The following is a 72,089-nucleotide window of genomic DNA, read 5'->3' on the forward strand; positions in this document are numbered from 1 at the left end:
TTAAAATGATTCATTTATGCTAAGGTGTGAAGTTGTATGAGATGTAAATGCAGGTGGAAAGGTGGGAGTAGATGCTGAGTAGCAGGAGGATCCCTGGCTGGCTAGTGCTGATCCTAGGCCTCTTCCCAGTAAGATTCAGGTCTCACTCTCCCCTCATCAGGAAAGCTGACATCCATGGGTTTCATTTCTCAAGATCCTATGTTAGCTGGCTTCTCCAATGGGCATCCTTGGCAAAATATTGGCTGGTGAAAGGAAAAGAATAGCCAGGGTATTTCTCCTCCCTGTCTGCCTGAAGTATTGTCTCTATCAACACTATCCCTTCTCAGCAGCTTCTGCTCCTACCAAGCAGTCCCACTGATGAGGTATTTAAAGGTGAAACTAGCGCTTGGGCTCCCTTTGACCTTGTAGTAGTGGCTTCCTTCTATTTCTGATCTGTGGATTGTCTTACCATGTCACATTTGGCGTCTCAGCTCAGTCCTCACCTGTGTAATCACTTCACTCCATTACATTTTTTGTGATGTTATAATTGAAGTGGTTTCTGCTTTCCTGGAGAGACTTGTCATGGATAAATAGCCATTGATAAAATAGTTTGATACCTAGCAAGGACGTCACAATGTAATAAGGAAGAATTCTTGAACTGAGGGTAAATGGAAGAAAAACTGATAAAACATTACATCTTACAATTTCATTTTCTTGAAATAAAATTATTCCTAACGTATTAGGTATGGCACAAGATTTAGGAAGGTATCATTAAATAGTTATAGCTACAATGATTAAAGCAGAAATGTAAGATGAACCTTACAAGGAGATGACACAAAGTAGCTTCCACCCAAGGCCATCATAATCCTGGTTATGGTTATAGATGATAGAATGGTGTTGAATTATTTTTGGCCAATCAAAACCATTACTAACACTTCATGTTATACCTGAATTAACATGACAAGTGGAATAAAACAATCTACATCTAAGTTAATAAAAAAGGCAGCTTAGGGAACATTGGGACTTGTTTTCTTGGTCACGCCTGAAAAGTCTCAGGTTATGGTAGCAAAGTATATTCTAGTCCCTTCTTACAGTATTTCTAATTATTCTTGCTTGTCTCACAGTCATTTAATGTTTATTGTCCAGTGTCTCAAATTCTTCAGCACAACCATTGTCCTGGCAGATGTTTCGATAAGTGATTCAATGAAAAAAAAAGGAAAAAAAGAAATTTTGTCAGTTGACACAAACTGAAAATCAGGTCTTCACAAATGAAATCCCATCTTCAAGAACAATCAACAACAGAGGTGAAAGTCTGGACAATTCTTAATGATATCTTGCTGCTTTGACTGAGTGAAGAAAAAAATAACGATTAAGAGTTTTAAAAGTTTCCACACTCCTAGAAAAAGACTAATATTCTTTAGCCATGGTAATAAGAAGCTATCAGAACTATGTTTAATTTCATTCAATCAATAAATAACTTACTTTATTAAACACACTTTAAAAGCAAGCCTACCAACAGTGTCCTTATTTTTGAAGTAGCCAATTAGGAATAAATTTTCCCCAATTAATACACCTCTGAGGACCAACCAAACAACAGTAGTCACACCCAAGTAACCATACATTTACAGATGACAACCCATTCATGCTTTCGAACATCTGCCAATCCCTGAACTCCCTAAAACCCTATATAAAATTAGTAGTTTGCTGAACTAGAAAGATTTTGCATAATTCCAGCATAATATTCCCTTATAATAATGAGGAAAAAATTCAACTTTGCCTTTTTATATTGGATACTGTATGATGGTCTCATCATCCTTTGACATCCTTTAAATGTCCCTTTAATAAATGCAAGAATCTTTGGAGACTTTTTTCTTTAATGCATTTCCCTAGATGACACAAAAAAATAACAATTTAAATTAGCTTTGCTATGTAGAACTAACACAGACATTTAGCTTTCAAATAAAGTAGTATGGTGCTAAATATTTTTTAAAGTTCACTAAAATTTTTAAATTATAAATCATTCATGTCAGTGTTTTGGGGGTAAGTATTCTGGAGTCACAATTAAGCAAGATTTTATTCTGGCAAATTTTTTAAGTAATAGTTTTTATGTTTTCAGATGAGTGTTTTCACATAGCTATAAGATTTTAAAATTCAGCGTATTTAAGTAAAACAAAACTAAACTAAAACAGTTCACCCATTTCTTCCATCCCTCCCTCTTGTAAACATCAATATGTTCTCTGTATTATGACTTTATTTTTTTTGTTTTGTTTATTGTTTTTAATTTTTGTTTTTATTTAGATTTTACATCTATGTGAAATTATGCAGTATTTGTCTTTCTCTAAGTAATTTCACTTAGCATGATACCCTCAAGTTCCATCCATGTTGTCACAAATAGCAAGATTTCATTCTTTTTTAGCCAAGTAATATTCCATTATGCATAAATGCCACAATTTCTTTATCCATACATTTATGAATGAAAAAAGATTTTATATGAATCTTAGCTGTTGCAAATAATGCTGCAATGAACATGGGGATACATGTAGCTTTTTGAGTTAGTATTTTTTTTTTTAAGATTTTATTTGTTTATTTGAGAGAGAGAGCACAAGCAGAGGGGAGGGAGAAACACACTCCCTTCTGAGCAGAGAGCCTAACATGGGGCTCATTCCAGGACCCTGGGATCAGGACCTGAGCTGAAGGTAGAAGCTTAACCAACAAGCCACCCAGGCACCGCAGTATTTTTATTTTCTTCAAACACATACTCAGAAGTGGAATTCCTGGATCATAAGGTAGTTCTACTTTTAATTTTTTGAGAAGCCTCTGTGATAATTTCTATTGTGGTTGTACCAATATACTTTCCCACCAATAGGACACTAGTGTTTCCTTTTTTCTACATTTTTGGCAACATGTGTTATTTCTAGTCTTTTTGGCAAGAGCCATTCTCATACATGTAAGATGATATCTTATTGTGGTTTTGATTGCATTTTCCCAATGATTAAACATGTAGAGCATTCTGGGGTACCTGGGTGGCACAGTCTGTTGGACAACTGACTCTGGGTTCCTGCTCTGGTCATGATCTTATGCTTGTGGAATCAAGCCCTGTGTCTGAGTTCTGCTGAGCACAGAACCTGCTTAAGACTTTCCCTTCCTCTGCCCCTCTCCCCAATAAAATAAATAAATAAATCTTTAAAAAATTATATAGAGAATGTATCTGTTGGTCATCTGTATGTCTTCTTTGAAAAAAATGTCAATTCAGATTCTCTGCCCATTTTTTTAGTTTTTTTTTGTTTTGCTTTTGCTTTTGAGTTGTCGGTTTCCTTTTATAATTGTAGTCAACTTGATGAAAGCATTACATTCTTCATTTTTTTTCCCATGATCCTTTGATCCTTTATTTTTTTTAATTAATTTTGTTTTTTATAAACATATAATATATTTTTATCCCCAGGGGTACAGGTCTGTGAATCACCAGGTTTACACACTTCACAGCACTCACCATAGCACATACCCTCCCCAGTGTCCATAATCCCACCCCCCTCCCAAACCCCCTCCCCCCATCAACCCTCAGTTTGTTTTGTGAGATTAAGAGTCACTTATGGTTTGTCTCCCTCCCAATTCCATCTTGTTTCATTTACTCTTCTCCTACCCCATAACCCCCCATGTTGCATCTCCTCTCCCTCATATCAGGAAGATCATATGATAGTTGTCTTTCTCCAACTGACTTATTTCGCTAAGCATGATACCCTCTAGTTCCATCCACGTCGTCGCAAATGGCAAGATTTCATTTCTTTTGATGGCTGCATAGTATTCCATTGTGTATATATACCACATCTTCTTTATCCATTCGTCTCTTGATGGACATCTAGGTTCTTTCCATAGTTTGGCTATTGTAGACATTGCTGCTATAAACATTCGGGTGCACGTGCCCCTTCGGATCACTACGTTTGTATCTTTAGGGTAAATACCCAGCAGTGCAATTGCTGGGTCATAGGGTAGTTCTATTTTCAACATTTTGAGGAACCTCCATGCTGTTTTCCAGAGTGGTTGCACCAGCTTGCATTCCCACCAACAGTGTAGGAGGGTTCCCCTTTCTCCGCGTCCTCGCCAGCATCTGTCATTTCCTGACTTGTTAATTTTAGCCATTCTGACTGGTGTGAGGTGATATCTCATGGTTTTGATTTGTATTTCCCTGATGCCGAGTGATGTGGAGCACTTTTCAATGTGTCTGTTGGCCATCTGGATGTCTTCTTTGCAGAAATGTCTGTTCATGTCTTCTGCCCAATTCTTGATTGGATTCTTTGTTCTTTGGGTGTGAGTTTGCTAAGTTCTTTATAGATTTTGGACACTAGCCCTTTATCTGATATGTCATTTGCAAATATCTTCTCCCATTCTGTCAGTTGTCTTTTGGTTTTGTTCACTGTTTCCTTTGCTGTGCAAAAGCTTTTTGATCTTGATAAAATCCCAAAAGTTCATTTTTGCCCTTGCTTCCCTTGCCTTTGGCGATGATCCTAGGAAGATGTTGCTGCGGCTGAGGTCGAAGAGGTTGCTGCCTGTGTTCTCCTCGAGGATTTTGATGGATTCCTTTCTCACATTGAGATCCTTCATCCATTTTGAGTCTATTTTCGTGTGTGGTGTAAGGAAATGATCCAATTTCATTTTTCTGCATGTGGCTGTCCAATTTTCCCAACACCATTTATTGAAGAGGCTGTCTTTGTTCCATTGGACATTCTTTCCTGCTTTGTCGAAGATGAGTTGACCATAGAGTTGAGGGTCCATTTCTGGGCTCTCTATTCTGTTCCATTGATCTATGTGTCTGTTTTTGTGCCAGTACCATGCTGTCTTGATGATGACAGCTTTGTAATAGAGCTTGAAGTCCGGAATTGTGATGCCACCAACTTTGGCTTTCTTTTTCAATATTCCTTTGGCTATTCGAGGTCTTTTCTGGTTCCATATAAATTTTAGGATTATTTGTTCCATTTCTTTGAAAAAAATGGATGGTACTTTGATAGGAATTGCATTAAATGTGTAGATTGCTTTAGGTAGCATAGACATTTTCACAATATTTATTCTTCCACAACAGGAGCATGGAACATTTTTCCATTTCTTTGTGTCTTCCTCAATTTCTTTCATGAGTACTTTATAGTTTTCTGTGTATAGATTCTTAGTCTCTTTGGTTAGGTTTATTCCTAGGTATCTTATAGTTTTGGGTGCAATTGTAAATGGGATGGACTCCTTAATTTCTCTTTCTTCTGTCTTGTTGTTGGTGTAGAGAAATGCAACTGATTTCTCTACATTGATTTTATATCCTGACACTTGACTGAATTCCTGTACAAGTTCTAGCAGTTTTGGAGTGGAGTCTTTTGGATTTTCCACATATAGTATCATATCATCTGCAAAGAGTGATAGTTTGACTTCTTCTTTGCCGATTTGGATGCCTTTAATTTCCTTTTGTTGTCTGATTGCTGAGGCTAGGACTTCTAGTACTATGTTGAATAGCAGTGGTGATAACGGACATCCCTGCCATGTTCCTGACCTTAGCGGAAAAGCTTTCAGTTTTTCTCCATTGAGAATGATATTTGCAGTGGGTTTTTCATAGATGGCTTTGATAATATTGAGGTATGTGCCCTCTATCCCTACACTTTGAAGAGTTTTGATCAGGAAGGGATGCTGTACTTTGTCAAATGATTTCTCAGCATCTATGGAGAGTTTCATATGGTTCTTGTTCTTTCTTTTATTAATGTGTTGTATCACATTGATTGATTTGCGGATGTTGAACCAACCTTGCAGCCCTGGAATAAATCCCACTTGGTCGTGGTGAATAATCCTTTTAATGTACTGTTGAATCCTATTGGCTAGTATTTTGGCGAGAATTTTTGCATCTGTGTTCATCAAGGATATTGGTCTGTAGTTCTCTTTTTTGATGGGATCCTTGTCTGGTTTTGGGATCAAGGTGATGCTGGCCTCATAAAATGAGTTTGGAAGTTTTCCTTCCATTTCTATTTTTTGGAACAGTTTCAGGAGAATAGGAATTAGTTCTTCTTTAAATGTTTGGTAGAATTCCCCCGGGAAGCCATCTGGCCCTGGGCTTTTGTTTGTTTGGAGATTTTTGATGACTGTTTCAATCTCCTTACTGGTTATGGGCCTGTTGAGGCTTTCTATTTCTTCCTGGTTCAGTTGTGGTAGTTTATATGTCTCTAGGAATGCATCTATTTCTTCCAGATTGTCAAATTTGTTGGCGTAGAGTTGCTCATAGTATTTTCTTATAATTGTCTGTATTTCTTTGGTGTTCATTGTGATCTCTCCTCTTTCATTCATGATTTTATTTATTTGGGTCCTCTCTCTTTTCTTTTTGATAAGTCTGGCCAGGGGTTTATCAGTATTATTAATTCTTTCAAAGAACCAGCTCCTAGTTTTGTTGATTTGTTCTTTTTTTTTTTTTTTGGTTTCTATTTCATTGATTTCTGCTCTGATCTTTATGATTTCTCTTCTCCTGCTGGGTTTAGAGTTTCTTTCTTGTTCTTTCTCCAGCTCCTTTAGGTGTAGGGTTAGGTTGTGTACCCAAGACCTTTCTTGTTTCTTGAGAAAGGCTTGTACTGCTATATATTTTCCTCTCAGGACTGCCTTTGTTGTGTCCCACAGATTTTGAACCGTTGTGTTTTCATTATCATTTGTTTCCATGAATTTTTTCAATTCTTCTTTAATTTCCTGGTTGACCCATTCATTCTTTAGAAGGATGCTGTTTAGTCTCCATGTATTTGGGTTCTTTCCAAATTTCCTCTTGTGATTGTGTTCTAGCTTCAGAGCATTGTGGTCTGAAAATATGCAGGGAATGATTCCAATCTTTTGATAACGGTTGAGACCTGATTTAGGACCAAGAATGTGATCTATTCTGGAGAATGTTCCATGTGCACTAGAGAAGAATGTGTATTCTGTTGCTTTGGGATGAAATGTTCTGAATATATCTGTGATGTCCATCTGGTCCAGTGTGTCATTTAAGGCCTTTATTTCCTTGTTGATCTTTTGCTTGGATGATCTGTCCATTTCAGTGAGGGGAGTGTTAAAATCCCCTACTATTAGTGTATTATTGTTGATATGTTTCTTTGATTTTGTTATTAATTGTTTTATATAGTTGGATGCTCCCACGTTAGGGGCATAGATATTTAAAATTGTTAGATCTTCTTGTTGGATAGTTCCTTTGAGTATGATATAGTGTCCTTCCTCATCTCTTATTGTAGTCTTTGGCTTAAAATCTAATTGATCTGACATAAGGATTGCCACTCCTGCTTTCTTCTGATGTCCATTAGCATGGTAAATTCTTTTCCACCCCCTCACTTTAAATCTGGAGGTGTCTTCGGGTTTAAGATGAGTTTCATGTAGGCAACATATAGATGGGTTTTGTTCTTTTATCCATTCTGGTACCCTGTGTCTTTTGATTGGGGCATTTAGCCCATTAACATTCAGGGTAAGTATTGAGAGATATGAATTTAGTGCCATTGTATTGCCTGTAAGGTGACTGTTATTGTATATTGTCTCTGTTTCTTTCTGATCTACTACTTTGAGGGTCTCTCTTTGCTTAGAGGACCCCTTTCAATATTTCCTGTATAGCTGGTTTGGTATTTGAAAATTCTTTCAGTTTTTGTTTGTCCTGGAAGCTTTTAATCTCTCCTTCTATTTTCAATGATAGCCTAGCTGGATATAGTATTCTTGGCTGCATGTTTTTCTCGTTTAGTACTCTGAATATATCATGCCAGCTCTTTCTGGCCTGCCAGGTCTCTGTGGATAAGTCTGCTGTCAATCTAATATTTTTACCATTGTACGTTACAGACTTCTTTTCCCGGGCTGCTTTCAGGATCTTCTCTTTGTCACTAAGACTTGTAAATTTTACTATTAGGTGACGGGGTGTGGACCTATTCTTATTGATCTTGAGGGGGGTTCTCTGAACCTCCTGAATTTTGATGCTTGTTCCCTTTGCCATATTGGGGAAATTCTCTCCAATAATTCTCTCCAATATACCTTCTGCTCCCCTCTCTGTTTCCTCTTCTTCTGGAATCCCAATTATTCTAATGTTGTTTCATCTTATGGTGTCACTTATCTCTCGAATTCTCCCCTCGTGATCCAGTAGCTGTTTGTCCCTCTTTTGCTCAGCTTCTTTATTCTCTGTCATTTGGTCCTCTATATCGCTAATTCTTTCTTCTGCCTCATTTATCCTAGCCGTCAGAGCCTCCATTTTTGTTTGCTCCTCATTAATAGCTTTTTTTATTTCAACTTGGTTAGATTTTAGTTCTTTTATTTCTCCAGAAAGGGCTTTTATGTCTCCCGAGAGGGTTTCTCTAATATCTTCCATGCCTTTTTCGAGCCCGGCTAGAACCTTGAGAATCGTCATTCTGAACTCTGGATCTGACATATTACCAATGTCTGTATTGATTAGGTCCCTAGCCTTTGGTACTGCCTCTTTTTCTTTTTTTTTTTTTTTTTGTGGTGAATTTTTCCACCTTGTCATTTTGTCCAGATAAGAGTATAGGAAGGAGCAAGTAAAATACTAAAGGGTGGCAACAACCCCAGGAAAATATGCTTTAGCCAAATCAGAAGAGATCCCAAATCATGGGAGGGAGAAAGGGGATAAAAAGAGGTTCAGAAAGAAAGAAAAAAAAATTAAAAAAAAGAAAACCAATAAAGAAAAAGTATAAAAAGGAAAAAAAAAAATATATATATATATTAGATAAACTAGTTAAAAAATGTTAAAAAAGAAAAGGGTAAAAGTTTAAAAAAATTTAGCAGAAGAAGAAAAAAAAATTTTGAAAAAGAAAAGAAAAAAAAATTAATTTAACTGCAAGGCTAAAGAATCATGGGGAGAAAGCCATGCATTCCGTGCTTTGCTTTCTCCTCCTCTGGAATTCCGCTGCTCTCCTTGGTATTGAAACTACACTCCTTGGTAGGTGAACTTGGTCCTGGCTGGGTTTCTTGCTGATCTTCTGGGCAAGGGGCCTGTTGTAGTGATTCTCAAGCGTCTTTGCCCCAGGCGGAGTTGCACCACCCTTACCCGGGGCCGGGCTGAGTAATCCGCTCAGGTTTGCTTTCGGGAGCTTTTGTTCCCTGAGCACTTTCCGTAGAGTCCTGGAGGGAGGGAATGAAGATGGCAGCCTCCCGGTCTCCGGCCCGGAGGAGCAGAGAGCCCGGGGCCCCACTCCTCTTTGCGCCCCAGAGAACAGCGCCCAATGACTCCCGCCACCCTGGCCTCCAGCCGCGCTCTGAGCTGACCAAGCCTGTGACCAGTTCAAGGTAACCCCGAGCTTAGAGTCACTCCTCGGCTCTGTCTCTGTAGCCGGCTTCCCCGTTCTAATACCTGTGAGCTCTGCGACACTCAGACACCCCCGATCCTTCTGTGACCCTGCGGGACCTGAGGCTACGCTGACCCCGCGTGGGCTTCACCCCGGTTAAGCCTCTGGAACGATGTCCCTCAGCGGAACAGACTTTTAAAGGTCCCGATTTTGTGCTCCGTTGCTCCGCCGCTCGCCGGGAGCCGGCCCCTCCCCCCACGGTCTATCTTCCCGTCGCTTTGGATTCACTTCTCCGCCAGTCCTACCTTGCAGAAAGTGGTTGATTTTCTGTTTCTAGAGTTGCTGTTCTTCTTTTCTTCGATCTCCCGTTGGATTTGTAGGTGTTTGCAATCTTTAGATAAGCTATTTAGCTGATCTCCTGCTACCTGAAGTAGTCTCAGCCTGCTACTTCTCTGCCATCTTGACTCCTCCCCCACATTCTTCATTTTTTGACATAACATAGGCCAAATAACTTGTTGACTAATATTTAGAATGTTATTCTAACCTCTATTGTATCATGTAAATAAAAAATAATAAAGTCCTATGAAACAGCAAGGTATATCATTACTATAATGAAGTACACCATAAAGGTAGCACATTTTCTTGATTTTAGATAAAGATATATGTATGTAATATGTATATAATTTCATATTTTGTTTCTTTCTAGATCAGATACAAAGGAATTAAAGAGATAATAACTTTTTTGGCCAAAGCTCTTCCATTAACTGGAAGAACATTTGTACTATCCCAAACTTCTACTGGTTTCAAGATCAGCAAAGCCTTTATGCCTCTCTGTTATTTTCTTCTTAAATTTGACTGGATTTTTTTTTCCATTTTTTTCAGTGTATGTGTAAAAAATGCCTAATTCTTTTATTTTTCATGAGAGTCATATGATAAAGTATACTTACCTCCCCACTGATTTCACAAATTGTCCAGATGGCTGAAATAGGGAGCAATAGCCAGAGACAGAGAGAACAAAGGCTGGGCCTGAGGAAGTGGAGGAAGCTGCTGAGGTCACAACTTACTACAGCTACTTCATTCCTAATGTAAGCAGAGAGATTTAGAGAAGTGAAAGGAGATAATAGAAGATGAGACCCTTAACAAATAGCAATTAGCAATAGCAATATTCCTAAGTATCAGTAGAATTAATTATATCCCATTTGTGTGCAATTATATCATAATAATATAAATAAAATAATTTTATTTTTGCTTTATTTTTAATTTTTTAATTTTTAAATTTTGTTTTATGTTTACGCTAAATTCATCTTATATACTTGTCTCTTAACATTGCACACAATTTCAGAATTTTACTTATTTATTATTTTTATTGATTTGTTTGAATTACCTCCTACTTCTGAAGATGGAATACCTTTAATTTACCAAATGTATGGAAAAAGATAAAAGACAGTTCATAAAACATAAAGGGTAAAGGTCAGAGAAATACCCCACCCATTTCAAAATATCCTGATTAAAGTGAAATATAGAAACTAAGTTCTATAATATTTAAATGTTCTTTCTCCAGAACAAAAAAAAAAAAACAAAAACAAGGGAAATTTTAGTACCAGTACAAAGTTTTTTTGGTCCCTGAGTGGAAATAAATAAATAAAAATCTAAAAATGAGGAGACAACATTCAATGTAATAAATTAGTGCCATGATAACACTTTTTATGACAATGCAGAGGCATTCCACAGAGGGCTGTTGTCTTTTATCAGCCGTGTGTGAAAACTTAAATAGTAATGTTAAGGCATAGTTCTGTTAGAAAGGCAATTCTAATAGAACAGAGATTGTGATGATGTGGTCCAGACATACAGATTTGTGATGTTAAAATTGAGAGAATGCAAGTAATAGTTTAGAAATCTCTTAGGCTTTCCTTTTCATAAATCCTTTGTGTTGGTCATGCCTTAAACAATATTGATTTTTCTAATTACAAAATTAAAATAGGGACTTCCAATTCAATATTGTTGAGTAAATGCTATTTCTTAAACTTTATTATTTTCCAAAAGTGAAAGGCAATAAAAATCTTTACAGCTTCAAGGAGGAGACCCAGGGAAAAGGCAACAGCAGATAAGAGAGGTCAACAAATTTTTAAAAATGAAAATAAATGGAGGACAGCTAACTGGCCAAAAAGACCAGAGGAAGCTAAGACTATTATGCCTATTGAAAGGAGAGTGAGGAGTTCTTTATAGATCTTGGATATCAGCCCTTTGTCTGTAGTGTCATTTGCGAATGTCTTCTCCCATTCTGTGAGTTGCCTCTTTGTTTTGGGTCAACACGGACAGGACTGGAGGAGATTATGCTGCAGAGAGAGCCAATTATCATATGGTTTCACTTACTTGTGGAGCATAAGGAATGACTGGGAGGACATTGGGAGAAGGAGAGGAGAAGTGAGTTGGGGGAAATTGGAGGGGGAGACAAACCATGAGAGACTGTGGACTCTGAGAAGCAAACTGAGGGTTTGGGGAGGGGTGGGGGTGGGAGGTTGGGTGAGCCTGGTGGTGGGTATTATGGAAGGCACGTATTGCATGGAGCACTGGGTGTGGTGCATAAACAATGACTCTTGGAACACTGAGAAAAATAAAATTACAATATTAAAAAGAAGAAGAAGAAGAAGAAAGGTGAGTGAGGAGAAAGAAGCCCGTTTTCCCTGGAGGACACTGCAAAGCACCTATTGTAACAAAAGGCAGGAGCCACTGGGCATGTAACCAGAGATGGCTAAGAGTTTCTGTAATAAGCCCTTGGGCATTTAGGTAAATCCTGACCACTCTCAGCAATCCAACCTTCTCAAACTTTAGCCTTCAACCCAGCCAGCCAGCCCACTCTCACGGAAGACTCCGAGCCAGAGAATTTTAGGGCCACACAAAGAAGTCTCAGAGGGTGAAGGTCTGATTTATAAACAAAGTGAGCAACTGATGGTTTAATCAGCCTTTAAGGTTCTCCATGCAAAATTCAGGCTCTTGCTATGACTATGGCAGAGCAGGGATTCTTGGAATAGTGGGTTGCAAATTTATAGGTTGTTGCAGTGATTGGGAGAGCACTACTGGAATTTAATGTGTAAGAGTCAGATTCCAGACATCTTCTCATGTATGAAACTCCCTCACAGTGGAGAATTAACCCACATCCCTAAAGACTTTCTGATATGGTAGTAGACAATCAAATAGGAAAAAGAAAAAGTTTTTAAAGCTATGTGAATCTAGCGCCTAACTACGTTTTTTACAAAACAACACTTTTTTTACATATAAACACAATGTATTTTGACATAACCTTAACAAAGACCGTATTTCAGGGATGCAATTATAAATTGAAGGTAGATGGCATATTGTTTGGTTTGGAGTTCAGTCAAGAATTTTTCATCATTTCATAAGACCACATCACCAAGACCAGTGCCGCTCATGATATTGACAATATCAGTGCTACTCAGCAGCACAACTGTATCAGTTTGTATTCACAGCTGTCCCCTTTAGAGATTCTCCAAGTAAGTACAAGCATATAATTACCTCATTATGTCCACAGTAAGTGTAGAGTAGCCATGTCTGATGGTTTACACATTGAAATGCATATAATTTTGCATAAAATGCATATATGCATTGAAATGCATATAATTATTAAATATTTTCTATTTCCTTTTTACTTTGTAGTTATGACATTATATTACTTTTGGTGAAGTTATATGCATTGATAGGGTAGGTTGTACTACTATGCTTCTCATTTCAGAATAGTAAGTGGAGCTTTATAAATTATTTGCTTTAAAAAATAGTGGTCATTACTTCTAATAGGATTGAAAGCCATTTCCCTAGGATGAACTCATTAGTAGAAAATTCTTTCCCCAATCATAGTGTCCAATCAGGATTTCAGTATATTATACTTAACTGTGGACTGTCAGTCAAATGTTATCAGATGTTTGAGAAAGCCTCTAGCATAGAAAAGAAAGACCAAAACAAATGAAACAAATAAGATGAGAAAAAAGAAATTCTGGAGAAAAAATATAAAACAAGACAAAAAAACCCAACAACAAGATAATACTAGAAAAGGTTTTGTGTGTATGCACATGTGTGTGTGGGTTTGTACATACAGCAGCAGTTAAACTGTGGTCTGGAGGTCTTAGGGAGTCCCACAGCCTTTTTAGGAGTTTTTCATTTTCATAATTATAGTAAAACATTATTTTCCTTATTCACTCTGATACTCTTTTTCAGTGGTTACATAATATATGATATCCTAACATGTTGAATATAGAATATAGAATATGAATATAGAAGCAGTTATGAGTCCCAAGTACAATAAATGAAAAAAAGATTACTAATATGTTTCATCATGCAATTACATAACACTAAGGGTAAAAAGAAGATCCTAAACTTGGCAAGAAAAATATATAAGTATTTATATATATATATATATATATATATTATATATATACATATATATATAATATATATATAGAATAGAAAAATCAGAAGTAAAAATGGCAACACTGAAACTAAAGGAAAATGGAGAAATTCTGTAACATTTTGAGTGAAGAATACTTCCTGCAGGAATTTTGTATTTAAACTATCAACTATGTTTTTAAATAAAATAATGACAGTTTGAGGGCACCTGGGTGGCTCAGTCAGTTAAGCGTCCAGCTCTTTGTTTCAGCTCAGGTCGATCTCAGGGTGGTGAGATTAAGCCCCAAGCTGGGCTCTGCACCTGTCATGGAGTCCTCTTGGGATTCTCTGCCTCTCCCTCCCCCTCTATCCCTCTTCCCTCCCACTCTGTCCCTCTCCTTGCTCCCAACTCACTCTCTCTCTCTCTAAAATGAATACATACATACATACATACATACATACATACATACATTCTGCAGGCAATATTACCAAATTTTCACCTCCCATACACATTTCCAAGAAAGATTCTAGAGGAACAGCAGAAAACCAAGAGGTTTAAAATAATACATTCAGAAAATAAGGGAAGCACCAGAGGAGTGTCACACTGAATTCTTAAGATCTGCAGCAGCCATGGATGGCAAGCACCTAGATAGAAAGAAGCTAGAGCATGGAGCACCAGAAAGTGTCTCAGAAAGAAATAATTGAACCTGTAGACTTCCACTCATTGGGCACAAAATTGTACTTGAGAGGATATTTAATAATGTGAGGAGAAAATTGCCATATATAGAAAACTAATCATATTTAACAATGAGGGAAGCATTCACCAAAAAAATGAAAGGTTGAAAAGAAAGAAAAAATAATCATAATACAGTAATCTCAACTTATTTGGGCAATAAATCAACAACAAAAAAAGGAGTTGTGCCCTTTCACATCTATTTCTGTCAAAGTTTTGTGAACTTTCTGAATAATAGAAATGCAGATGAAGCCTAAAGATAGTTGTAAGAACAGTTAACGTAACTGCCTAGAGACTTAGATTCAAACATGCACCAATCTATGTGTATGAATTTCAGACCATTTTAAGTGAAAGTAGAAAGGTGTAATTTCATATTTATGAAATTAAAATAAAATTTCACATGCTCTTTTATAGTATAATGATGATACTTCATACTTTTAATCAGACAATCTGAAGCACTCTATAAACATTAGCAAATTAAGTCTCACAATACCCCATGCAGTAGTTAAGAATAATCATTCATTATATACTCAATAGTTAAATTGAGACATCAAGAGATGAAGTGATTTATCTCAAGATCAAACATTCCTTGAGTTTTAGAGAAAAGAGTCGCCTACAATTTCAATTTTCAATTTCATTTCGTCTACAATCTTTTTCTATAACTCTCAGTCTTGCCAATTGTTTCACTGTAGAAAATATGCTGTGTTCTCTATTTACTGTCATTATCTAAATTTCAGGATTACTTGGCCACCTTGTTGGCTCATAAAGTCTCCATATTTCCCCTTTGGAGGATGTAAGATAAACTCATATCAAATCCCCCTTTTGGGTAATTCCCAATGCACTTCTCATCAGAAGTTTTCCAATATAAGCATATTACCAGAATTTAACACTTTTGTTTAATAATTTCATGCTTTCAAAAATCCATTCAGTATTAATTAACCAAATATTTATTAAGTGGTTTTATATGACAAGCACTAGAGATTTTATTCCTGCCATCACAGATTTTAGTGTCTACCAAGAAAGACAGAAAATTTTTAAAAAGCAATTATAGTTAAGTCAGCCAAAGACTACTAAGAGAAGAAGTGGGTAGAAACTAGGCTGTGGAAGTAGAGCTAACTTCATGTTATGCCACGTCAAGGAATTTAGATTTTTCTAAAAAAAAAAAAAAAAAAAAGGGAATCTCTGCAAGAAATCATGTTTTGATGTGAAATCCCACTCTGGCTGCAGTGTGGGTAGAGTGGGGAGAAAAGAGCAAGACTGGATGCAGGAAGACCAAGTAGGAAACTCAACTGTGGTCCAGAATAAGATAATGGTAGACTTCCCTGGTTTGGAGGAAAGAGCAGTGACAGTGGGGAAAAAGACATGTATTTAACAGAAATGAAGAAATGAAATCAGAGTAATTTTGACTTAATGTGAGAACAAATGAAAAAGAGAGAGACACAGAGAGAAAGCACAGAAGATTCCCAGCTGTCACAGAGTAAGAGACTATAGAAGATAACAGAAGCTTCTACATTTGACTGTAAAACAGAAGTTAGTTTTGTGGAGTTCAGAAAATAAGATGAAACTGAAGTGCCAGACAAAAAACATAGAAGATGGAAGGGAGGAATATTGGAGTTAAAACATTTGAGTATTTTACATTATTGGGGAATAGAGTATTGAGAAAGTTAAGTAACTGTAGACTTCAAACATCAAAAAAAATTGAAAAGAATCATTAAAATAATATAAATATAATGATTAGGTTTCAAGCCACAATTTATATGTAATCAAAACTGTTAGGTTTTTTTACACTGTCCTCAAGGAAAAAAGGCTATATATTCTTTGCAGGCATACATAGAACATTCACAAAAATTGACCATCTGCTATGTAAACTCAACAAAATACTCAATGCAATAAATTCAAATTCAAATTTGAATTAAAATTCAAAGAGATAGCACAGTAAACCCAAAGTTGAAGAAAGAAAATCATAAGGACTCAGATCAAAAATTCATAAAATGAAAAGTAAACATCTAAGGAAACAAAAACCAATGGAGTTGATCATCAAAAACTAAAAAAAGTATTTCTCTGAAGATACTAGTACAATACTGAAAAACCTCTAAGACTGACTTAGAAAACCAGAGTAATGTTAACAACAACTATACATCTCTATATTTTATTTTATTTTATTTTATTTTATTGAGAGAGTGAGAGTGTACAAGCAGGGGGAGCTGGAGAGAGAGAGGGAGAAGCAAGTTCCCCACTGAGCAGGGACTCAATCCCAGGACCCCAGGATCAGGACCTGAGCCCCAGGCAGATGCTGAACCGACTGAGCCACCAAGGTGCCCCTCTTGATTTATTTTAGAAAAGATGATGGTCATTGTAATTTTCTGTGATATGACTTTGAAGTTTTTCTGCATTGTATCGGGCTGGTCTCAGGCCAGCTTAAGGAAAGTGTCTCTCTAGTGTTTATATTCTTGTCATAGGAAACAATATTAGCTCATCTTGATCCAGACCCAGGGTCCAATGGATACAGAAAAAAATTAAATCTATCAGTTAGAAATACAGAAGTATATTCTATGACTCACTGAGTCACCACGGAAGAGTAAATTTCAAAAAAAACCCAAATTCTGTCTCTCTGACACAAAGGGTTAACAAACTTTAGCGGTATTCTTCATCATAAAGACATGCCAGAACATACCAGAGTGTTGCGATTACACTACTCTTTCTTGAGAAAGTTCAATTCCTTCTCTTCTCACAAAACAAAAAGCATAAAGGCAAGAGTATGATTGTTCATTTGTTCATATATACTTTGCTTTAGATTCCCTCCCCTTTTCCAGGGCTATAGGCAAAAACATTTAGTACTTCTATACTACATCTTTATCTCTCTCTTTTTTTTTTTTTAATCTTTCCAACTCCTATTCCTCCATTTCTAAGCATTTATAACATAGAGGTGAGGAGGAATAATGAAACCCAAAGGGCATGAACAAGGTGATATTAGGGCAGGGGTCAGCAAGTTTTCCTGAAAAAGACAGTTTGTAAATATTTTAGATTTTGTGTGCTGTACAGTCTTCATTGGGACTACTCAACTCTGCCATTGTTGTACAAAAGCACACTCAGACAATAGGTAAACAAATGGGTGTGACTGTAATAAAAAAATTATTTACAGAACACATTATTTTCTGTAAATAAACAGATTATTTAGCCCATAACCCCTACTTTGCAGGTCTGTTTTAGAGGAGGCAGAAAGTGCTGTGGTTTTCAGAAACAACAACAAAATATCTTCTTACTCTAAATATCTGAGACTGAATTTTTTTTTTTTTCAAACCAAAGACAAAGGCTTTATGCGAAATTGGGGAGAATATTTGGATTGCTAATATCCCAGTAAGGTACTGTGACTAATAATCAAGCCTTTTCTGCAAGAAGACTTCATGTTTGAGAAGAGGGTGAATCTCAGAGAAATGCATCCCCAAAAGTTGGGGAAGAGACTCATAAATGATGGAATAGCATTCAAACATGGGAGACTCAGGAGAAAAGAGGTCAGCTTAGTGCATAGTTTGGTCAAAACTCAGGACGCTGCTAAGTGATACAAGGATGGGCAAGGTCCCTAATCCAAATAAAATCTAAGGGCCAATTTATAATTGCAGACTCCTTTTCAGCTTGCTTTGACTACTTTGACAAGTATCCCCTTCTTCAGATCTTTAATCCAACTGAGACATCCAGTGCATTGGACTTGAGTTTTCCCTGTGTTACCCTCTTCTTGTCCTCACTCCCCGACTCCCCTACTCTGCCTGTTTGCGTAACTTGCCCTAACATAAAGATCATTCTTCTGCATATAATTTTCTTTCCCTTGCCCCTTTCTCCTTCCACATATTTAACTGGCCCATCCACTATCTGAGTTAAATCTAACACCTAAACCAGTCTTTGCCTTTATCCAAGGTTCTAATTCTGACAAGTCCTACTTTAAATTTATTACTGCCTCAAATGAGTTCTCCATTCTGTCTCATAACCATTCTATATTCTGTAGTCAGTTCACTCTTCGTTCTCTGAGATGCCCTTTTCTTTGCATCCCAACGTCTGAGAGCGTATGGACCACGGACTTAGTGACTTAAAGCAACATTAAGTTATAATATCACTGTTTTGTAATTAAAAGTTCAGATGGGTTTGGCTGGATGCCCCGCTCAGAGTCTCGCCAGACTGATAACAAGATATTAGGCCGGGCTGCAACTCTCTCCCAAGGGCATCTTCCAAACTTGCTGGATGTTAACAGAATTCACTTCTGCAATTGTAGCATGGAGGTCCCCATTTTAGTGCCAGTTGTTGGCCAGGGACCACTCTCAGCTCCTAGAAGCCACCCACAGTTCCTTGCCAAGTGCCCCATAGGGCAGTTAACAAAATGGTTGTTTGCTTTCTTTGAGGCCAGCCAGGTATAAAACTCTGATTTTCTGTTCTGAGACAATTTTTTTTTTTTTAAACAGAGCTAACCTCATTAGGTCAGGTCCACTCAGGATAATCTCTCTCTTTTCATATAACAATAAACAATATAATCACAGGAGTGGTGTTTCTTCATGAGTCCCACCCATACTCAGAGGGGAGCATATGATATGAGTAACGGTCATAAGGAATCATCTTAGAATTCTGTCTGCCATACTCCTCTTTCTCCCTCCAGGTCATAGTTTTAATTCTTCATTCATTAATTAAAAAAATAAAATAAACCCTCAGAAGAAAACTTCATCCTTACATCTGGCAAGCTGACTAGCCTCTCTTTATCTAAGTCCTCTCTATATTTTTGCCTTCATGCCTATAGCTATGAAAGAATTGCCCATTTTCCTATCTAAGGGACACTCCACCTTTTGTACACCAGACCTTATCCCAACCTACCTACTAAAAGTCTTCACTACTCTGATTATTTCTTTTTTCTCCTGTATTATCTGTTTTATCTCCCCAATGAACTAAATCTTCCTATCCATGTACAAGTGATCTGTAATATAGCCCATCTATAAATAAAACCTCTCTTCTAAGTCACGTTCCCTTCCAACCATAACCCCATTTATCCATTACCCTTTAAAACAGACTCTCTAATTTAAATTTACCTCAACTTGCTCATCTACCATTCCCCCTAGAACTTTCTTAAATTGGACTTTTCTTCCTACCACTCTCATCAAAGATATTCATAAAATCATTTTGCCAAATGTGCTGATAAGTTTTTAGTTTCCATTTTACATGAACTCTCACTGCATTTGTCATAGTTGATTACTTCTCCTTATTGAAACATTTCCATCTCTTGCATTTCTTGATACCATTTATCCTATTTTTTCCATTGATGGTTTCTTCACTATCCTTTGTGACTCTTACCTTCTTATCCAAACCTCTAAATATTGTATTGGTTATATATTGTTATGATAATGCTCATAAAATACAACCCTAAAATTCAATGTCAGCCAACAATAAACACTTAGACACTTCATTTGTCTGTGAGGTTCATCTGATCTATAATGCATTTAGCTAGGCTTACTCATGCACCTTGGGTTGACCCTGTATCTCCCATACTCCTGCTGGGACAAGAGGTATCTGGGCATATCTTCTCATGGTAAGGGTAGAATGTAATAGCAGAGCGGAAATGTACAAGTACTTTCTCAAGCTTCTGCTTCTATCACAACCGTCATCATCCCATAGGCCAAAGAGAGTTTTAGGCCCAGAGTAAGGATGTGATAGCCCAATTACATGGCAAAGAGAATGGGTAAAGGGAAGGAAATAGATATAGGGCCTTTAATGCAATCAATCAGCCACATCAGCTCTCATCTTCTTTTTTCTTCTTTGTCTATGCTAAGGACTTAGATGATCATATCATATTCCATTACTTTAAATATCACCCCTATCGTTGACTTCCAAATGCAGATTCTTATCTCCATCCCCGAGCTCTACCTTGAACTCCAGACTAATTTACCTAGTATTTACTTGGCATGTCAACTCCACTTGGATATCTAACAAATATCTCATACATAACATGCCCCAAACCAAACATTTGATTTTTTTACTTAAGCCTTCCCCTACTTCATAATTTTCTATCTCTATGCATGACATCATCTTTAACTTATATGCTCCAGCCAAAAACATTGAAGTCATTATTGGCTTCTCCCTCTTACACATTTACAAGCAATCTATCAACAAATCCTTCTGACTCCATTTTAAAATCTATTCTCCAGCTAATCATTTCTTACCAGCTCTCTTGCTGCCACCTAAACTGAGACACCTTCCTCTCTCATCTAAATGACCATCACTCCCATCCAAGAGGTTTTCCTGCTTCTGTTTTTCCCCTGCTACAGGCTTTTCCATTTATTATCCAGTATGATGTTTCTAAACATCATAAATAATGTGTATCATTTAACTAACTCTCCTGCATAAAAATATCAAATAGTTCCCTTTCATTCACATCTAGACTATAGGACTATAGACTATAGGACATCAATGACACCTGGACGAAATGATATAAATCCCTATGTGAGCTTGCCTTGGTCTAACTCTCCAACATTATCTGAGCTTTCTTTGGTTTAGCAATTCCATTTCACCTACAGTGACATCTTTACTGCTTTTCTAAACCAATAAAAATAATACCACCTTATAGTCTTTGTGGTTCTGCCAAGAATATTCTTCCCTGAGATACATGCAAGACCTCTTTCTTACCTTCAGTGAGGTAGAGAGACATCCTTTGGCCATACCATCTAAACTAGAAGCCACATTGTTTTTTATGCTTTTACTTGGCTCTGTATTTACCTGTACTACTACCACTACTTAATATCATACTATTTATTTTTGTTCAGTGTCTATATTCCACAACAAAATAAGGCCTCATGATAGCAGCCACTTCCTCAATTTTATTCAGTGCTACATCCCCTATGAATGGAAAAGTGCATGATACATGGGAGTACTCAGAAATATTTATTGAATGTTGAATGCAAATAATTTAGATAACATTGAACAAATAACCTTTTCATCTGCAGGGCATCTCTACAACCCCTCTTTACCCTCTTGTTCATACTGTTGATCCTGTTGGTTTCAACAGTAGTATGTAAGGAGTGAAGATTAATTATAATTAATAATCTAATTAAGAAAACTCATAACCATTTTACTAAAAATATGTTTTATACATATCTTAACATATATGTATAAGAGTGTTTTCTCAGAAGAGAAATTGCTAGGTTTTAGAATATGTGCATTCTCAGCTTTAGAATAATGCCAGATTGCTTTCCAAGTGATCAACAAAGGAATAGATAAATAAAGTTTATTCATACACAGGAATATTATATAGGAGAAAGTAAATGCATTAAATTGCTATGCAGCTATATAGATGAGTCTTAGGGAAGTTATGTTAGATGATAAAAGCAAGCCCCCAATGACTGTTGACTTAATTATGTTCTGTTTATATAATTAAGCAAAACTAAATAATATATTTTAATGGTACATATATGTGCTAAAAGAATGATAAATGCAAAACTCAGAGTAGTGTTGAACTAGCTGGGGTAGAGCAGGGGAATGCATTCCAAATGGAACATAGATAACTTCAAAGATATCTGTCATGTTTTAGCTCTTAAGCTGTAGGATAGATTTATGAATACTCATTTTATTTTATATTTCATTATATATATATAGCTACACATATTATTTTATATAAATATAGTATACTATTTTAATTATATAATTTTTAGTTGGACACAAATTGTTAATATACAAAAGGAAAAAAAGTGAAACCACAAAAGGCAGGAACAAGAAGACCCCACTCACTTAAGTATCCCTCACTTTTTAAGCCAAACTACCCCCCAAATTTTGATAATAGTAGATACAAAGCTGTCATTTGGGCAGAAAACAGTCACAAAAAGTTTATTTATAATATTGAAAACATGGCCCACATATTGAATAATAAAAGCCCAGCAAAAATCATTAACAACAGTGATCACCTTATTTGCCCATTTGCTTTTCATTGAGAAAGCTATCAGAGCGATGCTATATTTTAAAATATCATTTTGAAATACTTTCCACACATGGCCAGTAACTGATATATATCCCCTGAAGACATCAGAATGCATGACACATTTTTATTCAATTCATTTATACTTAGGAGAAGAAACTCTATGGTTTCTTTAGCTCTTTTCCAGTTAAAAAGTTCCATGATTCTAATAGTTCTAGGAACAGGGCAACCCAGGTTTTGGATTTGTGGGTGCTGACCAGCACCAAAAGTGCTGAAATGATAGGGAAAGCCTGGTTGGGCTGCATTTCCTCTGCAGAGTGGGAAGAAAGATCCTTGAGACCCGGTGAATAAGACTGTTGTTGTTGTTGTTGTTGTTGTTGTTGTTGTTGTTGTTGTTGTTGTTATTTCTCAGAATCAAGTAATTCGCTTAAGAAAGTTCTCAGACCTTGTGGAGAGGCACCTGTTTTTCATCTCAGATTCAGTCACTGCTACCACCAGCACTCACTAGCTTTCAGCACTCGGGCGTAGAAGGGACTCTGCTATCTAAGCCATTTTTACATGTCCCTTGGCAGTGATTAGGGAACCACACATACAGTACAGTATAAATTAAACTAAGTGAAAAATTAACTTCCTGAAGAAAAACCACATGCTGTCCTCCTCCAAAATATGTGTTCGCCCTGACCTTTTGGAGGCATCAAGACGTCCCAGCCCTTTAACTTCATGAAAATCTTTTTAGATAGCTTACTCTGAGGGCAGATTTATGTCTGGAAAATTTGGAGTTGCTTACCAAAAGGATGAGAGTCATTTATTTTCCTGTTACTGGTCTGCCACATGAATGAGATAACATCAGCTAAAATATTCAGCAGAAGCTATTCCTGGTTTTTTCCCTTTCCCTCTTTGAGACCGGTTACCTATTTAACTCCATCCTGTCAATTAAACCAGAGAAAAAACGCAAAGAACTAATTAGGCAACTGTGTAATTTTAATTAGCTGTTTTGATAATTAAACTAATTAGTTCCCTTGTGTTTCCACAATATGTGGTGGACTGGTTTTGATATCACAGCTTCAGAGTTCCATTCCATTAGTTAATTAGTCACTTTTGCATTAGAAAGCTTTATTAATGGCCTTAATTTGCAGTTGAAATGAGAAATCTGCTGTCAATAATTTGGATAATTGCCTACTGTTTGATTATAAAGTACAAAAGTAGCAGCACACCATTACATATGCAAATCCCAAGGGTTATTTCCTGGATGCTTGGCTTTCTTGATCTACATTTCATCCTCTCTCGCTTTCTGTTTTTTCTTGACCCTGTTAGGGGGAAGAGAATCCAGCTTATTAAGAAAATGAAGGCCTTTTTTTTTTTTTCCCTTGTCCTGTACTGCATGTATGCTTGTGCCTGCAATTGTTAAAGTTATTGCTTGCTTTGTACCTAATTAGTGTCCTTGGAATTAAATGAACAGCTCTGTATACACCTCTAGCTCCTGCAGCCATGTTTGTGCATTGAATAATTGATTCTACTCTGCTAATCAGATAGGGACATAATGAGCCAGTTTAATTAAATGGGGATCTAACCTGGTGAACACTGGGAAAATATTTGCTCATTTACTTAGTAAAAGGCCACAGTTGCTTTTCATTGGATAGAAGGGAAGGTTATGGAAAGGAAAGTAGGCTCTCGAAGCAGAAACAGTTCAGTGGTTGTCTACCACTAGCAAAGGGGTTTAGTTAGTTTGGGCGTGGGGGTGGGTGTGGAAAGACTTTAATCAAAAGGCCAGAAGACGCTGAAATTGCTGACGAGTTTCCCCATCCTCTCCCAAAGGTGTCAGCATCACTGCTCTGCTATGCTCTAAGAGGCAGGTTTCCTGGTCGTACAAGGTCTTTAGTGATTTGCAGAAAGAATATCAACTCACTTCACTGCCCGTTGGTGCCTGTGTAACTCCAGAAAGGTAAGAGACAGTTGTAGTTTTCCTGCTCGGCAAGTGATGAGACTTACTTGTTTGTTCTCCAGTGATCAGGACTTATGTGGAGTTCATAACCAAATGACTTGTGTAACCTTATTACTCTGCTGTGAAGAGAGGGGGAAAGAGTTCACCGAGGCATGGGAGGAGTTACACACACACAAAAAAAGTGCTCTGTGTGAATTTTAACAAGGTAACTTAGGACTTCAGGGATGACAGCTGATCATTTTCAAACTTCACACTGGAGAAATACTTGTGCTTAAACACAGGTAAAATCTTTGGAAAGGCAAGATGGTTCTGGTCTTTAAATGTAAAAGATTACCCACATTTTCAGTGACAGCTTAAATGAAACGCACCACATTCAATATAATCTACAAAACCTAGCTCCCGTTAACTATGGATGCATGTATCTCCTGTAATTCTAATTGCACATCAGACTAACTTTTCCTGCAGGAATCAAGTATTGCAAGGCCAATACAGAAACAACATGGTGCTCATCTGCTCGGGTGTACTAGGATGAAATAGCATATTGACCCTGAATCTATACTCTGAGTAAAAGCAATTGTCATTCTGCCACTGTAACACCTTGTTGCCAGTGGCGATGTAATTAAAGCTGTGAGGACTCATTTTCCATTCTTATCTCTTAAGTTCCTCTGAATCAGAGACTGTTTGTCTGTGGTAACTGAGAAAACCTACTACAAGGCTACATGTTTATGTATGAATTTCAGTCGCTTTTCCTTTTGAGGGGGCTGAAGTTATGTACATAATTACAATATTCACCCAAATAACGTGCATAGACAAATGTTGGTATGCACGTGCATGCACACATAGGCATGTAGATACTGTGTGTCCATTTATATATATGCACCCAGCCTCACACACACACACACACACACACACACACATGCATGCACACACACACACACAGAGTCTAAATTTTACTCACCCCCTTTTCTCCTCTATTAAAATTCCAAATGGCTAAGAGGATTTTCTCAATTTAGTCATACTTTTAATCTTCACTGAAATGAGTGATGACTTCTTATAATAAAAAGTTGACAGGCTTACATTGCGCACCGGTGGATTAGTTTCCCTTGGTGATGAGGTTTTCTTTTGTGCGCCGTGTGTCTGTTTGATGGAGGTTTAACAGAAAGCATTTTGGCAGAAATTGGATGCAGCAGGGATCATCTGGAGATGGCTGCTGTTCGATATTAACTGCACACAGTAACTTTTTTTTCCCTCTTCCTTTCCTCTTTTTATTTATTTATTTTTTTATTCTTCAGCCAGGTGACAGAGAGAGCCAAAACATTTTTTTCCTCTAGAAAATAAATACTTTTTTTTTTCCTTTTTGGGAATATAGTGCATGCCCATTCTGCAAACGCCTCAAAATATTTAATATGGTTAGGCCATTGTTTTATGTAAGCATGAGAAAAGCTTTCTCTGCAAGGAGGTATCAACACGCAAATATCTGAAAGGTGTATTTCTAATATCCAAATGCCTTTGATCTTCCAGAAATCAGCATATAAACAGGAGTTGGTTAAAGATCAGGATTTGATGTTTTACAGCAGATACACACTTGAAACTTACCTAAATTCAAAGAAAGAGTCTCCTGGGCCGTCATTTGCATTATTTCCTCCCCATTCTCACCCGCTTCTTGTAATTCCATTTTATTACTCATTGGAAACATCAGAAGTCTCCTAATGGAGACCTGCCAGATGTCGAATGTAGTGGAACATGCTCCAAGCATATGTATATATTTATATTTGTGACTATATGCACACGGAGAAAATAAATAACTGAAAAGATCCATCTCATTCCACAGGAAAGCTCTGACCAGGTGGGTGGGAGCTACTAACATTCACTAGCCCCTAAGCACTATAGCCAGTGATTCGATGCACATCAGTCGTTTTTGATGTGAATACACAAAACCTGAGAGCCCCCAGTATGTGGTACAAATAACTATTTCTCTTTAATAAAGGAATGCATCTGTGTGTGTGTGGGTGGGTGGGTGGGTGTGTGTGCACGCGCGCAAACATTTAATACAGTAATGCTGCCATTCCGTCCAAGAAAAAATATTTATTACAAATGAACAATCTTTATTTGAAAATTTTGAGACCTTAATTATTGCTCAAATTTTCCAGTAATAAAGAAAATCTGCAAGTCTGTTCACAGTGTGAAGTTTTTAGATCCCAGCAAAATGCTTATGATAGAGATAGGACAAGCCTAATCTGTACTTACCTCTGCTTCAGACAGCAGCGGTGACAATCCTGCCTGGCTTGTCAAGTTTCAAGAACTTGCAATCCTTAATTTAAACACTTGAGAGATCTATGGAGCCTGTCAGTCTGGTTAATTAAGCTCTGTCTTCTTTTACCCCTCCTCCCCACCAAAACAAAATCGGGCTTTTTTTTTTTTTTAAAGGCCACTTAAGACTTTATCTTCTGATTAAGCAAACAGGTTCTAGCCTAAATAGAATGATCTTAGAAGGCTTAAACAGAATAGTTTTTGCTATTAAAGGGAACATACTTTAAAAGCTTCACTTGGACGTGTCATATATGGGCCAGCTTTGGCATGCTCAGCTTTCCTCTTTCTGAACTAATTGAAGAAAACATTGGATAATCCAGAGCAAGATAGAAAACAAAAAATTGTATGTTTGTGTGTGTTTCTGTATATGAATATATGTCAGCACTTAATTTTCGCATGAATATCTGACGCTTCTAAGTTGGTAGTATCAATTCTTTCTCAACCACAGAATTGGAGAATTTGGAGTGAAGGCCTATATACCCTTGGGAAAAACTGAGTTAGAAGATGAAAGATCTCAGGTATCCTAATGGAAGTCTGTAAATGTTTAAAATATACATGAAGGTTTATATTTACTAATATGCCACAGAAAAGAAAATACACCAAGCAAAGGGCCTACCAATTGCCAAATACCCATTTATGTTTCTTAAATTAATGTTAATGAGTACTGTTTAATCAATTTCAATTTACTTTCCTTTGATGACCACACTCATTTTAAGTTCTATTCTATCTCTATTTCAACAATATACTCAAAGTTTTAATTTTGTTGTGGATAACATAACAGCAGACGTTTTCACCATTTTTGTACTCACCAATATTTAAAGTTTCTAATTTTAGAATTGGAAGACACTGCTTTCTGTATCTTAGTATAGTCCTAGAGATAGAGTGACTTTACTCCCTATGTCAGATTTCTCTTCTCTCTCCCTCCTCTAGAACAGAAAGTGATTGTCCTGGTTGAGTTATTTCAGGCCTAAACACAGTCCATCAACTGTCTTAGACATCTCAGTTTCCCCACCTAAATCATATGGGACTATATGTGTGTCCTCTCCCATGGTTTCCTTTATCCCAAGTCTCTACTTTCTAAAAGTCTTATCTCTTTGGCTCTTTGCTTTATTGGTTTTATATTGATTCCAGTCTTTCCTCATTTTCTATTCACCATCACCATTTTTTTTTAAAGATTTTATTTATTTATTTGACCGAGAGAGAGAGAGATCACAAGTAGGCAGAGAGGCAGGCAGAGGGAGAGGGGGAAGCAGCTCCCTGCTGAGCAGAGAGCCCAATGCAGGACTCCATCCCAGGACCCTGGGATCATGACCTGAGCCAAAGGCAGAGGCTTTAACCCACTGAGCCACCCAGGTGCCTCGGAATTGAAGTTCTTAAGGATGAAGAATTATAAAGAAAAGTAAGTCTTATATGCTAAACTTTCTAGCAAGGTAAACACATGTGCTTTGAGAGGGAATGCTGAGCATATGACTCCAGTGATTCAAAAATAACTAAGAAGAATACATTTCCTAATTTAAAATCTGAATTGTAGCAACAGATTTCAAGAGAAGCAAAAATAAAGTTTATTGACTAGAATTTTTACAACAGATATCCACCTGAAGATGTTCTAATGTTTCCTTTCCACCCGCTCAGCTACCTCAAGATGGCTGAGAAGACTACTAGGATTTACTGAACAACAATAGAATGTTTAGAATTTTCACACAGGTATATTTGTAATCGTTTGAAACATTCCCATGGGTAGTTGATGCAACTCAGGTCCTGTTACTACTCTTATACCTCCTTTGAAGTGTGCAAACTTATTCTCATACTCACCTCAATTTTTAACCTGCTTTCACTGACAGCAAACATTTATAGCTACTTATTCTTTAGTTGACAGACATTAATGTGAGGTATCAGTCAATCTTCAACTAGCAGGGATTCTACCAAATGCTACAAGAGCATAATTTGGTAATTTTTGAGGCTGAATACCCCACACCTGAGATTGGTCCAGACAAATCGGAGTCAAGATACAACCACAGTGACCTCCTTTCTGTGCATTTAAAAAATAAATAGACTTCATTATTCCTCATTTTAAGTTCAGAGAGTGAGAGAGAGACAAAGACAGAGACAGAGTAAGAAGTATATTAGTAGTACTTAAATTTGCAAGTTTACATTATGATCATTTCAAGGGTATTATTTTATCCTAACGATCCAAGACAGCAACTAGAATTCCAGTTATCCCAATAACGAGTTTCATGAAGTGGGATAAAAGAGTAAGTATTGCATGTTCATTGTCTTTTATTATTTAAATGGTGAAGTAAATCATTTTGCAAATACCCTATCTGCCATGTTTTGCTATAGTTAACATTCAGATTGCCTTGAATTTGTGAATCAGCCTTAACTTTAACAAATTTCCAGAAGCAATATTTTCACTACTTTTTCAAGCCAATTGTGAAACTTACTCATGAATTGAATTGCATTTGATAAGTAACCAGCATTGATGTTAAATCTCTGGTCACACACCCAAGATTTTTTTTCATTTTACTAGTCATTTTTTTTTAATCCATTTTCTTTCACTATTCACTATTTGTTCTTGAGAGTTATAAATATTAAGTTATTTATTCTATAACCTTATACAACATTCATTATCTTCTCACCAATTTTTTAAATTATTCTTTTTTTCTTCTTTCTAATAATGTGCCTTTCCAACTAACACTTTAAATAACTCATTCCTTTTTCACATATCAAATATAATACACCTCAAAGCTAAGCATAGGTAAAACAAACAAATGCCTGACTAATAAATCATTCTACAACCTATGGTAAAATAACCATGCATGACTACTCACCATATTTACTGTTGAATAGTTATGTTTTCTCTAAGTCATAGCTTTGTTCAAGTGAAAGAAAATTTGTAAGTTGAAATTTCATAAGTAGAGAAGTTTTTTTTTTTTTTTTACTTAAAAAATTTAAAATGGTGGTATTGATAAGTATTTTTGCCTGCAATATTGGAAAAGCCAAATAAGAAAGGCTTCAGTGATAATGATTTTTATCTCACATTGCAAGAAATATAGAAGAATATGTTGAGGTTGGGGTGTGTGGATGTCTCAGTTAGTCAAACATCTGCCTTAGGCTCGGGTCCTCAACCAGGGAATCTGGGATGGAGCCCCACATTGGCCACCTGCTCAACGGGAAGTGGGCTCCCTGCTCAAGGAGAGCCTGCTTCTTCCTCTGCCTATAGCTCCCCATGCTTGTACTCGCTCTATCAAATAAATAAATAAAATCTTTAAAAAAAAAAAAAAAAGGATAAGTTGAAGTGCAACTGCTCAATGATGCCATCAGTTACCCAGGATCTCCATGTCTTTGTGTTCTACTATCCTTAGCATTTTGATCTTTTATTCACATCTTACTGCCTAGCCTCATATTGAAAAGATGGTTGCTTCAGCTCCATTCAACAGGTCCAGATCAAGGCGGGAAGAAAGAAAGAGAGTATGAGACAGTAAGATCTGTCCCTTCTATTAGGAAACAAACAAACAAACAAACAAACATATCTCTGTTTATGCCTCATTGTCTTAAAATGTGTGGCATGGTTACCACTACTTGTAAGGTAGGCTGAGAAAAAATAGACTGACTGTCCTTACCTCTATATAGACAAAATAGATAGAAAGTGAAGTTGCCTTAGCTAATCGAAAGATCCTTCCACAATAGTACTTAAAGAAATGTTATAGTTAAACTCTCAGAGAGAAATACTGCAAAATTTAAGTGACTTCATAGACTTTATTATAGAATTTAGCCAATGTATCACATCTTTACTTATCACTCTGTAACTGATGATTTTGCAGTGACAAAGGAAAGTTACATTGAACTTTTTCTGGTCTATATATACTACATTAAAGTACTTAGTTCAAAATTTTAAGTGTGCAGATGCATGAGGCCAAAATGGGGAGGTAATGGGGGAAGGGGAATAGGAGGGAATACCATGGAAGAGCTACAAAAGTAACAGACAATACTAAAATTACCTGAGTTTTAAAAGTATGCAAAGATAGAAGAACTTTTAATCTAAGGACTTCATAAAAATTAGTTAAGGGGTTCCTGGGTGGCTCAGTTGGTTGAGCATTGGATTCTTGATTTCGGCTCAAGTCATGATCTCAGGGTTGTGAGATCCAGCCCCTTTCAGGCTCCTCCATGCTCAGTGGGGAGCCTGCTTCTCTCCCTCTCTGTCTCCCTCTGCCCCTCCCCACCAATCCCCTCTGTCACATGCATGTGCTGTCTTTCTCTAATAAATAAATAAATCTAAAAAAATTAGTTAACATAGTAGCTTTTAAAAATATATTGGTAATCAGTGATGCAACCCAACTTCATATAGACTACATTTAAGGGTAAATGTTTTGAGGGTAGTAATTGCGACCTAAATTTTGATGAGGATAAACTCAAAACCTATGCCTCACTAGACTTTTAGCATCATATCTGTTAAGATGATAGCCCAATAATCTCCATCATTCAAACTAGCTTATTAAGGGCAACTTTGTTATTGAATAATCTAGTAAATCACTTTATTTGTATTTAGTGCCTTTTAGGTCATTGTTACATAATTTTTCTTGATATTGAGATTTTTTTTTTCACTTGCACTTACTTGACATAAATCCAGAACCCAGGAGAACCAGTGAAATGAACATTGGTATGAAAATAACATTATGCGGACACAAAAGCAGCTCAGAAGAAACCTTCTATGAATGGAATTTGGGAATTGTTGTTACTTGCAGGATCTAATCAATTCCAAAATCAGAATTGCTACATTGCTTGGCTTAACTCTGGCATGATACCTAGACCATGATGAAAATTTCTGGATAATAGATAGGAAGAAATTATTATAGGCATGTGCAGTGCATGCTTATGTTCTCACTTAGTGATTATTTTTAGATAAATTCATTAGTGATGCTTACTAAATTTTACTCAATTTTATTACTTGAGCTTTCAAATAACCAATTACCAATCATATGCCCACTTCTAAAATGCTAAAAGATCTGTAGATGCAACCTCCTACGTTATTATATCAAACTAAATGTGAACCTAGTTGCATTGGATGACTTCTCATCAAACTGACACGTTTCATCAACAGGGTGCAGGTAAAGTAGAAAATTCACTGGAGTTTTCAGTATTTGTTAGGGTACCATATACCACATTAAACTCCAATGAAATAAAATTCTTTCTACATTTCTAACACATTTTGCCTCCTTTGCTGCATTTAACCAATCAGTAAAAGCAAAATATTCTTTAATATTTTTCCTGGGCAGATGACTTATGTTAGTTATATATAAGAGTGCTCAGGTTTCCCTACATAAAAATTACATTTTGATTTTTATTGTTAACCATCCTCCTGCTCCACTCAAATTGGGAGACACCCTTTGCATACATCTTCAAAGAACTCCAAGAGAAAAAAAAAAAAAAAGCATGAGTTTGGAAGAACCTATAAGGACAATGGATTTCAAAGTACACTACCAAAAATTTGGTATACTCAGAAGATAAACAAAAGATGTACATTTGAAATAGGAAGAAAGAGAACAGAAATGAGGTGAATAGTTCCCAAGGTGAGAGCACCAAATGATTGGAAGCCACCTGGACAGTAATGAAAGTCATAGCAGATGCTACTATAGAACACCAGAAAAAGGTGCCAAAATTTCTTGAAGGGAAGAGCTAATACTAATAATGGACTGGTAATAACTCTTCCATTTAGAAGACCTATTAGAAGTAAGTGAACAGTGAGAACAGTAAAGAGATACAGATTTATATATTTGGAAAGCCCTATATGCTAAACCTCTCTGTGGATATAATAATGCTGTATGTGCAATCCTATATTTTTCCTCCACTTTCACACATAAATATTTTCTGTTTCCTTGTGAATTAAAAAAAAAAAAAATCCAAACCCTGTTTCATTGACCTGACATTTAGACCAAGAAAAGTAATGTGAATAAAGAATCTTAAATTTTAGGTATATTGTTGGCTGTATACTATATAGAAAATTGGGAAATGTAACTACACAGAGAGTTACAGTAAAGGAAAAAAGAAAAGGAGAAGAAAATTGGATATAAGTGTGGAAATAAAATGTTTTTCCCAATACCTGGTACATTAATAAGGTAAACACTAAGATAAAGAGTACAGTGAGAATTGCTGGTGGTTCCTTATATAAACTCTCCTTGGATTCCTCTGATGAGCTTGGAAAGGCAAGGTCTCTTAAGGAAGAGCTCCACAAATAAATGTACAAAATTGTGACTTTCTAATTATCTAAAAAACACAATAAAAGAGTGAGCAATAAATCAAACTGATCTCAATAATAATTTTTAACAAGTCAACTAAGATGTAATTGACATACAATAAACTATCTAGTTAAAGTGTTTAATTTTGTAAGTTTTGACACTTGTGCATACCTGGAAAACCATCATCAGAATTAAAAAAAAAAATCTATCATTCCTCATGCCCCTTTATAACCACTCCCTCCCAATCTTTCTCATCCCCAGGCAACCATGTGTATGTTTTCTGCCATGATAGGTTAGTTTTGATCTTGATTTTTTATAAATGAAATCATACAACAGATAACAGTTTTTGTTTGGCTTCTTTCACTCAATGTAACTGTTTTGAGATTTATCCAGATTGCATATGCTCATTTCTTTTTATTGTTGAATAAATTTCATTGAATGGCTATATCACAAGTTGTTTGCCCATCTACCTCTTGATGGTACATTTCACTTGTTTCCCAGTTTGGTTCTGTATAGACAAAGGTACAAGTATTTCATTGGACGTAGGTTTTGTTTCTCTTGGGCAAATACCTAAGAGTGGATTTGACTGGATCATATGGGTGATATATTAAACTTTTAGCAAAGTGTCAAACTGATTTCCACAGTTGTTGTACCAATTTATATTCCTACCAGTACTGTACGGTTGCTTCATAACCTCACCAACACTTAGTATGGTAAATCTTTTTAACGTTAGCCATTTTAATGCCTATAAATAATGATATCTCATAATGGTTTTAATTTCTTTTTTTAAAAAAGTTATTTATTTATGTATTTATTTATTTGACAGACAGAGATCACAAGTAGGCAGAGAGGCAGGCAGAGAGAGAGGGAGAAACAGGCTTCCTGCTGAGCAGAGAGCCCGATGCAGGGCTCGATCCCAGGACCCTGAGATCATGACCTGAGCTGAAGGCAGAGGCTTAACCCACTGAGCCACCCAGGCGCCTCTCCATTTTTCTAATAAGTAATGATATTGAGCATCATTTCTTATGCTTGTTTATCATCCATATATCTCCTTTGGTAAGGTTACCATCCCATCTTTTGTCTAAATTTTGGGGTTGTTCATATTCTTACTCTTGGCTTATAAGAGTTCTGTCTATAGTCTAGCCACAAATTCTTTATCAGATAGACATTTTCCAAATACTTTCTGCTAGTCCTATCTTAACCTTATTCTTTTTCATTCTCTTAACAATGTCTTTCAAAGAGCAGATTTTTTTTGTATGATAAAGTCCAATTTATCATTATTTTCCCTTAGTGAGTTGTTTTTGTTGTCATACTTAAGAGCTATTTGCCTAATCCAAAATCAAAAATTTTTCTCCTATTTACCTCTAGAATTTTTACCATTTTAGGTCTACAATTAATTTTTAGTTAGTTTTTGTATCTGGTACTCGGTATGGATTGCAGTTCATGTTTTTGCGTATGAATACCCCTTGTTTTAACACAATTTGTTTGTAAAGGTTATACTTTTTCTGTTAAATTGCCTTTCCATCTTTGTGAAAATGAGTTCTTATGTGTGTGTCTCCTAATAAATTCCCTATTCTGTTTCATTGATCTATTTGCCTACACTATATCACTATAACACTCTCTCCATTATGGTAACTTTATAAAAAAGCCTTGAAATCAAGTAGTATTAGTCTTCCAAATTTCATTTTCTTTTTCAAAATTGTTTTTGGCTATTTTAAAACCTTTGCATTTCCATTTAAACTTTAAAATTGGCTTGTCAACTTCCATAAAAACATTTGGTGGGATTTTGATTTGGTGTTGAATCAACAGGTCAGTTCAAACCAAACTGACATAATAGCAATAATGTGTCTCCTGACCCATGACAGTTATAAATAATAATGACTGTTCTAGTTATTTAGGAGTTCGTTAATTTCTTTCAGCACTGTTTTATAGTTTTCAGTTTTTAGGTCTTGCACACATTTTGTCAACTTTATTCCTAAGTATTTCATTTTTTATCCTATTAAAAATGATAATTTTGGGGGGACGCCTGGGTGGCTCTTCAGCTCAGGTCAGATTCTGTGGTCCTGGGATAGAGTTGCACATTGGGCTCCTTCCTCAGCTGGGAGCCTGTTTCTCCCTCTGCCTGCTGCTCCCTCCTGGTTGTGTGCTCTCTCTTTCTCTTTCTCTCTCTCTCTTGCTCTCACTCTCTCTCTCTCTCTCTCTGGCAAATAAATAAGTAAAATCTTTAAAAGAAATGGTAATTCTAAATTTCATTTTTGATTGTTGCTGGTATGTATAAAATACTATTGACTTCTGTATGTCAATCTCAGGTCCTACAACCTTGCTAAACTACCTTAATAGCTCTATTAACATTTTGATAGATTTCATCATATTTTTGTTTTTTATTCTTATTTTTTTAAAGATTTTATTTATTTGACAGAGCAAGAGACAGTGAGAGAAGGAATACAAGCAGGGAAAGCGGGAGAGGGAGAAGCAGGCTTCTCACAGAGCAGGGAGTACGAAGTGGGGCTCAATCCCAGGATGCTGGGATCACGACCTAAGTCAAAGGCAGATGTTTAACAACTGAGCCATCCAGGTGCTCCTTCATCAGATTTTTAAATGGAAGATATGTTGTCTATGAATAAAGAGTGTTATATATTACTTTCTAATCTGGATTCTTCATATTTTTGTGAGTTGACCTAAATATAGGCTAAAACTTCCCTTGCGAAGTTGAAGAACAGTATTAAGAGTGAACATCTAGTCATGTTGCTGATCTTAGAGAAAATGTGTTCAGTCTTTCACCATTAAGTGGGATGTTAGCTGTGAGTTTTTTTGTAGATGGCCTTTATTGGGTTAAGGAAGTTCCTTCTATTCCCAATTTGTTGAGAGTTTTAATCAAAAATGAATATTGCAGTTTGTCAAATGCTTTTTCTGCATTTATTGAGATGCAATCTGGTTTTTTTTTCAGTCTATTAACATGCTGAATGGGATTGATTCATATTGATTTTTTTTTCCCCAAATGTTAAATAGTTCTTAAAATAAAACCCATTTGGTCATGAGGTATTTATCTTCTTAAATAATGTTGAATTTGGTTTGCTAAAATTTTGTTTAACATATTCACATCTATACCCAAGAAGGATGTTGTTTTGTACATTTCTTTTTTGTATTTTTTGGTCTGGTATTATCAGGATAATGTTGACTTCATAGGGATGAGTTCCCTCCTCTTCAATATTCTGGAAGATTTTCTGTAAAATTGATGTTTTGGGTAGAATTTACCAATGAAGACATCTGGAATTTTCTTTGTAGTAAAATTTTAAGATATAATTTCAAATATCTAATAGATGTATGGCTATTTTATTTATTTTTTTCTAGAGTGAGATTCAAAAGTATTGTTCAAGGAATTGTCCATTTTATCTGTGTTGTCCAATTTTCTTGTCAGAAAGATGTTTGGGACACCTGGGTGGCTCAGTGGGTTGGGCCTCTGCCTTCGGCTCAGGTCATGGTCTCAGAGTCCTGGGATCAAGCCCCACCATGGGGCTCTCTGCTCTTCAGGGAGCCTGCTTCCCCCACTCTCTGCCTGCCTCTCTGCCTACTTGTGATCTCTTCCTTTCTCTGTCAGATAGATAAATAAAATCTTTAAAAAAAAAAAAAAGATGTTCAAAATATTATTATCCTTCCAATTTATGTATAACCTGCATTGATATCATCTCTCTCATCCCCAATATTAGTTTCTTTTTATTCATGATTAGTCTGGTTATAGGTTTATTAATTTAATTGAATTTTCTCAAAACACCAGCTTTGGTTTAATTTATTTTTCTCTACTGTTTTTCTGTTTTCTATCTCATTGTCTTCCACATTTCCTTTGCTTACTTTGGGTTTCATTTGTTCTTTTTTCTAGTTTCTTATGACAGAAGTGAGATCTTTGAATTGAGATTTCTGCAATGTAGGCATTCCCTGCTGTGAATTTTCCTCTACTACTACCTTAAAGGAATCGTATAAATTTTGATTAAGTGGTGTTTTCATTCCATTTCAACTAAAATACTTTCTAATTTTCTCTTGATGTCTTTTCAGTGATTTTTTTAAAAGTAAGTTGTATATGGCTTTTTAGAAAATTCTCTTTTTAAGAGCTTTAAGTAGTCAGAAGGAACTTTTATATATTTATCCATGTAGTTACTGTTTGGGTTCTCTTCCTTCATTTCTGTAGATCCATATCTCTATTATGCTTTATCTTCTTTCTCTTGAAACTCTTTGAAAATTCTCTTTCTGCTATTCTTATATCTACAAAAGTCTTTATTTTGTCTTTATTTTTAAAATATGTGTTGTTGGGTCTAGAATTCTAGGTTGACAGGGTTTGGACCCTTGTTCGTTTGTTTTTGTTTTTGTTTTTTATACTTTAAAGATGAACTTGACTATTTCAAACATGGTTTTCCACTCTTCTTTGCATTGTTTTTGGTGAGTAACTTCTGTCTTGAACTTTGCTTTTCATATATAAGATAGTCTTTTCCTCTGTATTCTTTTAAGATGTACTCTCTATTACTAGTTTTGAGGTATTTGATTTTGATTTTTTTGCGCTTACTTTGTAGTTCTTGTTCACTGAGGTTCTTGTATCTGTGACTTTACCATTTTACTCAAATTTGGAAAATTATTATTAATTATTCAGGTCTTTTTCTCTTTTCTTCTTAGACCTCAATTACATGCACAATAGGCTATTTGAAGTTGTCACTCAGCTCATTTATGATATATTTTAAGTTATAGTTTCTCTTTTGTTTTATTATAGAAAGTTTCTATTGCTATGTCTTCTAGCTCTCTGGTTTTATTTTCCTGCAATTTTCAATCTGCTGTTAACTCCATTTTGTTTATCATCTTAAGCAGGAGTTACTATTCCTTCAAATCCTTTCAGGAGTTTCTTTCCTTGGCCACCTCCATGTTGTTTCAAAATGAATTTTTTTTTTTTAATAGAGGGAGCACGCACAAGTGAGGGGAGGGGCAGTGGGAGAGGAAGAGAGAGAATCTCAAGCAGATTCTATGTTGAGCATGTAGACTGACAAGAGGCTGGATCCCATGACCCTCAGATCATGACTTAAGCCAAAATTATGAGTCTTATGCTTAACAGGCTGAGCCACACAGGTGCCCCTTAAAATGAAATTTTAGAGTCCATCTATCATGTCCAAAATTATTCAGAGGGAATTTTCTATGTTAACAAGTGAGAAAAAGAGTTTCTAGAGTTTCTAACCTATTTACCAGCCTGTCCCTTAACATCTGTGAAACCTACATACTGTTTATCTAAAGAATAAAAGTTTTATATAAAGCTAGCAAACTCCTCTCTCTCTTTCAAATAAATAAATAAAATCTTTTTTTCAAATAAATAAATAAAATTGGGGGGAGGGGAGACTTAGTCAGTTAAACATCTACCTCAGGGTCCTGGGATCCAGTCCTGTGTCCAGCTCCCTGCTCCACAGGAAGTCTGCTTCTCCCTCTGCCCCTCCCCCATTCGTTCTCTCAATCTCTTCTCTCTCTTTCAAATAGGTAGAAAAAAATCTTCTAAAAAATAAATAAAAATAACCTAGCAAACTCCTAAATACACATAAATACCCTGTGTTGTATCCATCTACTTTGACAAATATACCCACATGAAAATCTGAAAGCCCAAGTTTCAAATGTAGAATTTTCAGGGTTCTCAGAATTCATAACAGACACAGGATGGCTGAGTGAGGATTAATTTCATTCTCAAACACGAGCTTTCAATATTATTTTTGCTTTAAAACATCTGAGAAATTTCATTCTTCCTCTCCTGTCTCTGGGGCCATCTGTATTTCCTCACTTTTAGGAGGTACTTAGGTTGAAACAACAATCATATAGAAAAATGAATTAATTCCTACAATTTTGGACACCCATGTGGAGATTCAATTATGTCAAAACTTTTCCCATCTGTACCTTAGCTGATAGGTACTAAGCACTGAGGGAAATTCTGCTTCCAGCCAGTGTCTTGATTCTTCATAGGTATTATGGGAGCACTTCTCTTCCAGCTCTAAAATTCTAAGAATCTGTGACATAGTGCCAATGGGTCAAACGTTTTCCAATAGAGGTTTTACTGTCTATAGATACCATCTTAGCTTCCATGGTAAAAATTGGTCATTTTTCTAAATTGTTTATCAATTCAACTGTCATACTTAGATGGCACTTAAGACTACAGTCTTAAATATAAATAATTTGTGTTTTAAAGAGTAGTAAATTTTGGGAATTTTTACCTCTAATGAGTATAATTTAATGAGTATAATTTAAAAGTTTTATCTAGTTGACACATGGTCCTTTAGAGGTCCCCAACTGCCACCGAATGCACTGAATGCAAGAGTGACAGTGACTCTCCATAAAGAAAGCAAAATGGAAACTTCCAGGTTGAAGGGAGGCAAATTATATTATTTGTTCAGTTTTATTCCAAACCTAACTTCTCACTGTAACAGGTTTTAGAGATTTGTCTTGGTGACTTATATTAAGAACAGTTACCTTGTCATTGTTGTTGTTGTTTTCCCTGAATGTCAAAGCATCATTTTCCTGTTCCTTAAACAAATGTGCATTAGTCACATTAGATAACCTGCTCAGGGTAGCAAGTACAATCTGTTTTTCTCCTTTTCCTTAATTAGTGAGAAGTCTTGCTTCATAAACATTAGGTTCCCTCTCCCTCTAGTCCTCAAAATGTTGTCTAATGGTAAAGCATTTTAATCTTTTCTATTTAAGTAATTTGTGGATTTTAAGTTTAGCCTTCTGGCCTTTTTATTTACATTGCTGAACTCAGTTCGTATTGCTAGGCAGATTTTCTAATGTTTCATTTTTCCGTCTTTCTTAAAAATAACAACAGTGCTCTATAAAACAGCTAATGTTCTCACTGGGCAAATGGAAAGAATACCACATCACCCCAAAACACATTCTTCCCAGTAGAAAGTATATAAATAAACTCTAAGCAATGTTACACCTTTTCCCTATGAGTGATTTCCTTTAAATGTATTCTACCTCCTTCATATAGCCACCTGCCATTTTTGCTTTATTGCAGCCAGAATGTTTAAAGGCATTGCTTTTAAATACCTTGAAAGTTTTCCACTGATAAGAAAAGGTAGTAAAAGCACTTTTAAGTGAACAGTAACACACACATCACAAATCAGGCATTTTGATACCATCTAGGTTCACACCATGTGGTATAAGGAACTCCAGTGATTGTGGTTTAGCTGGGATTCTAGGCTGTGTAGAAGGGATAGGGAAGATTCAAGGTTGTCATAGTTATTGACTAGGTTATGGGTTGTGTTGAATATGTATGTGTGTATGTGGAATGTATGAGTGTTTCTGGGTGTGTTTGTGTGTGTGTGTGTGTGTGTGTGTAGTGAGGAGTGAGGATGATTTAAATACAAACTAAATATAGCTCTGTCACAGCAAAAGACTGAAGAAATAAACTGAGAAAAAATTGTAAATGTTTGTTAATTAAAAAATATTTCTCCTTTTATAGGGATGACATTTATTAGCTACTTATTTACAGTATTTTATGAAATGAATTATTTTATCTTTCAAAGGGAGAATATTTTATGGTCCCCATTCTGTTTTACCTGATCTAAAAGGCTGCAGAAATAGACACCAGCAAGATCTGAATGTAGGCACAGACAAGCAGCAAAGATTACTGTCTGAAGATCGAACAGGAGAGAACTGGATTTGAAATCAAAGACTTGCCATTGATCAAGTCTTTATTAGTCTAGGACAAGGGTTTACACACATCTTCTCATTTTTCCTGTGAGTCTGAGTATAGCATGAGCTAAAATGAAATGATGCCAGATTTGGAGGGCAGAGGAGGGGAACAACCATATCTCTGCAGAGAGTTAACTCTGCCTCTGGCCTCTTCTGCTCTGCTCTTTTCTCCAAATGGAAGAAAGGAGACTCTAGTCATTCTTGCCATGAGTTTGAAGACTTTGGGGTAAAGTTTCATTTGATTTTGAAAGACCCAAACAGTACAGATGTACTTTATAGAAATACCTTCCAACAGAAAAAGAGGTCAGGAAATACTTGTGGATTTAGTGGCATTGATTGTGTTGACTTCCAACATAAAGGCAAGTTGTTTTTTTGTTTTGTTTTGTTTTTCCTCTCCTTTTTTTCTGTTCTTTTTTTCTTCACAGTAGAATCTTAGTAGATAGAGGTTTGGGTGCATGTGGAGAAGAAAATAAAAATTCATTAAAAATTATGCAATATATGGTAAAGGACAGTAGGACAAAATGTGTATTATACAAGGAGTTAAATAAGCACAACTTGGAATGATATGTCATGGCTCCCAAATTATAAACATAATCCTTCTGATTTTCCTAAAATGTTTTCTGGATGATTATTCAATTTCCGGCAATTATACATCTCTATAATCAAGATTATGTTGATCAAGAGGATGATGCAAAGGAGGTGGGTTATTCATTAAAGAATGTAATTTGGAGGAAATTCAAAATCCCCAAAACTAAACAGGTGATATACACATCAAGTGCTCTGCTCTTGCTTATACACAGTGGGCTAACAGGAAAAATAATGTCATAAGTAGTCAGAGCACACTAATATGGAAAGATTGAGATATATTTTATCTATGGAGAAAGGACATTAATCTTTATCTAAAAAATGTTGTGTTGGCAAGTTTATATTTTTCCCTAGAATATTTAGAGGAAAAGAGAAGTATCAACCACATTCTTTAAACACAGCCATAGGCCAGCTCTGCAAATGAGCAGCTCCAATGTGAAAACACTTTCAAAGTTCTAAATGAGTTGTCCCTGCGGTAATAAAGAGGGGACATTTTACAGTATGACAGTATGTAAGACAGCATTGTCAGCTGTAGTTTATTTAAAGCACGAGGCCTGTAACAGGAAAATAATGACTTTAATAAAATTTACTATTGACTTTGTAGGCTAAAATCTTTCTGTCATCAGGAATACAGAAAAACAACCTGTCTGAAAACCCTTCAGTTAAATATATTCCTTTAATATTTCAAAGCAACTTGATTTTTTTTTAATATATACACTACTTCAAAAGACACTGTACTAGGGTGGAAATTAGTATTTTTAATAGAAAGTTGGTATTGCTTACATAAGGAAAAAATCAGTAATGACCTATGACACCGTCAACTGAAAGCAACATTTGAGGAAACTGCAAAAGCAGTTAATGCAATTCCTTAAAATGCTGTATAAAGCTGTGTCACAAATGAATGATTTATAAATTACCCAATGTCCTTCTCATCTGAAGGATATCTTTTAATCATGCGGCATACTCTATCAGTAAGAACGCCAAAGAACTTGCTGGGTATACATGAAAATCTACAGCATGTTAACGAGGTTGGGGTCATTTCTGAGAATTGGGGAAAGTGGGAAAAACATATGGCCTGATTTTACTCTCCAGCCAATTTGATTAAATGCAGTATAGATTGCTTGTAGTGTGTAAGAGGGGTCATGCCCATTATATGAAAAGCTGAAGAAATTCCATTCCTTTAATGTTTTACATAGTTAAAATAAACTGTGGTAAAAAGTTTCCCAACAGTGTATGACAGCTCAATTTAGAGGTGAAGCCTTTTAATAAAACCTCATGAAATGAATACTTTGGTTTATGCACTCTGTTTGTGTTTCCCACTGGAGTGCTTAGCATTATGAAGCTGTGGTTACTTGCTTTACTACTGCAGAATAACATCATGAAAGGAGAGACCAAAGCTTTGTATCAGAAAATATCCAGAGTGAGTAGAAATGATGATGGAGAAACCTTAATTTAGAGCTAAACTGCTTTCCTATTTGCCTTTAACATGCTATTGTAAAGTATATTGGCTTGAATTACAGGATATTATTTAAACAAAGGGAAAAAATCCACAGGGGTTTTTACACATTAACCTATAGCTTATTTAAAGGGAAATTATGAACCTTGGAATTATATACTAGTAATTTTTTTCTGAGCTTTAATAAGAACTTTAAACCAAAGCATGCTTTTCTGAATTAAGTATATATGTCGGTGTCATTTGGAAGAGGGAAAAGGCAATGGGAAGAATAAAAGGCAGTTCATTTGTATAAAGATGCTGGCACCAACACTCCATGTGGAGACAGAATTCTACTTCAATACCATCTAGGATCTCAAAAATAATTCTTAGGGGACCTAGTCTGGTGCCTTAAGCCAATTAAATGTTCGCCATATTCGCTTTAGCAGACATAACTCTTTTCAAGAATAGTTTTATTTCTGATCATCTTTCTTTCTAGCCTGGCTCTCTGATTCACTCTAGAACTGTCCCTAATGTGAGGAAGGAGGTCAGGAAGCTGGTCTGTTGTTCCCCTGACCATTCCAACCCTTACCTCTTCCAGAATTCCTGAACATTTGGCCTGACTGCAGCTACTATAAGATTTCATTAGATATTTTGTGACATATGTGAATGTAAGAGGCATTTTGAACATGGCATACATACAAATACATACAAATATATGTAAAGTATGTGGATGCTTATGCAATTTTGAATTCACAGTCCTCCCAGGGAAATACAGTCACCTAACAGAATGCATCAGTTGATTCTGATATATGTTGCAACTGGTCAGGTACCATGTTCTGAGATACATGACTTCTGTTCTCTGCTTGCTTAGTAACTTCCCAATTATACCATGTGGGAGGTGGTATTCATGATTTGCTTTTCTGACGGTCTTTAATGACTTGAGAATATAAGTTGGTAATCACATTACTAAATGAGGAAAACAACAATGTTTTCCTTAGCTGCTCTGGAAATGGCACATAGACTGATTCTTCACTATGCCAACTTACCCACGGTAATTGGCATACTTCAGTGGCATACGAGGTGGGTGTTTGGGTCCTAAATAGAATTGACACTATGATTTAAGAAAGCTGTCTGATGGAAATACAAGTGTGAATGTGTTGCTTTTCAAGGGTTTTTAGGTCTTAGATCTCTGGAATGCAAAAAGAGTATATTGAAAGCTTATAAGAAATGTCCTCTGTTAGTCTCATAAGATTTATTTCTTGGTTCCCAGATTTCCACTTAGAGTTAAATAACATAATGATTCTGCTCCCCAATTAATCTCTAATTTGATCTACTCTTCTCTATTTAAGTATAATTCTAGACTGGACCACTTGAGGCAACAACAAAAGAATTTCATAAATCAATTACATTAATAAAGCCCAAGAGAAGGCTTTGATTTGTTCGTTCTTCCAACAGATATTTATTGTATTCTATTTCCCAGGCATAGGTTGGAGCAGTGACCAAAATAAAGCCTTGGCCCCAGAGGAGCTTATTTTCTATTGAAGAGACAGGCAATAAACAGATAAATAAGTTAATACATGTTTCCAGGTGGTAAAAATGCTATGAAAAGAAAGTAAAGCAGGATAAGGAAAATGGGGCCTCAAGGATTAGGGGAAGGAGAGTAAAGGTTGAAATAAAAAAAAGCTGAGAAAGTTAAGGACTGGTGCTTATACCCTTTACATGGGTCAATAGGATGGGAGGGAAGGGGGTGGGCACAAAGCTGCCCTCTGATCCCATAGATACTTCACTGGGTCAAAAACAGGCTAAGAGGTCCATCTGCAGATCATTTCAATAACCCCATCTTGTAGTAAAATCCCAAGCCAACCACAAAATTTGTCTATGTAAAAACAAGTTTCTTTTAAAATTAACTTTCAGGCCAAACCAGTTCATTTGTTCCCAGGGTAATCATTAATCATATGAAGTGGTGGGGTTATGAAGGGCATTGGCATAGCAAAAGAATGAAGTTTTTAAATATATATTATAGTTGTAGAGATAAACAGCCCTGGCACAATGCTCAAATGTTATTGTAATAGATTTTGTTAAAAAGAATACATTGCTAACCATATTACCATTCTGTAAGATTTACATATACAAGCAACTTGAAACCCAGCTGCTTTGTAGTGAATTAAAGGCAGGAGAGAGGACTGGCAGAAGGAAGACCCATGTTTAAGTCACAGCTCTGATTGGGGAAATGTATTTTGTTTCCTCATTTCCACCCTCCAAATGACTACCTTGTGGAAGAAGTCTTTAGAGACTCTGGGCCAAAGGGAAAACAAGCATAGATTTGCACTTTATATGTGTGTCACATGTTTACTCTGAGAATATTTAGAATTTGAGGTGATGAATATGGTTTAGGAGTTTGAACTGTTTCGAGGGGGGAAATGTGTTCAATATAGCTCAAAAAGTGTTTTTAAAAAATACTAGATAGGCCCTGGAGAGACTAAGGAATTTGCTATTCTCAGAAAACATTTGAGCAATGACTATGAATCAATCACTACTCGGTGTTTTGAGACAAAAGCAAAGCTTGGCTGTGGCACCTCCCAGCCAGTATTGGGATAGCAAAATCATGAAGGAAAAGAATTTACTGGATAACATTTGTAATTATCAGGAAAAAAAAAACAGTTATTTCTACAATAGAAAAATAGGTTATTTCTATCTCACACATTTTCTTATCACTTATTATAATGCAGATTTACCTGTTCTGGACTATCTACTTTGACAGAGCTCATATTTTTAATGCAGCTTAATATGCTCTGATATTTGTTTCATAAATAAACAAAGTAAACAGTCAAGAAATATATAGCTCAAGCCTAAACTGCTTTTATAACAACATTAACAATAGCTGATATCTATTGGTAATTGTTAAGTAGATTTTTTAAAATGTGCATTGCCTATTAAAAATATAGCAACATAAAGTGCCATTATCTCCATTTTCCAAATGAAGTGATGAGAGAATCAAAAGGTTAAGTATTTTGTACTAGTTCACACAACTAGTAAAAAAAAAAAGTCACTGAATTTTGATCTTGAACTATGAGTTCTTTAACTTGAAATCATATTGTTTAATCAATGACTGTGCTATGGCTTGTCATATAAATTGTTAAGTTAGTATTAACATTTCCAACTTGGAATTTCTTACATTCATTGGTGGTGAAGTTGGATTTTTTAAATGAACAAATATTCCGTTAATCCATTTTTTTTTGAATTTTCATTTCACATCTTTATTGAGCCACAATTTTATTAGTATAGCAATTTAGGGGTCAGTTAATCCATTTAAAAATGGTAATCATATATTAGTCTAAATGTAAATACCCCAACTAGAAGGTATACCTCCATGATTTATTACAAAGCTATTTTTCTTTAAAAAACAAAAACAAGGGGCGCCTGGGTGGCTCAGTGGGTTAAGCCGCTGCCTTCGGCTCAGGTCATGATCTCAGGGTCCTGGGATCGAGCCCCGCATCGGGCTCTCTGCTTGGCAGGGAGCCTGCTTCCTCCTCTCTCTCTGCCTGCCTCTCTGCCTGCTTGTGATCTCTGTCTGTCAAATAAATAAATAAATAAAATCTTTAAAAAAAAAAAACCCACAAAAAACAGATGGTGGTGTGGTACCTGTCACTAGGGGACATTTTGGAAATTCTCAAGGGTGATCTTGTCACTAGGATATTATGGAGGGATAGTACTGACATTGAATAAGTGGGGAGCAGGATTCAGCAATGCAATGAGTAGGATAGTGACACACAATGACGTGAATTCCTTTATGTTTTTCTCAAATTTTGAATACACCATAGAAGTCCATATAGGGAAAATATTATTTATAATTATCTGAGCCTAGAATTTGTCCTCATTTGACATGTGCACAGTTTTTACATAGACTGGATTTTTCAGAAGTGTAACTGTCATGTACATCTATGAAAGACTCGACTTTATTTAGCTTGAAGTTTTATTAAAGCCATTCACTATATTTGAAAATGATGTCACCTACAACAATGAAATTCATGGCCCCTGAGCACCAGTCTACATTTACATCATTCTTCCTCTGCAGCTGTTTCATAGAAATGCAAAATAAAAAATAATTGAGACTCCTACATGATATTATAAGAAAAATTATCGAGTAATGCATTAATAAAAGTATATTTATAGCTCATATTCACAATTACATTAATTCACTGTACAATGATAAGAAATACCGTGAAGATGATGTAATGGATTTATCTACTTACTCTTGTGTGGCCTGAGGTCTTCCACTCTTATCCACGCTCATTCTGATACTGCCCATAGAGGCCTACCACATAACTATGGCTTCTTTCTATATTATTCTTTGTTCATTTCAATCCACCCTCTATCTTCTGTCACCTGTCAAAGGCTAAAATTCCCAAGGTCAATTTAGGTACTATGGTCTGACCATCTGTTTTGTCATGTACTGGGAATTCAAGGTAAATGGTAGGCTTCGTGTGATTCTTTAACATTAGCCCATCTGTTTTTAACATAGAAAATTATTTGGAAGAATACCGTACTTGTAAATCTTCTCCCTTCTCTTTAAATTTTAGAGGGATCCTGGTTTTGCATAAATTAAGGTAATTTCCCACTTTCTATTATCATATACAAATAAACCTCACTTGTTAATAATTAACTTTTTTTTTTTTTAGATTCTAACGTCCACATGGATGTCCTGGTTCTTTATTTTCACATGCTTCCTGCTCAGAATGACATTTTAAAATCTTTGTTATTAAAAGGAGATATTGAGGATACCTGGGTGGCCCAGTCAGTTCAGTGTCTGCCTTCAGTTCAGGTCATAATCCCAGGGTCCTGAGATCAAGTCCCTCATCAGGCTCCTTGCTCAGTGGGGAGTCTGCTTCTCCCTCTGCCTATAGCTCTCCTCTATTGTGCGCTCTCTCTCTCTCTCTCTTTTTCTGATTGATAAATAAATACATCATACATACCTACATACATACTTTTAAATAATAAATAAAATAAAAAGAGATATTGGGTTAAGTAGACTAGAACCACTGGGTTAGGCTCAAAAACAGAAGAAAACAGGTAGTTAATATTTCAAGCTTTTATTATAAGAAAGTCTTGTTGGATTTCCGTGTTTAACTACTAATGTGGCTAAAATGCAGAATGATGTGGAGAAAAATAAATGTACACAATTGGTGCTAAATAAATGCTTTTGTAATGGCCAGAGCTGATAGTCAATTATACAGAAGATAGTGCGTTATTCCATTTATGAGGTGTTCAGTTTTGCATTGCTTACCTAGTTCAGGCAGTAATTGTAAGCCTCTACATCATACGTGTCAACAGATACATCACCAGGGGCATTAACAGGGATTCAGGTCTGGTTTTCACATTTTCCTATGATAGACATACATAAGGAAACAATAATCCTCTTTAAAAATCAGATACTTTAGATATAAAATAGAGAAGTATGTCATATTAATTTTCAAATTTAGACTATCTCGATTAAAACAGATGTAACTTTAAAAATGGAAACATGTGACTATAGCAAGCAATTTTGCAACTGATAGCTGAGAATGCACTAATCTATTTAAATATATTTTCCTTTTATCAATCTATGGGATTCTGGAACCTAGTTATCACTTCAAACCGATAAAATTTGGATGGCACTATTTGAGCAGTCTCAAATCTTTGACCCTGCCTTGGCATGCAGTTGCAGGATAAAGTTAGCTTTCCTTTCCTTAAATGAACAGGAGCAGACTTTTTTCAATCCCTGCTCATTACCCCTCGAATCATTTTGAGCCAATTCATAGCCACTGCTTTGCTGTATATCACTCTAAATCATGGGTATAAAAAATAGTTTGGAGGGAAAAAATTTAAACGGTAGCAAAATGTCAGTTTCAAGGGGTGTTAAAAGGAAATTTAATCAACTTTCAACACATTGAACACCACCTTGGCATTAGACATCATAGATTTCCTTCTTACCTCCAACTTCTGAGGCTTATTATTAAATACTTTCACAGCAGCAAGATCACAAAAACATTAGACTGCTTGCTTACAGGTATATCCGACTTAGTAAACTTAAAGGGACCTGACCAAGGCTGGTAAAGCTGAAATTAGACCTATCGGCTTTATTCTGAAGCTTGGGCGTGCACAGTACGCTATCTGATTCACTTTGCCTGCCAGCTTTGTTCTCTTGAGCCAGCAGGAGGGATTGACACTTAGGAGAATCTTTCTCTTTTAACCTGCGTGCTGCTCCTGACAGCTAAGCTGGGCAAGTGGAGCCTGGCAGACATCTAGGACCCTAGGTCTGTTGTTATGGGTAGCTGTTAAGAAATTGGCATTTTAGCGATACACTCTCTGACAACTAGTTCAAAATCAGGAGGATTACTTAAACTGCATGTAGGACTGGCTGCATAATTTGTGCGGCCCAGTGCACGATGAAAATCCAGGCCCCTTGTTCAAAAATGATTAAGAATTGCAGGATGGTGATAGCCTTAAACGAAGCGAAAGGCCTTCTAAAATAAATATCATCTGTGTTTGTGACTGCATAGGTTGTTCATCCTTGAAGAGGTCTATGATAATACAATGGCTCCTTGGCCAACACACATTTACAAATTCGCAGCAGAAATTATATTAATGTGGTTATATGAATAGTCTGACAAATAAATATATATAAATCATTGAATTGAAATATATAAATCATTAAATATATATAAATTATTCACCTCTTCCTTATGTACAAGTAGAAGGAAAGAATAAAGTATCTAGGAAAATAGAGATATTTCTTTTAATTTTAAGATAGCCCATACTGAGACAGTTTCATATTTAACTCACATGAAGTTCTATGTTAGCCTATCAAGCATCATCTCTCCAAAAAAATCCTAAATAATGGAATGTTAATTCCTTTAGTATTCATGTTTTGAAATTTTAGAATACATGATTAAAAGTCCTTATACTATTTTGGTGTGAATATTTTTTTAAAAAGTAGATTTTTTCCCTTTTGTGCAGTATTTTAAAATTTTGTCTTAACCAAAGAAAGAGCTGAGAGATTTCTAAAGAATATGAAAAATTGTTAAATTTTATTGTTTTGGTTTTAAAGACCTGAACACTGGTTTTTGAGAATATTTGTAAATTAAATTGTTTTTCAATGTTTGATAAACTGTGTATTTACCAAAGCCAAAACATTTATTTGTTCATTCAGTTTTTATTGATTATCTGCTATATAGAACACTGCAAACTTTTTATTATAACTCCCATTTCTTATAAAAATGTTATTTCTTCAATAATCAAAGGTAATGTTTCATAAAAACTTCTTAAATTTTTCTAAGGCATTGAAGTTTAAAAAGTCACTGAAAGCTGACATTAAAAGAAAATAAATAGGGGCACCTGGGTGGCTCAGTGGGTTAAAGCCTCTGCCTTCGGCTCAGGTCATGATCCCGGGGTCCTGGGATCAAGCCCCGCATCGGGCTCTCTGCTCAGCGGGGAGCCTGCTTCCACCTCTCTCTCTCTCTGCCTGCCTCTCTGCCTACTTGTGATCTCTGCCTGTCAAATAAATAAAGGAAATCTTTTTTAAAAAATAAATAAATAAATAAAAGAAAATAAATATTTCAAATAATTTTAATTATATTAGGTATAAACTTAATTTCATTTAAATATGAAATTCTACTGTTCTCTGTCTTTGTAAGGAGTTACTATGGGCTGAAATATAGAAATTCCAATAGAGGATAAGGTCCCCTTGGACTCAGTGGTTAAAAAAATGTATGTTCTCATTATTCAATTAAAAAAATCGAATACCAGCTATACAGAGGAACATAGGTAAGTAGCACAGAACCTGGTTAAATGAGAGTATATTTTTGTGGGAGAATAGACAATGTCTGGTGGAGAAATAGACATTCATGTGAAATATGCCTGATAAAAATACAGACAGGATTTGGTGACAGATAAGGGATATTTAATTGGTACTAAGACATTAGAAAGGGCTTTATGGAGGGTATAATACTTGACCTGAGTCTAGATCTAAGTCCTGAAGGACAAGCAGCCATTAACCCAGCAAAAAAATAAAAATAAAAAACAAAAAACGTGGAAAGGCATCCAGAGAGAGCAGAAGGTATAAAGACACAGGTATGTATAAGAGCTTGTCATCATCCAAGGACTGAAAGATTTATGTGCCTGGGGGCCTGTGAGGCTGTGTGGCAAAAGTTAAGACTCTAGAAATAGTCAGAAGACAGAATAGGAAGGGATTTCTGTGCCCTGGTAAGCAACTTGAATTTTATTTTTAAGGCTTGAAGGAGTACTGTTGGATTTATTTAATTTCCTCATGATTATAAAATCAATTTGGGAAAAAAAAAAACAACAAAGCAAACACCCTTTCTAAATTTTAAACAGGGATTGGCCTGACCATATTTGCATTTCTGAAAGCATTATACTCATTTAAAAGAATGAAGATGGATTGGAACATGCCTTGAGTTAGTCGAACTAATTTTAAGAAGTTTTTAGGGTGCAGTTGAAACTGCTCTAAAATGATCCTAAAATATAATGTTCTAAAGGAGATCAAAGAACTTCCCCCCTTAGCCTGCAGTCTAGAAGCAGGCAGGTTGTCTAGGGCAGGAGAAAGCCATGCTACACAAAGCACACAGGAACCCAACTAGCAACTGATCCATTTTTTACTATTTCCCAGCAGAAAGGGAAAATAGAGTCTTAGAGGAAGGAGATAGCTCCCTAAAGTCATGAGTCAGAATTTATACACATCATATCTGCTTACAGACTTTTGGATTAAAGTTGGCCTAAATCATGAAACCAGGAGGGGAAAATTGGTACTGGGAAGAAGGAAGGACAATATAGTGCACTGTGTGGAAGACAACAAATGGCTGAACTAAGGGAATGGCACTGAGGATGTAGAAAAAGAAATAATTTTCATAAGAAGGAAGGCAAGCTTCCAGATTGCATAGGACCATTTACAAAGAAAGAAAGTAACCAATGGAATCTAACTGTGAGGGAAAGATAATGCAGTCCTACATAGTCTAATATGAAAAGAAACGTGAAACAAAAGTGTCAGACATTTTAGATGTAGAAATCTGGGACGACAAAGAAAAGTTAGAACTAGAGATCAGATGGGAGAATTATCCATGTGAAGGATCTTGATGTGGTGTCCTCATGAGTAAGATGGACAGAAACAAAGACCAGACCGAGTATCAATGATAGAAAGGTGAGGAAAGGGTGACAGAAGGTTATAGGAAGAAATGGCCAGAGAAGAAGATAGACAAAGTCCCTCTACCAGAAAGGGAAGTAAAGTACAAGCATGTCTGAAGCCATAGATATTAAGTAGGAGAGTCAGTGTAATGGTAACTAGCACAGGCTCCAGAGTCAGCTCTGAATCCATCTTTTGGAATTTCATGGGGGTGTCATTACATAAACAAGATTAATTATATCATTGGTCACTGGTGATGAACTCAACCTCAGTCTCTCTTCCTGTCTAGGAGATAGAGAGTGGGACTGAAAGTTCCAGCTCTCTAATCACATGGTTGGTTCTCCTGGCAACCAGCCCCCATCCTTAGTGCCTTCCAAAAGTCACCAGCTTAACTTAAACTCAGGTGTGGTTTAAAGGGTTTCTTTAGGGCGCCTGGGTGGCTCAGTGGATTAAGGCCTCTGCCTTCGGCTCAGGTCATGATCCCAGGGTCCTGGGATTGAGCCCCGCATCGGGCTCTCTGCTCAGCAGGGAGCCTGCTTCCTCCTCTCTCTCTGCCTGCCTCTCTGCCTACTTGTGATCTCTGTCTGTCAAATGAATAAATAAAATCTTTTAAAAATAAATAAATAAATAAAGGGTTTCTTTATGAAAACAAAAGACACCCCACACACACCCTTCATCTCATCACTCTTATTACTTAGGAAATTCCAAGAGTTTTAGGAGCTGTGTATCAGGAAAAGTAATGAAGACCAAGTATATATTTCTTTTTTCTTTTTCTTTTTCTTTTTCTTTTTTTTTTTAATTTGTCAGAGAGAGTGAGCACAGGCAGGCAGAGTGGCAGGCAGAGGCAGATGGAGAAGCAGGCTCCCTGCTGAGCAAGGAGCCTGATTCGAGACTTGTTAACAGGACGCCGGGATCATGACCTGAGCCGAAGGCAGCCGCTTAACCAACTGAGCCATCCAGGCATCCCCAAGTATATATTTCTTATAAATCAAGATGTCATCATGAGGTAGAGAAAGTACAAAGTTTGTAGATGACTGGTACATAAATGAATCACATGTGATATCCCTTCTGTACATTTTTTTTTGTTTTATGGGAAGAAAACAGTAAAACAATAACTAAAATGTATTGTGCAATTAGTATATGACAAGCTTTACATGCATGACCTCATTTCACCTTTATAACTATCTTAGGAAGTTAGTGCTCTTTTTATTCTTGTTTTACAACTGAAGAGGTTAACTAACTTGGCCAGTGTCACATAGCTTGTAGTGTCAGAGCCAGGACTTTAAGCCAAAATACTTTTGTGGGGGAGGAAAATCCCTTCTGAGTACAAAGTCCTTCCCATAAGAATTATAACACTTCGGGTAACAGTTTCAGCTACATCAGACTATAAAATAGTTAATACTATTTATTATCACTTCTCAGTGATTACATTGGGAAGATGGAGTCTTGTTTGTTTAATATTACTTCATTCCTTATTATTGGGTAGCTCCCTATCTGTGCCCCATAATGAACTAGGAGCTGTAAATGCAGTAATGAATGAAATGCATAGCTTTGTCCTCAAGAATTCCGAGTCCAGTTAAATACTATAAATAGAAGAAATTTATTTTAAAAAGCACCTAAGAATATGATTTTTAAAGTAGTCAGAAGACCTTTTAATAAGATGACTTTATTTTTCCTTATGGGAAAGCAAATAGAAAACCAATAATAGGAAGATAATAACCAATAGAAGGAAGTGAATGTAATCTAGAAAATCAGTAAGTAGAACAATGATGGCCATAGTAAACTTTACTTACCCAACAAATATATTTTTTGAGGACCTACTATACATTAGATATCATGTTATACTCTACAAACAAAGTAATTAGAGCAGGGCCTAGCTGGCTCAGTCAGTAGAACATGTGACTCTTGATCTTGGGGGTGTGAATTCAAGCACCAAATTGGGTATAGAAATTTCTTTAAAATAAAAGCTTAAAAAAAATAGAAATGCGGTGGTTAAGACAATGCTATGGTTTCCATGAGCTCACAGTCTGCCACAGAGTTTGTATTAACAATCACATAATGGCAGGAAATTTAAATTCATGGAAGCTCAGTTTCAAAAATGAGAGCAAAATTATGGATTTGCAGTATATCATTTAAAATTTCCTCTGATATAACCTGATAAAAAAGTTACACATTTAATTTTCAGACCCTCCTCCTATCTCTCCTCATACCCAAATACTCTTCCTTAATTGTATTAGGTTTCATAGCTATGGATACAATAAGTAAGCATTCTATTATTATCTTTATCTTTCAGACATTTTAGAATACCCCATGCCCCCTCTTATAGTGAACCCCTCTTTTCTTCCTTTTGACTATATCCTAGTCTTCTGTGAGGAAGTATACCCTAAAAGCAAGAGTACAGTAAGATAACAGACAGTGATGCCAGATGAGGGCAAAGAAGAAGAATAATGTTAAAAAGAGAAGAAAGTTACAACAAATAAAATCTTTTAAAAGTGTTTTCCTTTTTATTTTTAGTAATTTGGCAAGAATATATAAAATAAAAATTATTATTTTGTGATGACAATATTTTCAAAGTCAAAGAAAATTTGAGTACTTATTCAATTCAATTCAACACAACTCTACTTCATTCTTATTTCATAAGAACTTCACATAATTCCCAGTGCCATTCTGCATATTCCAGGGGATGCAAAGTTGATGTACGATGTGTCATCTGACCTTGTAGAACATATATTCTCACTGGGAAGAAAAATAAAACCAATATGGAACAAATGAAGAGTTGCATAAGTTTAGATGTGATTAAGTATCAAGATATGAAATACAGCCAATAATTACTATGTCAAGGTCAATGAAGGATGAAGCTGACATAAGCTAAACTAGTTAGGAAGACTTCAGGAAAATTTATAGAATGAGTAAATTTTTATAGTTAGGAAATAAGAGGAAGGACATCCCAAGAAAATGTTGAGAAGCAAAAATGGAATTAGCATGAATAATGTGCTGCCTTGATGTGACTGGAGAGTTTATGTTGGAAAGTTTGGAAGTCTAATATTTAATAGGCAAGATGTGTGTCAGTTATGGACACTCTCCAACAACATAATGAAAAATCTCAGAATCTGTATGATAAGCTAAGGTCTGTTGTAAGACAACTGTTAAGGAATTGTTTGAAGCTTGTGTTGATTTGGAGCAACCTTGAATGATCTCTTTTCACTAACTAGAATTAAAATGATAATGAAACAATGAAATAAATCAAGCGTTTGCCTCTTAAAAAGATTTATAAAAAGGTGACAAGTTATTAGTTCTCTACCCTACAAATGTCCTGTGTAGCTTAGATTTGAATATCGTTATTTCTGTTTTATAATGTTTAGCTTTTTAAAACTGATTACGGAAAGGGGCAGATGGAAACTTTTCATGTTTATATTAACTCTTTACAGAAACTTATTCAGTTAATAGCTAATATTCAATCACTTCGGATAGCATAAATTCTAAATTTTAAGTGAATTAAAATTCCCCTCCAAAATCCCAGAAAATGGTAATTTTTTCATAAAAAGGAGAAATATGAACAAATTTCCATATTTTGTGAAGTCATAGTATTTCTAGGTTTGGAACAGAAATCTTAGACATCCCTGTCTCACTTTCCAGAAGATGTTCTGATCACCCTTCTACACTGGTCCAGCAAATGAACACGGACTTGGGCTTAGACCCTTTCAAGTTTGGTTCATTATACATTTAAGGTACTTTGTTGATAATGAGATGTTTACACACACACAAGCACACACATACTACATCCAAAATATAGCCTTCCTGTAATTTCTCACTGTTGGTCTTAGTTTAGGGTATGGGATGGTATAGGACCTTACCAAAAAAAAGATGAAAAGAGATGAATAATGCTTCATACCATAAATTTTCTCTTCTGGAGTTGGTTAAATATCTCCAGGTTTTTGTTTCATCATTTTGTTGTTGATGTTGTTGTTGTTGTTGTTTACCGTTTCTCATATAAACACAGGTAAAACCTTTATGACCTTTATAGCCTCTATTATATAAATAGTAAAAAAAATAGTATTGCTTGTTGACTGCTTATATCCTGAATAAAATTCAAAAGCTTTAACCAACATTGATGATCACCTCCAGCTTTATCTCAAAATAAGTTAATGGCTGTTTCCCCCATTCTTTCCTTCCTGCAACTCAGGCTGCCAATTTACAGCTCTCGTAATATCTATGTTTTAGTTTTTGTCCTTCCTCCTTCTTTGAAATACAACCCCACTTCTCTTTCCTTTTGACTATATCCTAGTTTGTCTATCTTTAAAGAACAACCCAAATTATCTCCCACTCTGTAAATCTTTTCCTTACCATTTTTGCTGGAAGAAATCACTTCTCTCACTCACTAATTTTATTAACATCATTTTTTAAAGCATTTATGTTGTTATGCCTTATGCCATAGTTATTTATACATACATCCTACCTTCTTGAAGGAAAAAAATGGAAGCTCCATCACAAATAAATGAATGAATAAGTGAATAGGTATCAATTATTTGAAATTCACTTATCAACTCAGTCATACTCTTCCAAAAGCAATCAAGCTTGTTCACTTTTCTATTTAAATTGTTATACCTAGAATCTGAGACAAAAACCTGAAAAACAGAGTCTAGAATGTTCTGGAATATTTTGTATATTATAAATGTTATAATTTAACCAAAGATGTATACATAAACAATATATATATGTACACACAAATATACAAACAACTCTCACATATGGAGAAAGACTCTTCACTAGTAATTCATATTGGTTTTTCAATCATCTAAGACTGCTTTTTTTCTTTCTACATGTTAACTCTTATTTCCAATATTCCATACATAGTTTAGCACAATGCCTTGAATATAATATGAACTAAATAAACATTTGTCCAATTAAACTGTGTTGCTGAATATAATGACCTAACCGTAGGAATTAGTATTTCTTTCTAACAATTTTATCCCCACTTTGACTCCTTATTGCTGTCTTTTAAGATCTTTTGGGGGATCTTAGAACTTTCAACCAATGTGTTGGCACTTCCTCTCAATTTCAAGATGTCTAAAAATTTGATTAGCATGTCATCATATATCCTCAAACAAGTCATTAGTAAAAATGCTGATATACCCTGCAATTTCCTGTTAGAGACATCCCTCTGGGGTGATAATATATTCATAATCAGAACTCTTGAAATGTAATCATTCTACCATCAAACTATTTGATTATCCTACTCACATATTGGTTCACAATTTGGTTGCTGCTGGGAAGTTCAGCTTAGTCAAGGCTTATATTCCTCAAACCTCCATCTGGGTGGGGAAGAGAAAGGACAAGAGAGGACAAGTGATTAGCTCTTACCAGTGGAATGATTTGGGATGTGGTACACATGACTTTTAGGACAAAGAGCTTGAGAAGCAAGTATCATTCCCCACTCCTTCCTCTTTAGCTGGCTGGATCCAAGCTAGCACAGTGAACTTAAAAGTTTGTTAAAATTAGATGAGCCATAAAATGGAAAGAACCTGGTTCCCTGAAACAAAAACTGAGCTGACCATTCATTTAGAATAAGTCTTTTAAAAATCTATATAAACATGAAATAAGCTTCTATCATATTTGAGCTCCTGGATATTGTTTTTGTTTGTAGCATCATCCTTACTAATATGGCTCTCCATTCAATTACCTCTCCTTCTACTTCTTTCTTGCTGGGAGAGTTCACCTTCCTCCACAGAGGCTAAAAATTCCAAATACTCACATTCCCAGTACTTCTTTGGAGCTAGAACATGGACACGTGGTCATTTAGCGAAAATGACCTAAAGGAAGGTTTGCTTGGAACTTTTGAAAAAGAAATTTCTTGATGAAAAAATGTCCCTAAAGCAGATACTCGAGGGCTTTTTCTGCAACAACCACCTTACTTGCTATGCGGGAAAGTCCAAAGACAAAGACCATAAAATGGCAAAATAGAAGGCTCAAAAGTGGGCGCCTGGGTGGCTCAGTTGGTTGAACGACTGCCTTCTGCTCAGGTCATGATCCTGGACTTCCAGGATAGAGTCCCGCATCGGGCTCCCAGCTCCTTGGGGAGTCTGCTTCTCCCTCTGACCTTCTCCTCTCTCATGCTCTCTCTCACTCATTCTCTCTCAAATAAATAAATAAAATCTTTAAAAAATTTTTTAAAAAAAGAAGAAGGTTCAAAAGTGCTCAGATTCTTGAAGATGTCTTTAAGCCAAGGAAACATGTCTGGGGTTGAGAGCTTTATACTTCTTTCTCAACCTAGTAATACTATCACAAAATGATAGGTTAGTTTAATTTATTTTTTAATAAATTATTATTTGTTAATTAATTTTTATTTAATAAGTTTACTTGTGATTACAACTTTGTTTTCTAAATTTCTAAAACTTTGTTCAAAATCAATGTCAAGGTCATTTGTTTATAGTTTTTTAAACCCATCCTTTGTAAAACCTACATTTTTGCATTTGACAGTATTCAATCACTCAGTGTCTCACAGACTGAAATTTTTTCACTCAACATTAGTTTTTTTGTTTTTTTGTTTTTTTCATTAAAAAAGCCTTCTATTAATAGCAGAGGGACTAAAAAGACATATAAGCTCAGTAGATGACCAAAAAGAATCCAGTCTTACTCTAAGTCACATGGAGTATAGAGATGGTATAAATATTATTTATTATTGGATCACTTTGAGTCAGTGTCTATGCAGAGTATAGACACCAGGAATTGTCTTTTTAAATCACTCCTGCTTTCCTTGTCGACCGTTCCCTTCCTGATTTCCACCCCTCCATCCTGGCTTCATTTTGATACCACTCCTCTCTTTGCTAGAAAATCCATTTTAGCTGAGAATATTCACCCTTTCCTAGCAGTCCACCTATAAGATAAACAAGCCTCTCCCACATTTAACACTGGATCTCTGATAATACAGCCTTCACCACAGGGCTGAAGATATATAAGGGAAAAACAAGATATAACTCACAAATCCAGTTCTTTAAAATTTGTTTTTGTGGGGCACCAGGGTGGCTCGGTGGGTTAAAACCTCTACCTTCAGTCAGGTCATGGTCTCAGGGTCCTGGGATCGAGCCCCACATGGGGCTCTCTGGTCAGCAGGGAGCCTGCTTCCCCCAATCTCTGCCTGCTGTTCTGTCTACTTGTGATCTTTCTTTCTCTGTCAAATAAATAAATATAATCTTAAAAAGTTTAAAAAAATTTATTTTTGTATAATACTTCTTTTTGTTTCTGTAAAAGCTTCTGAAACTTCCATACAGAAGTTATTTGATTAAAAAAAAAAAGGCCCTGAAGCTGTGTTTCTATTACATTTATTTTCCCATGTAAGCACAACTCACAGTTGTATGACTGAATTATTGTATGACTGAATATTATACTTGAAAAGGTCTTTATATAATGTGGTATTGCATTACCAACCAATGGCTATTATCCACAATTATACTTAGCAGTTTATCATGGAGAGAGTAGTAATGTTGTTTCCATTGAGAAAAACTCAGTATTTTGAGAAAAGTATTAATACCTTATAGTCTGACATTTTCTCAAAATGTATTACGAATATTATATTTTAAAAAGCTTTCAGAAGCTAATCAGGTTATCAAAACACCAAATAATTATATGAATTTAAATTTAATTACAGAATTAAAAATACTTCTTTACACTATGACATGTTCCCTTCATTTGCTGGATATTCCAGAGAATATAAAGATTGGTAAGACATAGTTCTCAATCTCAGGAAACCTCAAATTTAGTGAATGAAATAAAAGGTACATAAATAAATATAACCCAGAGAAGAAAGAGCTCTCAATCCAATCATTGGATTGAGAAACAACATGTTGGGAACACAATAGTCATAAGTTAAATTCCATTTATGAGGGACAGAGGGAGATTAGAGGAGGCTTTATGGCCAATATAAACTTTGAACAACATAACTTTGAACTACTTTATGTTTTGTTCTTTATTATGTTCAATTAGCCAACATATAGTACATCAATAATTTTTGATGTGGTGTTCAACGATTCATTAGTTGTGTATAACATCCAGTGTTCATCACATCATGTGCCCTTAAATTACTGATAGAAATGAGGAGTTATTCCACGTAAAGGGAAAAGTGTAAAAACATTCTTGAGACAGAAAAGTCAATGGTAGAGTTGGAAAGCAGTGACTATAGTCTTTTTAGAGGGTAAGAAAGGAAATATAGGTTGAGATTAGATCACAGGAAGATATGAATATCATGCCTAAGATTAGTGATTTTTTTTCCTGTAGTTATTGGGGATCCTTTACAGTTTTGCAGCACACAGTCCCTGACTTTGCTAAGAAAATCTCTAGAAGTTGTGCAGAGGAGAAGCAGGATGATTGTTGTATGCTACCATCATAGCCTACAAACGGGTTAACAACTAAAAATCAGCAGTGGGAATAAAAAGATTTTGAAACACTTGTAAACGGAAATAATTTCAGTTTAGGAAAGATGGTTGATCTTGTAATTCCATGTAAACTAGTGTTAGGTAGATATGGAAATAAGATTCTAAGAGTAAATTCTTAAAACATCATCTTTACTAATAAAATCACACTGCTCTGAAACTAAACCACTGTGAGCAGAAAAGGGACTTCCTGTTAGTCACTCTGAGAATTCCATTGCTTTTCATTATGCATCCTTACATGAAAGTAATTAAACAACTTTCTTGCTCTACCTTCATTTCCCATTTGTATTTTTAATTTCAAATCATAAGAAACAAAGAAAGATGTTGTTGATACTAAAAAATGTAATGGAGTAAAATGTGTCTGTTTACTAAAATACTGTGTCACTTACCCAAAGTGTTGTCTCATCAAGGAATTTAATATAAACACAAACATTTTTTATTTCAACCAACCATAATTGCTAAGTTGGGTTCTAGGCCAGAACAAAGGTACATAGGTTAATGGGTACATAGGTTAAAAGAATAGTAACTTCAAGGAAACTTTCAACTCTATGACCATGCAAATGAATTCCAAGGGGCTAAGAAGCCAAATTCTTTTCTCTCCATTCAAAATTTAATGTTCTCTTATCGCCTGTTTGTAAATTATTAATTTTAGTTAAATAATAAAAGGGATATATAAAGCAAGGTGATGGGCACATTGCTATTACCATGATTCCACTTGAAGAAAATAATCAGATTCCAAAATTCTGATTCCCAGATTTCATGGCAAAGTATTCAATTACAGATAGGAACGTAACTGCCTAGAACTATAGAAGTAGCAATTGACTCTTCATTAATAGTATCATCAGATCTCTGAGAATCTTCTTGTCAGCTATGGTTAAGAAGAGTTCTTTTTGGTTGAAAGGTTTTAAATGGACATTTTGGAGATTCATAGGCATTCCCATTTGTGCAGTCTGTAAATGAATTTTTTCGATTCTACTTATATTTGAGACACCATCAATTTTATTTAGCCTATTAAATGGATTCCAATCCATCTCACTCACATTTTTCCTCTCTAAATTTGTTCACATTCTTTTTCTGTCCTTAATATTTGAATGATCTTTTATAAACAATTTTAATGTTTGTACATCTTGAGCCTCAGTTTACCCAACTATAAAATGAGAATCCAAATGCCCATCTTGCTGGATATTTGACTGGATATAATGAGATGATATGAGTAAAGCATAGACATTTAAGAAAAGTACTGGTTATTCTTTGTGACATTTCCAGTTCTCTTTATCTATACTTTAGATCACATTTCCAAAGGAGTTTCTATTTCACAGTGTATTTATAACTAATTTTTTGGTTTAACTGCTTTAAATCTATGCTGGCATGAATTGCTAATTTTCTAAGAATTGAATTAAGGCAAGGTAGTCTTTTTTTTTTTTTTAAGATTTTATTTATTCATCTGTCAGAGAGAGAGAGCGCGAGCACAGGCAGACAGAGTGGCAGTCAGAGGCAGAGGGAGAAGCAGGCTCCCTGCTGAGCAAGGAGCACAATGTGGGACTTGATCCCAGGACGCCAAGATCATGACCTGAGCCGAAGGCAGCTGATTAACCAACTGAGCCACCCAGGCGTCCCGCAAGTTAGTCTTAAAATAAAATTAAATTGTTGTTTCTTATTTTTTTATTCCCAGGAAAAAGTAAATGCCCTCCTAAATCCTACGTTTTTCTTTTATGCTTTCCTCCCTATAAATTTTGTACTGGTGGTGTTTGCCCAGTAGCAGAAGCAGATGATATAATGAAGAAACAGCTAAAGACTAGGAATAGAAAACTGGGAAGTGTCTTTTCTTAAAAATAGTTTTTATTAGTTTCTCAATGCTTAAGTTTGCATAAATTAATATTTTCTGCTAGTTGCATTGTCCCTAGTTTACCTGATAAAGTGATATACAGACTCATTCATTGTCCTCTCTAAAGAGCACATGGCTTCTTTTTTTTTTTTTTTAAGATTTTATTTATTTATTTGACAGAGAGAGATCACAAGTAGATGGAGAGGCAGGCAGAGAGAGAGAGAAAGGGAAGCAGGCACCCCGCTGAGCAGAGAGCCCGATGTGGGGCTCAATCCCAGGACCCTGAGATCATGACCTGAGCCGAAGGCAGCGGCTTAATCCACTGAGCCACCCAGGTGCCCCATGGCTTCTTGATGTCTTTGAAAATACCCCATTACTCAGATGATGCAAGAATTCAAAAGTATCTTTCTAATTGATACATATTAATGAGACTTTTTTAAAGATTTTATTTATTTATCTGAGAGAGAGACACACAGCGAGAGAGAGAATACAAGTAGGGGGAGTGGGAGAAGGAGAAGCAGGCTTCCCGCAGAGCAAGGAGCCCCATGTGGGGCTCTATCCCAGGATCCTGGGATCAAGACCTGAGCAGAAGGCAGACACTTAAGGACTGAGCCACCCAGGCCCCAAGACTTTTTTTTTTTTTTCCCAAGAAAAATATCTTAGCAGAAGAAATTTTTCTGACAAAACACAGGTTCATTCCATTTCTTTTCTTAGTGTCCCTCTTTTAAGAGCATGATATTTGAACAGTGAAATAAGAAATAAAAACAGTTAATACAATTAAGTTTTACTACATAGAAAATAATTCATTGATTAATTTTTAGAATGTGTTTTGGTATATTCTTATAATGAAACAGCCAATCATATAGATAAATGTCTGATCTAGGTAAAGAGAAATGTACAGAGTAGAAGGACCTTATTCTTTTAGTCAGTGATCTAATAAGGAAAAAGAATTGACCAAAATAATTTTCAAAAGGCTATTGTGAAACAGATAAGGAAATCCAATCTTCCAAAGATTATATGACCACACTGCCTTAAAAAATTGGTCCCTATGTGAGGCAGTAAGCATTTAGTGGAGTCTGCGTCATGAAGTGTAGAAGTCATCCTTTTATCCCATGGATATAGACAAAGAGAGGAGAGCTAGGAATTCAGCAACCACATGAGACCAGGTCAACACAGAAAGAAACATTTTATCTAAAAAAAGAAATCTTTCTCCAACAGGTCCTTTAAACTACTTTCTGATGACCTATAAGGAGTCACTTGATAAATTACATATACTTAGACCTGGCAAACTTCTATCAGTTTAAAATAAAATCATGTTTTCTATGCATAAAATATTTTTTACTTATCAAAAGATTTTATTGAGTATAAGTCCTCATTTATAATGCAATTTTAACTTGTTCTATATAAATTATTTGTATTCTAGTACCTCTAAAATTACAGAAACATTCCTTTTAAGGAACTCTTGTTTTAGATTTTGTTTTCTGACTTGTTTTACATGAAAATGTAAAATAAATTTTTAAGTTAGATTACATTTAATAGGTTACAAAATGGTGAACTTGATAAGAGTATGTGGTTTAAGAGTAATCACTTATGGTGGTATTTGGGTAAAATGATCTTTATCATTTGGGGATTCGTATTTATGGGAACATTAAAAATTGGAGCATATTTAGCAGAAATGCAATAAAATAAAATGAGAGAAGATTGTATCTTCTAGGAAAATCTGAACAAATGATTTAGAGCTAGAACAATAAATTCAACCCTTTGGATATAACACGGTAATAAGAATGATGGAGCCTCTTGTTCACCTTTGGTAGAATTAGAAATGATATAGACTAAAGAGGAGAAAGACCATACAAAGAGGGAGGTTGAGAATCATCCCTGGTTATATTCAGTTAAGAATGTGGTAGTCATCTCAATTAAGGACTACTCTGCCACGAGGATTTCACCTAAGTTCTAAGTTTCCGTGCTTTTTAAGAAGGGTTTATCACCTACCTAGATATTTTAAGACATTGATCAAACACCTCCTCCCACCCCCATTTAAGAAACAATAAACCTGGGAAACAGATTTTTCTGTGCTCTCAGCACCGCTCCAGACAAGTGCACTCTGGAGAACCTGACCCTCTATCTCACCTAGGAGGCTTTGCCGGGCTCCCTCTGGAGCCTCCAGGTGTTTACGGGTTTCCAACAGCCCCAGCACCTCTTTGCTCATATCATCCCACTTGTCACTTTACTGACTCTTCTTTTTCCTGCTCAAGCTTCCTGAGTTGAAGACAAAACAAAACAACAAAAAAACAAGTTTTTTGAAAATGACGATTTTCAAAGGAAGTTTCCCTTTATAAGCATCTAAACCTGGAATTGGCTGGAGAAGAGAGAGAATGATATGCAGTGTTCTGGAATCTTTGGGGAGAAATTTTTTTCTTTGCTTTCAGAACTGTAGATAAAACACCAAGTCCATAAGAAGAATTACTATCATTTACTGCGACTTTCATCATAGTACCAGAAGCCTATTTCCAAATATGGACTTTGCCAACCTACTACATTTGTGATATTGAGCAAATTAATAAACATTCTGAGCCTCAGTTTCTACTCTGTAAAGTGGGGATAATATCCACCTGAAAGGTGGTTAGGAAAATGAATTTGCCCTGCTTTTTGGTGAGTTCTTAATAAATTGAAACTGCTATTTATTTATGATTAGAGTAGGACAGTAGGACAGATTTCCCACTAGGATGAAGGAATTTGTGATATAGATAATAGTGGAACCTTTAAAAAAGCCAGTTTACTACTAGAATCCCTCAGAAAAGGCAAGGGGAAAAAAAAGATGGAAAATGAAGAGGAAAAAAAGAGCATTAACATACAGTATATAAAATACATTCCTTAATCAGCCATCCATATTTATTAGATTTTTAAAAAGCATCCATTGCCTTAAAAGGTTTTTGAGAGCTGCGCTATTTTTAATAAAGTCTCATGTGAAGCACCAAATAAGCTCTTAAAAAGCCTGGAAGTGCAATTCCATTCAATTTCTATCAATAGGAATTGCCCAGGTGTAATGTGCTTCACGCAGCGTACATCCGGGGAATGAGCCCACTGCATTCTTCGCTGGTGGAGGCTTTGCGGCGCCCTTCCTGGGGAGCCATTCCCAGAGTGTTGGAAAAGATCAGAAAGCAAATATGGAAATCACTAGCATCTTTTGATTTTAAAATGCACCTTGTTGTGCGTTTACCTGGTTGACATATGAATGAAGAAGGCTCAAACAAAGCATAGAGTCTCACAGAGTAAGGTTTCATAAAAAGTACTATTTTCTTCCCGGATGTAACACAAACAGCTAAGCTGTTTCTAGCTGTTTTTCTCCCTTTTATGATTTTAGGAGAGGAAATAGGTTAATTCTCGTAGGCGGACCGATTTTTAAAATACAGCATGTTTTGGCTATATATTTATACAAACATGTGGTTTCTATTATTCATTGCAAATTTGTTCTTACGTATTTAAAAATGCCTACCTTGTCTTTTTGACAGACAGGTTGCTAGTGTGTGCTTAATATAAGGGAAATGTTTTCTAATTAAGTGTATATGTATCTTACATTACATATATACTCAAACCTAAATTTAGCCTAAATGAATTTTCAAAAAGTTGTAAAATACTGTGTTCAGATTCTGTTCTCTCCAATGGATTAATCTGAAAAACAACTGGGACTCAATTTAGAATTTCCTGGCAGCGAGCAAGAGAAATGTCAAACTCACAGTTTTACTTTATTGAAGACCCTCTTAGGAGTGCAGTGGAAAGAACTGTGTGTGCCTGGTAGCCAGACAGCAGTGGGAGGTAATATTTAGTTTATTAATGTGTCTTTGATTTTTTTCATAGTGTTGATGCCTAGTATTAAAAACCAGGACCTTGATCCAATTTTCCCCTCGCCCTCCCTCTAATGGAAAAGAGCTATGAAAAACAGATAAAGTTAACAAGATGTTGCATAAAATCAAAGTGCATTTCAGTAATCCCAAGATATTCAATACATTCCATTTGCTTGTGCATTGGAATGGCTCAGTGAATTATGTTCCACTTGTAAATATTGAATTTTAATATCCAAGTGCCAACAGTGCACCACATTCTATATGTATTAGATAACGTTCTTGTCCTCTGGAAGCTTAAGTTTTTTAAAAACAAAACCAATCGTTTACTTTCTTGGTATTTTCCTTATTTTGTGTTTTATTAAAATGGTAAGAGCTTATTAGCTGTCCTTTGGATCTGAGTTGCTTGTTATCCATTATGTTGAATTGGACTAGATTTTTGAGAAATCTGCATAAGGGTAAAGGGTGAATCTAGGAATCAAGAAAATTATATTGCTAAATCAGAGATAAATTCTGATTTTTTTAAAAGATCTTATTTATTTACTTGACAGATGGGAGAGAGAGATCGCAAGTAGACAGAGATGCAGGCATGGGTGGGGGAGGGCAGGGAAGCAGACTCCCCGCTGAGCAGAGAGCCTGATGTGGTGCTCGATTCCAAGACCCTGAGATCATGATCTGAGCCGAAGGCAGAAGCTCCACCCACTGAGCCGCCTAGGTGCCCCTAAATTCTGATATTTTAATGGCTAATGAACTGTTGCTAATAATTTAGACAGTTGATACAAAAGATAATTATAGTTGCTATTTTGCTGTGGTTCTATGAGTAAACTCAAGAAGCAGCCACCAAAAGCATGTAAGTCTTTTGTTGATATACTAACTGGATTATAAAAGATTAATTGTATTATTTAGCACTTTACTAGGAATATTTTAGTGGGATGAAGTGAAGGTAAGTAAATGTCCTGGAGTATGTCTGAAACTTCATTTTCATCTATTCAGATACTAGCTACCTAGTCTTCCATATGGTACCACCAAATTATAAATCACTAGTTCTAAAGGGAAATCTTCGTGAAAGCCATATGGCCGAAATTACCTAAACGGCAACAAAGTTGATTCTCAGGTTATTGGTGATCAAAGAATAAATTTTGGTTTGTTTTTGGTATATGTTGTAGATAAATGTTTGTGGATTTTTATTCCTTTATTGATTAGGAAAAAACTTGTTTTTTAAAGATCTCATTTATTTATTTGACAGAGCGAGGCAGACTCCCTGCTGAGCAGGAAGCCTGATACGGGGCTCAATCCCAGGATCCTAGTATCACCACCCGAGCCAAAGGCAGCCATTTAACCAACTGAGCCACCCTGGCACCCCAAAACATTTTATTTTTTAAAAAATACTATTTGTGAAATATTCTCTTTTATTCCATCTACATTCCTCATGCCAGGGCTTAAGTTCGAATCTCATTCCACCTTATTTCTCTCCTATCATCCCCCTAAATTTGGAGAAGTTTTGCTCTTGGCTTACCTAATTAGGCTGCCATGATAAAATATGGGTCTATACCCAATACACAAAATAGATGAAATAGTCAAACTCATTTTGCTGACTTCCTTATGTTTTTGCTTTGGTTTTGCCTGAAATACCTTTGATGACGCAATAATACTTAATAGAGATGATCATTGCTCACCTTCCCATGACACTTGTGATGAGGGATCTGCTGCCAAGACTCTGCTGAGAGACAGGTGCCACATTTTATACTATGCTTGGTCAAAATAATATAACAAGAATGGCAAGAGGTTGAGTTGAGGCTGCAAGAAGTCAAGATCCATTTGCAAGTTTAAATTATGAGAAAATAGAAGCAGTGACTAAGTAGAGCAGTTGTTCTTCAGACAAAAATGAAATAGAAATGTGGATTCCCTGAAAGAGAGGGAATGACAGAGACAGTGTGAGCATGGCTTTGCAGACCTCAGAAGTAATATGGGGAGCGTAGTTGCTTTCTTTCAGATGACTTGTGTGTTCAGATTCCAGTAGGTGTGCCTTTTTCTTGAATTCCTTTTTAGTTGAAGTAATTTGTGTCATTATTCCCTACAATTGAGAAAAGTCTTAACAAGACAATGAAAAACTGAGTGTTAATATGTGAAGTTTAATTGGGAAATCATAGAGCCATAGATATCATCTTGTACAACTTAAACACATAAGAGATAGAGGTTTAGAAAACATTAAAAATGTGCTCAAAATGACGTCATAGAGAGTATATCAGGGGCACCTGGGTGGCTCAGTGGGTTAAAGCCTTTGCCTTCGGCTCAGGTCATGATCTCAGGGACCTGGGATGGAGCCCTGCATCGGGCTCTCTGCTCAGCAGGGAGCCTGTTTCCTCCTCTCTCTCTCTCTGCCTGCCTCTCTGCCTACTTGTGATCTCTGTCAAATAAATAAATAAAATCTTTTTTTTTTTTTAAGCATATCAAAGTGTTTATAGGTGGCCTGTCCTTTATGAAATATTTCAATGAATTTTACCCATATTCTTTAGGATAGGAATCCGCATGTGATTTTACAGATGAAGAAATTTGCCAAAGATCATATGGCTGATATGTCTTTTTCTACCAAGTAAAAGCTTTTTGTAAAAAATTTTTGAGAGACATGGTGACTATTGAATTCTCTGTTACTATAGCTTGCCATCCTTCTAAAACTAACCTAGTAGATTTCAAGTAGTTTTTAAAAATAACACCACACACTTCTAGAAAATATTTCTATTTTTTACATTTAGGCAAAGATTTACTTAAAAATTCTCATAATAATTTAGTTTGGATGGATATGAGGCTAATGATGATGGTGGTGGTGGTGGTGGTCCTGTGGCAGTAGTGGCAGAGATGGTGAATGCCTAAATGCTTAGTAGACATCTCAAAACAAATGTTCCTCATGTACCTCACTTGGCATTTCTGAAATAGAAATCATCTTGCATCCCAAATATGCACTTTGCCATTAATTCCCAAATTCAGAAGCAGACTTGTTTTTGCTTCCTCTGTTTAACTCATATCCAACATCAAAAGAGTCCTTTACACAATCTCTCTTGAAGTGTCTAGGACCAGCCATCCATGTCCATGCCTACATGCACTGCCTCTGTTTAGACTGTGAGTATCTCTCTGAATGTCTAAGTGAACCTGCTAACTAGACTCCTCGAATCCAGCCTCTTCATCCCTGGGAAGGTTGCTTATAAACCTTTTTTGCCCTAGGCCAAGTGAGCTATCTCAAGTGAAATTTGAAAATTTTATTCTCCTGCTAAAAATGGATCAGTGGTTAAAATCCACAGTTCTTAACATGAGTTATTAGTTTTCATCTGACTCTTTCATTCAACCCTGTCTTCATTCCAGCCCTAGCAAACTGTACTATACTTTCTCAGAACCAATTGGAATACTCAGTTACCACCTATATTATTATTACCACTACTCCTAATAACTACTGCTGCTGTTACCACTATTACTACTACCTACTACTATACTGCTACTATCATTATGCTAATTGATATCAGAAAAAGAAAACAAATTAATACAGTTTTATTTTCTCTTGAAAAGAGTTCAGAAGTAGGATCTTTAGGGCTCCTAAAATGAACTATGGAATAAAAGATTCACAGTCCCTTTTTCTTAAATCTCTACCATCCATCTCATGGTCTAAAATTACTCCTTAATTTCCAGCCATCATGTCCATATTCCAACTGGCAGGAAGAAACTAAATTTTCCAATAATATCCCACTGGTCAGAACTTATCTATATTATCACTTCTGGATATGTAGGCTGGAAAACAATTATAATTTCAGAAGGTTAAGTCCTCAAGTGGAAATTATGCATTCTTTTACCAAAGTAGAGGTAGAACAAAGATTGATAAAATAGCTAGAAATCTCTCCTCCACACCCATCACATACTGAATACTTATTCTAAAATTGATACCTTAATATATATTTTATAGTTACTATCTCATTTACTCCTCATAACATCTTTCAAAGGGATTCCTCATAACATATTTCAAAGGTATAATGTTATTATATCCATCTTACAGATTAGGAAACTGAGTCTCAAAAGATTATATAACTCACTCTACGTTATACTAGTAGTTACCAAATGTGGAATTTAAACTCAGATTTGACCTCAAATTCAATGTTCTTTCCATATACCAGGTTTTCTCCTCATTGATTATTAAATGCTAAGCCCTGTTCTGGACACTGGCGATACAGAAATGAAGTCACGTTCAAAGATAAAAAAGCTCTTAGAGAGCTAAGGTGTAAAAGTATAAAGTGTAAAGTCTTATTTACAGAGTTGGGTAAGTAGGTAGGAGTCAGAAAAGGATTCATGGAATGTATGAAGATTGAAGAATGTATGAAGATATTTTCTCTGCCTAGAAAGTACTCTCTTTACTGTTTGCACAAGTAGAACATCTTTTCCCAGCCAACTCCTGCTTATGTGTCAACTTTCAGCTCCGACATCAGTGAGTCTGGTTTAGGGATACCTACCATGAGTTTTCTGAGGCTCTATGCACATCTCCATTGCAGTATTTACCTAAACAAGTTTTAATTCTTTCAATACAAGAGTTACCTCCCAGTATATTGAGGTCAGGGACTTTTTTATATCATTAGCACCTAAGACAGTGTCTCACACATGGAAATAAAGATTTTCCAACGTGAAAGACCTTTTAGAATATGAGTCATCACATACCAGTTTATACATATAGATAGCCAAAAACATTTCGTTGTACTCCAATGAAATGAAATATGTATCACCATTAGCATATATTTTAAACTTTTTTTTTCTTTAAATTTTCTTTAAAATTTATGGAGAATTTAATTGTTCTTCAGATTAAATATAGACCTGGAATAAGCTTTAAATGGGTGGCTCAACTAAACCATATTTATTCTTGATAAATGATATTTATAATTTCTTATAAGCTTAATTATTACTTATACCTATAGATAAACATTTTCACCTCAATGATTAATTTTTATTTTTTTTAGAAGACAGAGTATAAAGTAGCAATGTTATAGAGTGTGTAAAAAAGGGTATAACTGAAATTATTCACTCTCTTCACTCTTGTGTGTGTTGTTTCTTTACTTCTAAAATATTTGCTCGTACTTTGGCTGCATGTGTTTGCAGTTTGGGCCATTACCCGTGCACTTGCTCTTGTTGGTGTTAATGCTGCTATCTCCAAAATTTAGGCCATATTGAGAAGAGTTATTGCAAATAGAGCAAATTGTATTCAGTGTTTGGATACATCTTGACCTTTTAGATACCTAATTGAGAAAGAAGCAGTTCTTGGACAAACTTAATTTCCAATAAGCTTTGTCTTATATCTCTTGAACTTTTCCTATATTTTGATGTTAGAGAGTATAATGTTGTCCAATACAGATCTAAGATAATTGAGGGAATTAAGGGAGATTTCTTTCCCTTTCCTTTCCCTTTGTTTCTCTGTTTTATTTCCTTCCTCCCTTCTTCCCTCCATCTTTTCCTTCTTTCCTTCCTTTCTTTTGTTTAACTAAGCAGACAGAGCTACTATCATTAAGACAGCTTTCCAAAATCAAGCACTAATGTTGAAATAAATTGAGAGTACATTTCTAGTGCAATATATGAGTTATCTGTATTTCAACTAATAATATCTTTAATTAACAATGTGCCTTGATTAAAAAGTACTTTATGGGGCACCTGGGTGGCTCAGTCAGTTGAGTGGCTACTTTTAGTGCAGGTCGTGATTCCGGGGTACTGGGATCGAGCCCATGTTGGGCTCCCTGCTCAGTGGAAAGCCTGCTTCTCCCTCTCCTTCTGCCCCTCTGCCTCCCCATGCTTGTGTTCCCACTCTCTCAAGTAAATAAAATCTTAAAAAAAAAAAAAAAGTACCCTTATAATTCCATTTATTCTCAACAACAATTTCTCAAAATGAATTGTTCTCTTTACAGATGAAGACACTAAAGCTCTGAGAGAATCTATTTTTTACTTGGATTTTCAAAATTGTGAAAATGAGTTTTTAGACCCCCCCCAAAAAAAAAAAAGTCCAGGGCACTTTCTAGCCAACAAAGGAAAATCCATCTTGATCACATTTTAAGTTCAATACCTATCTCACCCCATCAGCTTAGCTCAGTGTTGTTAGCTTTGGGATGGGAGAATTTTGAGTGGTGTTGGATTAGAGAATCTAGCCTATGCATTACTTCGCCAACACCACAATAGCCTTAGGAAGAGTTTATCATGTCAAGTTCCAGCATATTCACTTCCCTCCATAACCCTGCATATGTTCATCATGTACTTTCTCAACTACTTTAGATA

General features: G+C 35.7%; 1 long non-coding RNA gene across 4 annotated transcripts; it reads right to left on the reverse strand.

Annotated features, from left to right (window-relative positions):
- Positions 1-1,756: 1,756 nt before the first annotated feature.
- On the reverse strand, positions 1,757-38,809 carry LOC125107469 (uncharacterized). 4 transcript variants are annotated; one of them, XR_007129567.1, is made up of 6 exons: positions 38,720-38,809; positions 24,311-24,382; positions 23,536-23,628; positions 23,109-23,247; positions 10,199-10,331; positions 1,757-1,865 (listed from the first exon to the last, which is right to left on the reverse strand). It is a non-coding gene; the product is annotated as an uncharacterized LOC125107469 (long non-coding RNA). The 4 variants fall into 4 exon arrangements; XR_007129568.1 differs by having other exon boundaries at positions 10,199-10,277; positions 24,228-24,382; XR_007129566.1 differs by having other exon boundaries at positions 24,228-24,382.
- Positions 38,810-72,089: the final 33,280 nt, after the last annotated feature.

The sequence above is a fragment of the Lutra lutra genome, chromosome 8 (genome assembly GCF_902655055.1).
Source record: "Lutra lutra chromosome 8, mLutLut1.2, whole genome shotgun sequence".
Classification (NCBI taxonomy): domain Eukaryota; kingdom Metazoa; phylum Chordata; class Mammalia; order Carnivora; family Mustelidae; genus Lutra; species Lutra lutra.